The sequence below is a fragment of the Triticum urartu genome, chromosome 1A (genome assembly GCF_056163025.1).
Source record: "Triticum urartu cultivar PI428250 chromosome 1A, HENAU_Tu73, whole genome shotgun sequence".
Taxonomy (NCBI): Eukaryota; Viridiplantae; Streptophyta; class Magnoliopsida; order Poales; family Poaceae; genus Triticum; species Triticum urartu.
Genome location: NC_141873.1, coordinates 115,450,862 through 115,522,950, shown reverse-complemented (window position 1 = coordinate 115,522,950; position 72,089 = coordinate 115,450,862). Strand labels below are relative to the sequence as shown.

The 72,089-nt window shown below is 48.0% G+C and overlaps 3 long non-coding RNA genes and 1 pseudogene across 12 annotated transcripts; 2 read left to right on the top strand and 2 right to left on the bottom strand.

The window, feature by feature from the left end:
- Positions 1 to 6,549: 6,549 nt before the first annotated feature.
- LOC125537541 (uncharacterized) lies at positions 6,550 to 9,031 on the top strand. Its single transcript, XR_015599279.1, has 2 exons — positions 6,550 to 7,025; positions 8,606 to 9,031. It is a non-coding gene; the product is annotated as an uncharacterized LOC125537541 (long non-coding RNA).
- A 43,945-nt stretch (positions 9,032 to 52,976) lies between these two features.
- LOC125509454 (uncharacterized) lies at positions 52,977 to 61,414 on the top strand. Of its 10 annotated transcripts, none has more exons than XR_015599274.1 (8): positions 52,977 to 53,331; positions 53,498 to 54,850; positions 54,938 to 55,098; positions 58,482 to 58,583; positions 58,735 to 58,814; positions 58,945 to 59,831; positions 60,916 to 61,042; positions 61,194 to 61,414. It is a non-coding gene; the product is annotated as an uncharacterized LOC125509454 (long non-coding RNA). The 10 variants fall into 10 exon arrangements; XR_015599273.1 differs by having other exon boundaries at positions 52,978 to 53,331; positions 53,498 to 53,668; positions 54,733 to 55,098; XR_015599276.1 differs by having other exon boundaries at positions 52,979 to 53,331; positions 53,498 to 53,668.
- On the bottom strand, positions 55,112 to 57,644 carry LOC147990300 (uncharacterized; annotated as a pseudogene).
- LOC125509453 (uncharacterized) lies at positions 60,103 to 62,814 on the bottom strand. Its single transcript, XR_015599268.1, has 3 exons — positions 62,539 to 62,814; positions 62,319 to 62,430; positions 60,103 to 60,325 (listed from the first exon to the last, which is right to left on the bottom strand). It is a non-coding gene; the product is annotated as an uncharacterized LOC125509453 (long non-coding RNA).
- Between the last annotated feature and the right edge of the window lie 9,275 nt (positions 62,815 to 72,089).

Here is a 72,089-nt window from a genome sequence, read left to right as displayed (position 1 = left end):
TGGGGCCTTGGGGTGGGGATAAGCTGCCCCTCTTCGGGAAGCCGGTGCGCGATGTCCTTGGACAGATACCCGGCCTTCCTTAGCTTCTTGACTTTGCCCTCCGTAACGGAGGAGACCATCCACTTGCCTCCCGCTCCGGACATTGCTGGAGAAGGTTGAGGTGGGAAGTGCGGGCTTGGGCGCTGGAGCTCAGGTGCGCGAGAGATGGGCAGGCAAGGGAGGAAGAAGGCGTAGGTAAAAAGGGTGGATCCTTATCCCCTTATATAGGCGGATGCGGTTATGCGTCCCCACCTGCCTAATAAAACTCGCTTGCCTCCCGAGCGCCGTGATAAATGGCGCGGTTGGGTTACCCACGTCCGTATTGATGAGAATCCCGTAAAAAGGGTACACGATCTCTGCTTTGCCAAGACGTGCCAAGGAAACCGCCTCGCAAAACATGCTGAGGTGGAAAAGTAAAAATGATTTGAGTAAAGGACTTGGTTGTAGTGTGATGGCGCACTGCAGAATACGTCAGCAGATTTGATTTGTGTTAATATTATTCTCTCTATGGCAATATGTGGAAATTTATTTTGCAGAGCCGGACACTACTCTTGGTGATTACAATCTTCTATGAAGGACTTGGAGGAGGAACCTGCCTTGCAATGCCGAAGACAATTTGCGCGCCATACTCATCGTCATTGAAGCCTGGTTCAGGGGCTACTGAGGGAGTCCTGGATTAGGGGGTGTTCAGGCAGCCGGACTATACCTTCAGCCGGACTCCTGGACTATGAAGATACAAGATTGAATACTTCGTCCCATGTCCGGATAGGACTTTCCTTGGCGTGGAAGGCAAGCTTGGCGATGCGGATATTCAAGATCTCCTACCATTGTAACCGACTCTGTGTAACCCTAACCCCATCCGGTGTCTATATAAACCGGAGGGTTGTAGTCCGTAGGACAGAATCAACTCCATACACAACAATCATACCATAGGCTAGCTTCTAGGGTTTAGCCTCATTGATCTCGTGGTAGATCTACTCTTGTACTACCCATATCATCAATATTAATCAAGGAGTAGGGTATTACCTCCATCGAGAGGTCCCGAACCTAGGTAAAACAAAGTGTTCCCTGCCTCTTGTTACCATCCGGCCTAGACGCACAGTTCGGGACCCCCTACCCGAGATCCGCCGGTTTTGACACCGACAGCGATTCACTAGTGACCCGCCATGACCTGACGGTTTACAAGCAACCCGCCTGAACATTATGACTCATTGGTGACCCGGCGGATGTTTTAGATGGATGACAAGGCCCAAGGCCTAGAAGGCCGGCTCATGTTATGATGGGCCGGATTAAGAAGAAAGGCATAAAGAATATTCTCCTACAAAGGAAGTAAGACTAGGACTCCACTAGTAATAGAGTAATCCTAATCCTACTAGGACTAGTCATGTAACCCGCCCCTTCAACATATATAAGAAGGGGTAGGGCACCCCAAGAGGGAGAAAAAATAACTGTTAAGGTTAGACACAACCAGGAGAGCCGGTTTACGGCGACTCCCTCATGAGCATAATGAGATCTAGCCACAAACAGCATGTAGGGCTATTACCGGATGATGTTTCCCGGGGCCCGAAGCTGTCTAAATCCTTGTCTTGTGATGCGTCTCTCGATTCCGCTCAACCCCTCTCAAGCTACTACAAAGATGGGTTGGCCTCACGACTAAGTCCTCACACTAGGACATCTGCCGTGACAATTCCACGACAATGAGCCCAGATTCCGCGATATGGCTTGAGGCCATGAAATCTGAGATGGGATCCATGTATAAGAACAAAGTATGGACTTTGGTTGACTTGCCTGATGATCAGCAAGCCATAGAAAAAAATGAATCTTCAAGAAGAAGACTGACGTTGATGGTAATGTTACTGTCTACAAATCTCGACTTGTTGCGAAAGGTTTTCGACAAGTTCAAGGAGTTGACTATGATGAGACCTTCTCACCCATAGCGATGCTTAAGTCTGTCCGAATCATGTTAGCAATTGCCGCATTTTATGATTATGAATTTTGGCAAATGGATGTCAAAACTGCATTCCTTAATGGATTTCTTAAACAAGAGTTGTATATGAAGCAACCGGAAGGTTTTGTCGATCCTAAAGGTACTAACAAAGTGTGTAAGTTCCAGCGATCCATTTATGTACTAGTGCAAGCCTCTCAGAGTTGGAATATACGCTCTGAAAGTGTGATTGAGGGAGTCCTGGATTAGGGGGTCTCCGGACAGCCGGACTATACCCTTCGGCCGGACTGTTGGACTATGAAGATACAAGATTGAAGACTTCGTCTCGTGTCCGGATGGGATTCTACTTGGCGTGGAAGGCAAGCTAGGCAGTATGGATATGGATATCTCCTCCTTTGTAACCGACCTTGTGTAACCCTAACCCTCTCCGGTGTCTATATAAACCGGAGGGTTTTAGTCCATAGGACAACATACAATCATACCATAGGCTAGCTTCTAGGGTTTAGCCTCTCCGATCTCGTGGTAGATCAACTCTTGTAATACTCATATCATCAAGAATAAATTAAGCAGGACGTAGGGTTTTACCTCCATCAAGAGGGCCCGAACCTGGGTAAAACATCGTGTCCCCTGCCTCGTGTTACCATCCGCCTTAGACGCACAGTTCGGGACCCTCTACCCGAGACCCGCCGGTTTTGACACCGACATTGGCGCTTTCATTGAGAGTTCTTCTGTGTCGTCGCCGTTAGGCTTGATGGCTCCTACGATCATCGATAGCGATGTAGTCCAGGGTGAGACTTTTCTTCCCAGACAGATCTTTGTGTTCGGCGGCTTCGCACTGCGGGCCAACTCGCTTGGCCATCTGGAACAGATCGAAAGTTACGCCCCTGGCCACCAGGTCAGGTTTGGAAGCTTAAACTACACGGCCGATATCCGCGAAGACTTGATATTCGACGGATTCGAGCCTCTGCCTTGTGCGTCACACGGTCACGAAGAGTACGATTTAGCTCTACCATCAGACAGTGTTCAGGAGATTGCACCGGCAGCCGCTCCGACCCTCAATTCGGAGCCAGTTGCGCTGTCCATGGACGGGTGGATGGACCCCGCCATGGAGGCCTTACCCTCAGCGGCGATCGAACCGAACATCGACCTTACCCTACATGAGAGCCATGTTGTCAGACTGCCTGATACTTCTCCGGCCACGGACTCCGAACCGCCTGCGCCCGTTCCTAGCGAATCCGATTGGGCGCCGATCATGGAGTTTACCTCCGCGGATATTTTTCAGCACTCGCCCTTTGGCGACATACCGAACTCATTAAGGTCTCTCTCCTTGTCAGGAGGATCCTGGCCGAACTATGTCTGGCGGGATTGGGATGCGGATGACGAAGAAATTCGCTGCCCACCCACCACCCACTTAGTAGCCACTGTCGACGACTTAACCGACATGCTCGACTTCGACTCCGAAGACATCGACGGTATGGACGATGATGCGGGAGACGAAGAGGAACCACTGCCCACAGGGCACTGGACAACCACCTCATCATACGATATATACATGATGGACACACCCAAAGAAGGCAATGGCGACGAGACAGCGGAGGATGACCCCTCCAAGAAGCAACCCAAGCGCCAACGTCAGCGGCGCCGCTCTAAGTCCTGCCAAAGCAAAAGTGGTGATACCAGCACAGGAGATAATAACACTCCGGATAGTGCCGAAGATGGCAACAATCCCCTCCAGCACGATCTAGGACAGGAGGATGGAGAGGCCAGCCCTCCAGAGAGAGCGGCAGATGGAGAGGCGGAGGATGATAATTACATGCCCCCCTCCGAAGACGAGGCAAGCCTCGACGATGACGAATTCTTCGTGCCAGAGGATCCCGTCAAACAAGAGCGCTTCAAGCGCCGGCTTATAGCCACAGCAAATAGCCTTAAGAAAAAGCAGCAGCAGCCTCAAGCTGATCAAGATCTGCTAGCTGACAGATGGACTAAAGTCCTCGCGGCCGAGGAATATAAACTCGAACGCCCCTCCAAGAGTTACCCAAAATGCAGGTTGCTACCTCGACTGGAGGAAGAAGCGTATGACGCGGCTGATCGGCCACCTCGTGGCCGCGATAGAGAGGCATTCCAGCCAAAAGCTCAGCCTGTACCCCGACGCCATTCAAATAAAAAGGCATGGGGAAATACGCCAGACCCGCGAGACGCATTGGAGGACAAAGCAAAACATGAAAAATCAATCTACAGATCACGAGGGCGCGCCACTATACGAGACGATAAACATCACGCCGGATACAGTAAAAGTAAATCCGGCCGGGCCAAACACAGCGGGCAAGACTCATTGGAGCTGCGTCGCGATATAGCCCAGTATAGAGGTGCCGAACACCCCTTATGCTTCACAGATGAAGTAATGGATCATCAAATCCCAGAGGGTTTCAAACCCGTAAACATAGAATCATACGACGGCACGACAGATCCTGCGGTATGGATCGAGGATTTCCTCCTGCACATCCACATGGCCCGCGGTGATGACCTACACGTAATCAAATACCTCCCACTCAAACTTAAAGGACCAGCTCGGCATTGGCTCAACAGCTTGCCAGCAGAGTCCATTGGCTGTTGGAAAGATCTGGAAGCCGCATTCCTCGACAACTTTCAGGGCACTTATGTGCGACCACCAGACGCCGATGACCTGAGCCATATAATTCAGCAGCCAGAGGAATCGGCCAGGAAATTCTGGACACGGTTCCTAACAAAGAAAAATCAAATCATCGACTGTCCGGATGCAGAGGCCCTAGCAGCTTTTAAACACAACATCCGCGACGAGTGGCTAGCCCGGCACCTTGGTCAGGAAAAGCCGAAATCTATGGCAGCCCTCACGACACTCATGACCCGTTTTTGTGCGGGAGAAGACAGCTGGCTGGCTCGAAGTAATAATATGTCAAAGAACCGTGGTACTTCGGATACCAAGGACGGCAATGGCAGGTCACGTCGCGACAAACATAAGCGCCGCATTAACAGCGACAATACCGAGGATACGGCAGTCAATGCCGGATTCAAAGGCTCTAAACCCGGTCAACGGAAAAAGGCATTTAAAAAAGCACTCCGGGCCCGTCCAGTTTGGACCGCATACTCGATCGCTCGTGTCAAATACACGGCACCCCCGACAAGCCAGCCAACCACACCAATAGGGATTGTTGGGTATTCAAGCAGGCCGACAAGTTAAATGCCGAAAACAAAGATAAGGGACCACATAGCGGTGACGAGGAAGAGCCCCGGTAGCCGAACACCGGAGGACAGAAGAGGTTCCCCCCACAAGTGCGGATGGTGAACATGATATACGCAACCCACATCCCCAAGAGGGAGCGAAGCGTGCGCTCAGGGACGTATATGCGTTGGAGCCAGTCGCCCCAAAGTTCAACCCATGGTCCTCCTGTCCGATCACCTTCGATCGCAGGGACCACCCCACTAGTATCCGTCATGGCGGATTCGCCGCACTGGTCCTAGACCCAATCATTGACGGATTTCACCTCACTCGAGTCCTTATGGACGGCGGCAGCAGTCTGAACCTGCTTTACCAGGACACGGTGCGCAAAATGAGTATAGACCCCTCAAGGATCAAACCCACAAAAACGACCTTTAAAGGCGTCATACCAGGTGTAGAGGCCCATTGCACAGGCTCAGTCACACTAGAAGTGGTCTTCGGATCCCCGGATAACTTCCGAAGCGAAGAGTTAATCTTCGATATAGTCCCGTTCCGCAGTGGTTATCATGCACTGCTCGGGCGAACCGCATTTGCGAGATTCAATGTGGTACCGCATTATGCATACCTCAAGCTCAAGATGCTAGGACCTCACGGGGTCATCACAGTTAACGGAAACACAGAGCGCTCTCCGAACGGAGGAGCACACTGCGGCCCTCGTAGCGGAAGCGCAAAGCAGCCTCTTAAGGCAATCCACTAGTTCGCCGTTTAAGGAGCCAAACACCTTCAAGCGCGCCCGGAGTAATCAACAACAGGACCGCCTGGCACTTCCGAGCTCGCATAGCAATGCGACCCCCACCCCGGCCCAAGCCAAACAGCGAAATTCGTGCCACGCGTACATAATTACGCATTAAAAATACCATGGGTATAGGCGGGGAGGGGGCATGACTACGCCACGCCCCAAGACGCGGCTTAAACCGCACTAGGGGCTTCCCGTTTTGTTTTTTTTTTCTTTTTAGGACTTTAATCTCTAGAAACTCGGTCCGGCAGCATGATTGCCGAACATATGATGCAGCAACCAAGAAGGCATAAAGCTATGTCACACCACGGAACTCCCAGGTGGATTACGATAACGGGTATAATACTTGCCTTAATACTATTCTTGAGCTCGCCCTTGGAGGGGACATAGTCCTACTTTTTGCTTATTGCACTGCATGTATCATTCTGCTTTAACGCACCTTTTTGAATAAACGATGCATAGCATTAAGACTATTATTGCATTCTCCTTTATATATATATATATATATATATATATATATATAGAAAGTCTATTAATAATCCAAGGTGAAGAATAAGTAATTTTTCACCCCGATCGCATCGCCCAACCAAGCCTCTACCGGTGGAGTAATTTTATCCCCCGTGATGTAATTTTACGTTGACGTCAAGAGCCCACTCCGTCCCTAAAGAAAAAAAAGTCACTCCCGAGGTGAAAAAAAGGGCCAACTCCCTCGTCCAATTCTAATCTGGGGTGAGTCATCTCAAAAGAAAAAGAATCAGGGGCGGAGTAGATGAGGGGTGTGTGCGCCGAGCGGCGGTTGGGCTCCGGCGTCGTGGAACGCAGCGGGCCGAGCCGTCGTGCTGCGACGTCGGTGGTACTTGGCGTCAGGGCTTCTTCATGATACGGGGGCATCTCCCGTGTGGACGGCGCCTCGTCGGCCGAGTCGCCGGCGACGAATACTCGGCCAAAGATGGGCCCACTCCATGAACCAGGTGCTGGCGGCGTCCTCGGCTGGACGGCGAGCTGGTCGTGGTTGGGCGGCGCAGGAGTCGTGTCTGCTGCTTGAAGAGGTACTTTGACGCTCTCCGATAGATGACCCAGCCCCAGCGATTTGCTTCAAGATCCAGCTCTATCTGTTTGATTCATTTTTACGAGAGTTTTGTTTGATTCCTTCATTCCTACAACTTCTGCATAGATTGCTTTGTTACGCCCGACTACTCGACTAGAAGGAGATCCTTGCAGGCTCTCAGCGTATCCCTCAATCTATTGCCAGAATGTTTCCAGCGTATCCCTATTTCAGTTGCCTCCTATCTTCGACTATTGCTGCAGGAGCGTGAGAAACATGCATTTAAATACTTGACCATGATCACCACATGGTACACGTTATTTGATCAGGTAGCGATTTAGTTCATATTGTTGATTGGTGGGGAACAAACAGACTAATGGTCAATGTGGTAATGTTGCATCTAGTTCTTATTCTGACCCACTAATCAACAAAGCCATCAAACCTTTCTCCTTCACTCCCTGCCAGTAATTCCCAAAATAAACCAAACAAAAGATTGGGCATAAAATTAATCCCTTGCCCAATATCCTACTAACTCCCTCTATATCTCCTATTGCTCTCTCCATCATATGCCAAACAGGACGTACATGAGGTGCTCTATTTGATGGTTACCTGAAGCAAAACAAGAACCATTGGAATTCCTATTGGTTAGGAGAGTGGTGGTTCAGTTAGTCTTCACTTTATTAGTCCCAAATTTGGTTGCATCAGCTGCTTCCGGAGATGGCCATATGTGCCACGAAATTAGGTTTATCTGAAGATAGTACGAGTAGGCATACTCCGTAGCTCCTAGTGTAGCAATCTCGACTATGCAGCTATCTAACTGGAATTCAGAACTAGCGATTTGGTAGTTCCAAGAAACTAGGGATTCACTTTAAAGCTTAAAGGTGCTCTTCTGTATTCGATCTTGCTCTCTTTAGTACAGGGAATCAGGGATAGCTTTGCCTCCAAAATATATAGCGATAACTTTACAAACCGGAGAAAAAACTTGTTGACTCAAAGTTCTTCAATTGTCCTGTCCAAACTGTAATATCTAAATGACATGAATCATAATCTAAGAATTCAGTTTCTGACTTTAAGGAGTGCAGAAGAAAAAGCAAATAAACTTATGACCATCATCGTATTCACTTTGATTTGGTTTCAGATAACCTGACCTCTCTACATGAATATTGAGTTAGCTGCTTGAAACTTTTTTATGGACACTTGAAAATTTATGAAGGACTACCAGAGCCTCTATAAATTAGATCAAGGAAATGCTGAGTTAGCTCGAAAAGTCTCCACATAGATTATTGGCTAAATCATAAATTGTATCAAGTAATAACTTCAAAAAAGAAATTCCAGTGTACTTTTTATTTAAAAAAATCGATCGAAGGGGACACACGGCCCCCATCTTCATTATGAAACTTTATATAATTTTCTATGAACATATTAACACAATCAGTATTGCCCCCACTCCATCCATTTATATGAGTATGTGTCTTCTATTTACTCTGCCACCCAATGTATCTGCTTGAATTATGTGTATATTTACTGTTTTCATGTAGCAACTTCTGCTGTTATATAATCTTTTAGCATTGCTGGTGGTCTCAGTATCAGGGTACGGTGGTGGTTGGCATTCTGCTTGATGCGTGCTGCATCTCCTCCCACAACAACGGCCGGCAGTTAGGTGTTTGCAGCCGGACTTCTTCAGTATCGCACCCTCTCCGTCATTTTACACGAGTATGTCTTGATTTACTCTCCCATGCCACGTACCTGCTTGAATTAAGTTAGATTGGGTAAGAATACTAGGCAGCAGAATTTGGATGGATTACATCCCCAAATATAGTTGTTTTGGGCATAGCTATCCTACAACCTTAGTGCTCAGACTGTCATAATTTCTTTTGCCCAGTTTGTATGTGCTTAGTGACAGGCCTTCTTGTTCTTGTGTATATATTTGTATGATTATTGTATAACTCTATTCTAGCCAGAAGTTGCAGACTTACAATACATATGATATAGTGAAGATATGACTTCTTTCGTCTTTTTTTAGAAAAATAATATCCTTTGGAGCTTCTTAGATTCATCCCGGCCTCCCCATTCTATTCCAACAATTATGTAAAACCATATGTTTTATGAATCTTTTTTACATTATGTTTCAAAATGGCCTCTTTGTATTTATTGGAGAAAGGCCATACTACCTCCTTTCATGAGATGGGGTGCTCCTGTGCCTTTATGAAAGAATGGTGGCTTCCTTCGTCTCTGCCACGGTGACACCTCACTGAGCCAGTCTCTCCAATGACAGCGCTCGCTTGCACTGAATCAGCCGGCCAAGTGACGGGGTCAGTCCACCCTGGATAATGTCGACCTGGAGAGGCGGCTCCTCGGGTGAAGAAGTTATTCTTCACCCTGGTCGATCCAGCATCCCCGGCCGCACCCGTACGGTGTGCCTTACGGCTGACCGCCAGGCTCCACCGCTTACACGATGTAATTGTTTATCTACACGAACGTAAACTTTCACCAGCCTGACAGGTACAATCCTTATTTGTGCCTGGCTACTTGGTAGTATAGTAAAGAAAATTTGCATCATGCTCTCTGCCAGCCACGGTTGCATACTCTAGTATGCGCTGCATGCTATAGTTTTTTGAACAATTTCCCTGGCCCAATACCTCTCGGATGTGCAGGTAACTTATGATCAATAAGCAGTGCAGTTGATCTTGGTTCGTCACGAGTTAGCTGCTTTGGTCATAGCTAAACCGAGTGTGTTCTCGTCTAAATTTGATTGCAATATACAAATAATTTTCAGAGCTAACAGGGTATGTGAAGTTAAAAGTGTGTTATCCAGATCATAAAATTCCTGCTTGGGCTAGCTAAATATTATGCAGAGGTAATGATGCTACTGTAGTTTGTGCTTTCATTGAAATATGAACAAGGTGTGTTCAGATGGTTCGCTTGCAAATATGAAAAAGGTGTTCAGATGTAACTCGTAAGATAGAAGAATCCTCTTGTGGAAGTTTTGTTGACAAAATTACTTCCACGTTGAACTTTTTCTCTTATTATTAAGTGTGATATCTCTTAGATTCCATACTTAATTTATAGTGCATTAAAATGTGGCTCTCTTGCAGTTGTCAGAAATCTAGGTACAGTCAAGTGAGAGATATGGACTCTTGATTGAAGGAGAACTTTGTGCACTTATGATAGCATATGGACCGTAAATCTGTAGCAGGCCCTGAACCAAGGCATGCATATAGCAGGTCCTGAATGAATCATCCAGACCACGTTTTACACATCATATGCTTAATTGCTTATGTAATTCAGTTTTTACAAGACATTTTTTGTGGATCAATAAGCATCTGCAATGTTCTTGTTCTTTTAATCTAATTAAAGGCCAGATATTTTCTGTCATATGATGAATTGACCATGGAAGGATTTGTTTTGCTAAGCATAGCTAATGTCGCCATTCGAGTGTAAAACTCATATGCATGGTGCTACTGAAAATGTTACCCAAAACTCTGTAGAGAATGGGCGCCTCACTTCTTCAAGCAAAACCTGGATGATCATCCTATGTGATGCCACCTGTTCTCAGTCACCGTAAGCTACTAGCAAGTAGCAACACTGCAACAGTACAAGGGCATGTTTCTTAAAAAACATCAATTGATGAGATTTGCCTTGTTACTTCATTGGATCTTCCAAGAAGGCAAGTGCGATCGTTTTATTATTGTAATTATTGATCCTACTCAGTACAAAATATTCTAAGTGAATATTAGATGTTTCATTGCTGAAGTACATGATGCATAAGCAAAAGATGGCATGATAGGAACCAGTAGCCAACATAGAAATGTGAAGATATCTCAGAGGACTGACTCTTCTATTTGTTGTTGCCTCATGTAACCTGTCCTTAGAGATTAAGCTGTACAGGTTGGTCATACTATGTGATCAACTGAGTCTATTGTTATAAATAATTCAATATTGATTACGTCCATTACATAATCTGCCTTTGCTTCTATGATCAAACAGCATTTCAGAACCAAGACTTGATGGACTGATCAGTATAAAATAATTATAATTTGCATATGTAGTTTGCTAGAGCTAGAAGGAAGTATATGGATTGATTCACAAACACTAGCAAACTGCAAAGAAACCAAATGTGCTGTCTATATAAGAAATTTCAGTTACATGTGTTCGATACTGAATCTGAGAGAGTATGTACATAGAGACAGTTTTGGCGACATTCCTACTGACGGAAATTTCGGTCAAAATTCAGATAGAAGATCGAATATTTTTGGGATAACTGAGGATGCAATTCCAGAAATGATACTTCCAATTTTATTTTCTTCCAAAATGAGCTTTCTAGTGCATCAAATCCATGGTGCCGCATGAACAACTCCAGTAATAAATAGAGAGGGAAAAGACTAAAAAAAATCAGGATGCATGCATCATCCGTGACCTAAATCAGTTTTAAGAAGAACCATGGCTGCTCGTTCATAACGTGGCACTCCCACCGCGACGTTCTCGCGTGTGTGATGGGATACTCTGCACCTCGCCAGAGTGAGCTTTCCCGCCGCAGCGTCTACTTGCGCCTAACGGGATCTTCCATGGCGATCCTTACACAGGATCTCCGATAGAGGCGCATCCTTATATCGGATCGGCCGGCCAAGCGACGACGGGGTGAGGGACGACCCTGCAGTAATTTTATGGCACAAACTTTTTTTCTCCGGTGTTTCTTTTTGCGTGTCAGAATGGACTCTTTAAGACATAATATTACTTCACATGCAATCAAATCTTACCTCACATCCCTTGTTCTCAACGTGGCGCAAGACCAATTTTAAAGACCGTAAGTTTACCTCACCTCCACTCACTAATCTCACCTCATTAACCTTATGTTGCTGTGGTGGATACAAACTGGTTCGGCTGGGTGCATGGGTGACTGGGGTGAAGAATAACAATTCTTCATCCTGGGTGACGAATAGCGCGACCCTATATATATATACCTATATATATATATATGTTCATTCATGACATCCAGCACCCGTACACTCTGGTATGGCCAATACGCTAGGGGCTTAAGCATACCCCACAATACGGCGTGAGAAGTCCGGACACTTTCAACAGTGCGGCACCCCGAACTTATAGCATTATATGCATCAGCTCCGAATCATGTCTTGGGTCAATAGTTGGGTTTGCCCGGCTCCCATGTTTTGGTATCTTACGTTTCGCTATATCGGCTAAGGTAGCACTGGGAGAACTACTGCGATTGTGCCCCGGTTCTGCTGGGCTAAGCACCTCAGTAGAGAAAGCTAAAACTGACTGTCATGATAAGGCGAGAGACCGGTCGTTGTTCGAGAGGTTTTCGAGTCCTTAAATACTTATGCCGCTTAGAGCGAGGAGTCTGCCCTATCTGTCTTAAGGCGTGTATCGCGCCCCGAGTTCGGCCTTCCGAACACTAGGGGCTTCGCCGAAATTTAAAATTGTAGAATTCTATGGCTAAGTGAGAGTGATAACGCATTATAGTCTGATTGCCTTGTTCGTTGTGCTGAGCACCTCCCTCGAAGGACCCAAAAATGGGAACAAGAGTGCTCAGGTTTATCCCGAACACCCCAGCACTCGTGGCATGGGGGCAGAAGCTAACGACTAGCCATCTCTCAGATTTGATAAACAACCGAACAGAAGGTAATATTTTAAATTCAAACAAGCGTTGCATAGCGCATATGAACAAGTTTTCATGAATACAGGATTACATGAGCGGGTTTACTCAAATATTGTATCTTTGGTACACTCGTCCGCTACGAGACGGGCACCCTTCAGGACACCCTCATAGTACATCTCGGGGTGGCGATGCTCCTTGCCCTCCGGCGGCCCTTCCTTGATCAGCTTCACGGCGTCTAGCTTGGCCCATTGCACCTTCACACGGGCGAAAGCCCGGCGTGCACCTTCGATGCAGACGGATCGCTTGACGACTTCCAGCCGTGGGCAGACATCGACAAGCCGCCTCACCAGGCCGAAGTAGTTGTTCGGAAGGGCGTCTCTAGGCCACAGCCGGACTATAAAGCCCTTCATGGCCTGTTCGGCCGCCTTGTGTAGCTCGACCAGCTACTTTAGCTGGTCGCTCATAGGCACCGGGTGTTCGGTCCCAGTATATTGGGCCCAGAGCAACTTCTTTGTTGAGCTTCCCTCCTTGGCCTGGTAAAACGTTGCGGCATCCGACACGCTGCGGGGCAAATCTGCGAATGCTCCTGGAGAGCTCCGGATTCGGGTAAGTAATAGGTAATTTACTTTCACATGCTTGCTTTGCATATAGAATGCCTTACCCGCCGTTATCTTCTTCATCGCATCAATCTCCTGGAGGGCCTTTTGGGCTTAGTCCTTGGCATTCTTTGCGCTCTCGAGGGCCGCGGCAAGCTCGGACTCTCGTGTCTTCAAGTCAAGCTCCAACGTCTCGTGCTTTGTCACGAGAGCGTGGAGCTCTTGCTACACCTTGCCCACCCGAGCCTCATGCCTTTCCCACTCGGTGCGCCCCTTGGCCGCTTTGTTTTCGGCCTCGGATAGCGCTTGCTTCAGGGTCGCCACCTCGGTCGTGGCCCCTGGCAAATTTACAATGATCCTGTCATTTTTCAATCGCATTCTTTTTATACATATCCATAGACTAGGTACTACTTACCTTTGTTCTCCTCGAGCTGCCTCTTGGCAAGGCCAAGCTCGTCCTTAGACCCTTTAAGGTCCTGCTTCAGTGCGGCGACCTCCGCAATCAGTACGGCAGATGCCAGCAGCGAAGCCTGCATATGCATATTGGCATACTTATGTTAGACTCCTGCGATATTGTTTGATCCTCTGTTCGGCTTTTCTTTGTGAACACCAAACAGAGCATCAGGGGCTACTGTCTATGCGGTAATATTTTTCCCCATATTTCAAAAACTTACCTCAAAGCCTGTTAGAAGGCTGGCACATGTTTCAGTCAGTCCGCTCTTGGCGGACTGAACCTTCTGGACCACCGCACTCATAATAGTGTGGTGCTCCTCGTTGATGGAAGCGCTGCGAAGCGCTCCCAGCAGATTGTCTGGTGCCTCTGGATGGACAGAGGTCACCGGCACAGGCGTCTTGCCCCTCTTGGAAGGAGGCCGCCTGCCCGAGTCCGGAACCACTGGAGGTTCCGGCACGGTGTTCGGCTGAGGGCCGGACTCGGAGCCCTCGGGGGCCTTGTTCCCTCTGCTCCCGGAGTCCGGAAGGTCGCCTTGAGGCACCTCCGGGACTGTCTCCCCTCAACCCGGTGCCTCTTGTGACAATACCTCGGTGTTGTCCGTAGGGCAAGGGAAGGTGGCGGTCGGAAGTGGATCGCTATCCATATCCGACGAGCCCAGGGAGCCGTCCGACGATACGTCGATATGGGCTCGTGGCGGACTGCATAGTCATAATTCGGCATTAGGAGAGGCAGTGCGACAAAGGTATGCTATGAGTTACTCTGGCATCCGAATACTTACGACTTAGCCAGGGGCTTGGCCCTAAGCAGCCACTCGTCTTTGCCTTCGGCGGCGGTGGTGGAGAAGTCCAGAAGGAGAGTCCTTCCCTTCTTGGACCCTTCGCCCCCCCCCCCCGGTTGGGGCGGCCTTCCTTTTCTTGTCTCCCCCGACTGGAGGGGGAGCATCTTCATCTTCCTCCTCGTCTTTGGGGGAGGAGTGCGTCGCGGAGTTATCGGACGATAAGTCCGATAACGCCTGGCGTCGGGAACTCTTTCGGGTTCCCTTGGCCTTCTTGGTCTTCTCCGGCACCTTGTAAGGAGCCGGAGTCAGCATCTCCGTCAGGAGGGCGTCTGCAGTGTCTTCGGGCAGAGGGGTCAGACAGTTAATCTGCCCCTACATCTCCACCCAGTCCTGTCAAAGGCATGGAGCTCAGACCCCGCACATGGTTAAGCTAGGGGAAATAAATATCCTACCGGATGTATAGAACTCATCGAATGCGCTTGGCGCTTCGCGCTTAGCCCGCGGTCCTCGGTGAGGGAGGGAGGGACCTCTGCACCCTTGAACAGCACCTTCCAGACGTCCTTGTGCGTCGTGTCGAAGAGCTCTCTCAGAGTCTGGTGCTGGGCTGGGTCGAACTCCCACAAGTTGAAGTCCTGTTGTTGGCATGGGAGGATCCGGCGGATGAGCATGACCTGGACTATATTGACAAGCTTGAGCTTCTTGCCGGCCATATTCCGGATACATTTCTGGAGTCCGTCCAGCTCTACCGATGAACCCCAGGACAGGCCCTTCTCTTTCCAGGAGGTGAGCCGCGTGGGGATTCCGGATCGAAACTCGGGGGCAGCCACCCATTTGGCGTCGCGCGGCTCGGTGATGTAGAACCACGTCGATTGCCACCCCTTTATGGTCTCCACGAAGGAGCCTTCAAGCCATATAACGTTGGGCATCTTGCCCACCATGGCTCCACCACATTCTGCTTGTTGGCCGCCCACCACCTTCGGCTTGATATTGAAGGTCTTTAACCACATGCCGAAGTGGGGCCGGATGCGGAGGAAAGCCTCACACACGACGATGAACGCCGAAATGTTGAGGACGAAGTTCGGGGCCAGATCATGGAAGTCCAGCCCGTAGTAGAACATGATACCACGAACGAATGGATGGAGGGGAAACCCCAGTACGCGGAGGAAGTGGTGGAGGAATACTACCCTCTCGTGAGGTTCAGGGGTAGGAATGATCTTCCTCGCAGCGGGCAGCCGATGCGCGATATTCGCGGCCAAGTATCTGGCTCCGCGCAGCTTCTTGATGTGTCCCTCCGTAACAGAGGAAGCCATCCATTTGCCTCCCGCTCCGGACATGATTGGAGAAGGTTGAGGGGAAGGATGTGGGCTTGGGCGTTGGAGCTCGAGTGCGCAAGAGTGGATGAGCAAGGAGGAAGAAGGCATGGGTAGAAAAAGGTTAAACCTTGTCCCTTTATAAGGGCGGCCGAAGCCATGCGCCCCCACTAGCCTGGTAAAACTCGCTTATTCCCCAAGCATCGTAATCGATGGCGCAGATGGGTTACCCACGCCCGTATTGATGAGAATCCCGTAATAAGGGGAACACGATCTCTGCTTTGACAAGACGTGTCAAGAAACCGCCTCGCGTTATGTGTGGAGCTGGTTGAAGAAAAACGGTTCGAATAATCACCGAGCCATGGCCTGATGTCATGTTGCCGAAGCGTGTCAGCAGATTAATATTTGTGGAAATATTATTCTCTCTACAGTGGTATGTGGAATTTACTTTGCAGGGTCGGACACTATCCTGGTATTCAAACTCTTCTGTGATGTGTTCGGAGGAGGAATCCGCCTTGCAATGCCGAAGACAATACTGCACGCCGGACTCGACGTCATTGAAGCCTGGTTCAGGGGCTACTGAGGGAGTCCTGGATTAGGGGGTCTCCGGACAGCCGGACTATATCCTTCGGCCGGACTGTTGGACCATGAAGATACAAGATTGAAGACTTTGTCTCATGTCCGGATGGGACTCTACTTGGCGTGGAAGGCAATCTAGGCAGTACGGATATGGATATCTCCTCCTTTGTAACCGACCTTGTGTAATTAGCGGGGAGGTTCCAAAGTAATCCAGGAGTGGATCACTGGAAAACGGTCAAGAACATCCTGTAATACCTGAAAAGGACTAAGGATATGTTTCTCATTTATGGGGGTGACAAAGAGCTTGTCGTAAATGGTTACGTCGATGCTAGCTTTGACACTGATCCGGATGACTCTAAGTCACAAACCGGATACGTATTTATATTGAATGGTGGAGCTGTCAGTTGGTGCAGTTCCAAGCAAAGCGTCGTGGTGGAATCTACGTGTGAAGCGGAGTACATAGCTGCTTCGGAAGCAGCAAACGAAGGAGTCTGGATGAAGGAGTTAATATCCGATCTAGGTGTTATACCTAGTGCATCGGGTCCAATGAAAATCTTTTGTGACAATACTGGTGCAATTACCTTAGCGAAGGAATCCATATTTCAAAAGAGAACCAAACACATCAAGAGACACTTCAACTCCATCCATGATCAAGTCAAGGAGGGAGACATAGAGATTTGCAAAATACATACGGATATGAATGTTGCAAACCCGTTGACTAAGCCTCTTCCACGAGCAAAACATTATCAACACCAAGACTCCATGGGTGTTAGAATCATTACAATGTAATCTAGATTATTGACTCTACTGCAAGTGGCAGACTGAAGGAAATATGCCCTAGAGGCAATAATAAAGTTGTTATTTATATTTCCTTATATCATGATAAATGTTTATTATTCATGCTAGAATTGTATTAACCGGAAACTTGATGTATGTGTGAATACATAGACAAAACAAAGTGTCCCTAGTATGCCTCTACTTGACTAGCTCGTTAATCAAAGGTGGTTAAGTTTCCTGACCATAGACATGTGTTGTCATTTGATGAACGAGATCACATCATTAGGAGAATGATGTGATGGACAAGACCCATACGTTAGCTTAGCATAATGATCATTAAGTTTTATTGCTATTGCTTTCTTCATGACTTATACATATTCCTTTGACTATGAGATTATGCAACTCCCGAATACCAGAGGAACACCTTGTGTGCTATCAAACTCACAACGTAACTGGGTGATAATAAAGATGCTCTACAGGTGTCTCCGAAGGTGTTTGTTAGGTTGGCATAGATCAAGATTAGGATTTGTCACTCCGAGTATCGGAGAGGTATCTATGGGCCCTCTTGGTAATGCACATCATGATAAGCCTTGCAAGAATGTGACTAATGAGTTAGTTGCGGGATGATGCATTACGGAACGAGTAAAGATATTTGCCGGTAACGAGATTAAACTAGGTATGAGGATACCGACGATCAAATCTCGGGCAAGTAACATACCGATGACAAAGGGAATGACGTATGTTGTCATTGCGGTTTGACCGATAAAGATCTTCATAGAATATGTAGGAACCAATATGATCATCCAGGTTCCGTTGTTGGTTATTGATTGAAGATGTGTCTTGGTCATGTCTACATAGTTCTCGAACCCGTAGGGTCCGCACGCTTAACATTCGATGACGATTTGTATTATGAGTTATGTGTTTTGGTGGCCGAAGATTGTTTGGAGTCCCGGATGAGATAACGGACATGATGAGGAGTCTCGAAATGGTCGAGAGGTAAAGATTGATATATTGGACGATAGTATTCGGACACCGGAATGGTTTCGGAGTGTTTCAGATATTTATCGGAGTACCGAGGGGTTACCGGAACCCCCCAGGGAAAGTAATGGGACACATGGGCCATAAGGGGAGAGAGAGGGAAGCCCACAAGGGGTGGCGCACGCCCCCCCCCCATGGGCAGTCTGAATTGGACAAGGGGAGGGGGCGCGTCTGAGGGAGTCCTGGATTAGGGGGCCCTCGGACAGCCGGACTATCGGACTATGAAGATACAAGATTGAAGACTTCGTCCCGTGTCCGGAGGGGACTCTCCTTTGCGTGGAAGGAAAGCTTGGAAATTCGGATATGTAGATCTCCTCCCTTGTAACCGACTCTGTGTAACCCTAGCCCCCTCCGATGTCTATATAAACCGGAGGGTTTAGTCTGTAGGACAAGATCAATCATAATCATAGGCTAGCTCCTAGGGTTTAGCCTCTACGATCTCGTGGTAGATCAACTCTTGTAATACTCATATCATCAAGATCAATCAAGCAGGACGTAGGGTATTACCTCCATCGAGAGGGCCCGAGCCTGGGTAAACATTGTGTCCCCCGCCTCCTGTTACCATCCTCCTTAGACGCACAGTTCGGGACCCCCTACCCGAGATCCGCCGGTTTTGACACCAACATTGGTGCTTTCATTGAGAGTCCCACTGTGTCGTCACCATAAGGCTTCATGGCTTCTTAGATCATCGGCAACGAGGCGATCCAGGGTGAGGTTTTTCTCCCCGGACAGATCTTCGTATTCGGCGGCTTTGTACTGCGGGCCAACTCGCTTGGCCATCTGGAGCAGATCGAGAGCTACACCCCTGGCCATCAGGTCAGATTTGGAAGCTTGAACTATACTACCGACGTTCGCGGAGAGTTGATCTTCGACGGATTCGAGCCCATGTCAGGTACGCCGCACAGTCACGATGAGCATGACTTAGCTCTGCCGTCGGACGGTGTTCGGGAGATCACACCTGTGGCTACTCCGGCCCTCAATCCGGAGCATATCGTGCCGTTTGAGGACGGGTGGATGGACCCCACCACGGAGGCCACACGCTCAGTGGCGATAGAGCCGAATAGTGACTTCACTTCCTACGAGACCTGTGTTGCTGGACCCTTGGATTCGTCCCCGGCCACAGGCTCCAAACCGCCTGCGTTCATGCCTATCGAATCTGATTGGGCACCGATCATGGAGTTCACCTCCGCAGATATCTTTCAGCACTTGCCCTTCGGCGACGTGCTAAATTCATTAAGGTCTCTCTCCTTGTCAGGAGGCCCTTGGCCGAACTGTGTCCGGCTCAAGCGGGAAACGGACGATGAAGAAATTCGTCCCCCACCCACCACCCACTTAATAGCCACTGTCGACAACTTAACCACATGCTTGATTTCGGCTCCGAAGACATCGACGGTATGGACGACGATGCAGGAGAAGAACAGGAACCACCGCCCACAGGGCGCTGGACAGCCACCTCATCATATGATATATACATGGTGGTGCTGGTGAACGTAGCAGAAATTCAAAATTTTCCTACGTGTCACCAAGATCTATCTATGGAGAGACTAGCAACGAGGGGAAGGAGAGTGCATCTACATACCCTTGTAGATCTCTAAGCGGAAGCGTTCAAGAGAACGGGGTTGATGGAGTCGTACTCGTCGTGATTCAAATCACCGATGATCCTAGCGCCGAACGGACGGCACCTCCGCGTTCAACACACGTACGGAACGAAGACGTCTCCCATGCCTTGATCCAGCAAGGAGGAGGGAGAGGTTGATGGAGATCCAGCAGCACGACGGCGTGGTGGAAGTAGCGGGATTCCAACAGGGCTTCGCTAAGCGCTGCGGGAAGAGGGAGATGTGTCACGGGAGGGAGAGGGAGGCGCCAGGCCTTAGATTGGTTTGCTCCTCCTTTTTCCCCACTATATATAGGGCCAAGGGAGAGGGGGAGGCGCAGCCCTTGCCCCTTCCTCCAAGGAAGGGTGCGGCCAAGGGTGGGGAGGAGTCCATCCTCCCCAAGGCACCTCGGAGGTGCCTTCCCCTTGTAGGACTCTCCCCTTTTTCTCTTCTCTTGGCGCATGGGCCTCTTGGGGCTGGTGCCCTTGGCCCATATAGGCCAAGGCACAACCCCTACAGCCCATGTGGCCCCCCGGGGCAGGTGGCCCCACTCGGTGGACCCCCGGGACCCTTCCGGTGGTCCCGGTACAATACCGATGACCCGGAAACTTGTCCCGATGGCCGAAATAGCACTTCCTATATATAATTCTTTACCTCCGGACCATTCCGGAACTCCTCGTGACATCCGGGATCTCATCCGGGACTCCGAACAACTTTCGGGTTTACCGCATACTAATATCTCTATAACCCTAGCGTCACCGAACCTTAAGTGTGTAGACCCTACGGGTTCGGGAGACATGCAGACATGACTGAGACGTTCTCCGGTCAATAACCAACAGCGAGATCTGGATACCCATGATGGCTCCCACATGTTCCACGATGATCTCATCGGATGAACCACGATGTCAAGGACTTAATCAATCCCGTATTCAATTCCCTTTGTCTATCGGTATGTTACTTGCCCGAGATTCGATCGTCGGTATCCAATACCCAGTTCAATCTCGTTACCGGCAAGTCTCTTTACTCGTTCCGTAACACATCATCCCGTGATCAACTCCTTGGTCACATTGCGCATATGATGATGTCCTACCGAGTGGGCCCAGAGATACCTCTCCGCTTACACGGAGTGACAAATCCCAGTCTCGATTCGTGCCAACCCAACAGACACTTTCGGAGATACCTGTAATGCACCTTTATAGTCACCCAGTTACGTTGTGACGTTTGATACACCCAAAGCATTCCTACGGTATCCGGGAGTTGCACAATCTCATGGTCTAAGGAAATGATACTTGACATTAGAAAAGCTTTAGCATACGAACTACACGATCTTTGTGCTAGGCTTAGGATTGGGTCTTGTCCATCACATCATTCTCCTAATGATGTGATCCTGTTATCAACGACATCCAATGTCCATGGTTAGGAAACCGTAACCATCTATTGATCAACGAGCTAGTCAACTAGAGGCTTACTAGGGACATATTATGGTCTATGTATTCACACGTGTATTACGATTTCCGGATAATACAGTTATAGCATGAATAAAGACAATTATCATGAACAAGGAAATATAATAATAACTAATTTATTATTGCCTCTAGGGCATATTTCCAACAGGTGGACACCCCCAAAGAAAGCGATGGCAATAAGGCAACGGAGAATAACCCCCTCGAGAAGCAATCTAAGCACCGGCGTCATCGGCGCCGCTCTAAGCCCCGCCATGGCAAAAGCAGTGATACCGGCACAAGAGACAATAACGCCGCGGACAGTGCCGAAGACAATCCCCTCCAGCCAGGCTTCAAGCGGGAGGATGGGCAAGCCAGCCCTAAGGAACAGGTGGCAGACGGAGAATCAGAGGATGACAATTCCATGCCTCTCTCCGATGACGAGGTGAGCCTCGGCGACGAAGAATTTATCGTGCCTGAGGATCCCGTCGAGCAGGAGCGCTTCAAGCGCCGGCTTATAGCCGCAGTAAAAAGCCTGAAGAAAAAGCAACAATAGCTTCAAGCTGATCAAGATCTGCTAGCGGATAGATGGACCGAAGTATTGGCAGCCGAGGAATACGAACTCGAGCACCCAACCAAAAGTTACCCAAAGCGCAGGTTGCTACCCCAACTCGAGGAGGAAGCACTAAAGCCTACACTACCAGCGTATGATGCGGCTGACCGGCCACCTCGTGGCCGAGACAAAGCGGCGTATTAGCCCGAAGTCCAGCCCGCACCCTGTCTCCAGTCAAACAAAAACACCAAGGCCTGGGGCAACACGCAGGACCTGCGAGACGTATTGGAAAACAAAGCAGGACATGCGGATCACGGGGGGCGCGCCCCAACGAATGACGACGACCGTCACGCCGGATATACTAAAAGCAAATTCGGCCGGGCCGAATATAGCAGACAAGACTCGTATTGACTACGTTGTGATATAGCCCGGCACAGAGGCGCCGCACACCCCCTATGCTTCACTTATGAAGTAATGGATCACGAATTCCCATAAGGTTTTAAACCTGTGAATATTGAATCATACGATGGCACAACAGACCCCGCGGTATGGATTGAAGATTTCCTCCTCCACATCCACATGGCCCGCGGTGACGATCTACATGCCATCAAGTACCTCCCATTAAAACTTAAAGGACCTGCTCGGCATTGGCTGAATAGCTTGCCGGCAAACTCCATTGGCAATTGGGAGAACTTGGAAGACGCATTCCTTGATAACTTCCAGGGCACTTATGTGCGACCACCAGATGCCCATGACTAGAGTCACATAACCCAACAGCCAGGGGAATCAGCCAGGAAATTCTGGACTCGGTTCCTAACTAAAAAGAACCAAATCGTCGACTGTCCGGATGCTGAGGCCTTAGCGGCATTTAAGCATAACATATGCGACGAGTGGCTCGCCCGACACCTCGGCCAAGAAAAGCCAAAGTCCATGGCAGCCCTCACGACACTCATGACCCGCTTTTGTGCGGGCGAGGATAGTTGGCTCGCTCGCAGCAACAACACTTCAAGAAACCTTGGCAATTCAGATGCCAAAGATAGCAACGGCAGGTCACGTCGCAACAGACACAAGCACCGCAACAACGGCGACAACACCGAAGACACGGCAGTCAATGCCGGATTCAGTGGCTCTAAATCTGGTCGGTGGAAAAAAGCCGTTCAAAAGAAGCAATCTGGGCCCATCCAGCTTGGACCGCATACTCGATCGTTCATGTCAAATTCATGGCACCCCCGATAAACCAGCCAACCACACCAACAGAGAATGCTAGGTGTTCAAACAGGTTGGCAAGTTAAATGCCGAAAACAAGGAAAAGGGGTTGCATAGCGACGAGGAGGAGGAGCCCCGGCCGCCGAACATAGGAGGACAGAAGAAATTCCCTCCCCAAGTGAAAACGGTAAACATGATATACGCAACCCACATTCCCAAGCGAGAACGGAAGCGTGCACTGAGGGACGTTTATGCAATGGAGCCAGTCGCCCTAAAGTTCAACCCATGGTCTTCTTGTCCGATCACACCTTCGATCATAGGGACCACCCCACCAGTATCCGTCATGGCGGTTCTGCCGCATTGGTCCTTGACCCCATCATTGATGGATTTCACCTCACTCGAGTCCTTATGGATGGTGGCAGCAGCCTGAACCTGCTCTATCAGGATACAGTGCGTAAAATGGGCATAGCCCCCTCGAGGATCAAACCCACCAAAACCACCTTTAAAGGTGTCATCCCAGGTGTAGAGGCCTGTTGCACGGGCTCAATAAAACTGGAAGTAGTCTTCGGATCTCCGGACAACTTCCGAAGCGAGGAGTTAATCTTCAATATTGTCCCCTTCCGCAGTGGCTATCATGCACTGCTCGGACGAACCGCATTTGCCATATCCAATGCGGTACCGCATTATGCATACCTCAAGCTCAAAATTCCAGGACCTCGCGGGGTTATAACGGTTAATGGAAACACAGAATGCTCGCTCCGCACGGAGGAGCACACTGCGGCCCTTGCAGCAGAAGCGCAAAGCAGCCTTATGAGGCAAACCGCCGATTCGGTGAAAAAGACCCCGGACACCTTCAAGCGAGTCCGGAGTACCCTGCAAGAGGATCGCCAGGCACGTTTAGAGCTCGCCTAGCAATTCGGCCTCCGTCCTAGTCCCAGTCAATCGGCGAAATTAGCGCCGCGCGTACATAATTACGCACTCAAGGTACCATGGGCATAGATGGAGGCACGGCTATCGCACGGCCCACAATGCGGCTCAACCGCTACAGGACCCGTATACCTTTAACATTTTCTTCCTTTCAGGCCCCTATTCTCTGAAGGCCCTCTCCGATCGTCTGATTCTCGAACCCGTCATGGGAAGGAAACACCAAGAAAGCAAGAAGCTTTGACGTACAAGGGAATCCTCAGGTGGTCTCTGATAACGATCGATATACCTGTTTTGCATACCCACACGCAGCTTGACCTTGGATAGGACATGTCAAATAGTCCTATCTTTTACTTATTGCACTACATGTATGCATACGCTTTGACGTATCATTTAAATAACAATGTACAGCATTAGCTCATTATTGCATTCCTCTACCTTTTCTTTTTTCTCCTGTCTGCTTATTTACGACAAATCCCACCCGTACATTCTGATACAACCAGTGCGCCAGGGGCTGTAGTTTACCCCATAACACGGCATGAAAAGTCCGAACACTTTCGACAGTGCGGCACCCCGAACTTATAGCATTATATGCATCATCTCCGAATCATGTCTTGGGTCAATAGTTGGGTTCGCCCAGCTCCCATGTTTTGGTACCTTACGTTCCGCTATATCGGCTAAGGTAGCACTGGGAGAACTACTGTGATTGTGTCCCGGTTCGTCTGCACGAGCACCTCCGTAGAGAAAGCCGAAAACTGACTGTCATGATGCGGCGAGAGCTGGTCGCTGTTCGAGAGGTCTCAAATCCTTCAAGATTTTTTCTGCTTCGGGCGAAGAGTCGGCCTTGTCCGATTTAGGCGTACATAGGGACCCAAGTTCGGCCTTTCGAATACTAGGGGCTTCACCAAAATTTAAAATTGTAGACTTCTATGGCTAAGCGAGAGTGATAAAGCCTTATAGTCCGATTGCCTGGTTCGTTGTACTGAACACCTCCTTCGAAGGACCCAAAACTGGGATAAAGAGTGATCAAATCTATCCCAAACACCTCAGTACTAGTTACATGGGGGCAGAAGCCGACGACTGGCCAACTCTCAAATTTTATAAACGGCAGCACAGAAGGTAATATTTTAAATTAACAAGCGTACATAGCGCACATGAACTCGTTTCATATTACAGGATCAAAGAGTACATTCATTCAAATATCACATCCTTAGCACACTCATCTGCCACAAGGCGAGCACCCTTCAGGACACTGTCATAATACTTTTTGGGGTGGCGGTGCTCCTTGCCCTCCGGTGGCCCCTCATTCACCAGCTTCTCAGCGTCCATCTTCGCCCAGTGCACTTTCGCCCGGGCAAAAGCCCTGCGTGCACCCTCAATGCAGGTGGACCGCTTTATGACTTCAAGCCGGGGGTAGGCATTTACAAGCCGCCTTATGTTGGGGAACGTAGTAATTTCAAAAAAAATCCTACGCACACGCAAGATCATGGTGATGCATAGCAACGAGAGGGGAGAGTGTTGTCTACGTACCCTCGTAGACCGGAAGCGGAAGCGTTATGACAACGCGGTTGATGTAGTCGTACGTCTTCGCGACCCGACCGATCAAGCACCGAAACTACGACACCTCCGAGTTCTAGCACACGTTCAGCTCGATGACGATCCCCGGACTCCGATCCAGCAAAGTGTCGGGGAAGAGTTCCGTCAGCACGACGGCGTGGTGACGATCTTGATGTTCAACTGTCGCAGGGCTTCGCCTAAGCACCACTACAATATTATCGAGGAGTATGGTGGAAGGGGGCACCGCACACGGCTAAGAAAACGATCACGAGGATCAACTTGTGTGTCTAGAGGTGCCCCCCTGCCCCCGTATATAAAGGAGCAAGGGGGAGGAGTCCGGCCCTAGGAGGGGCGCGCCAGGGAGTAGGATTCCTACTCCTAGTTGGAGTAGGTTTCCTCCTTTCCTAGTCCAACTAGGAGAAGGGGGGAAAGGGGGGAAGAGGGGAAGAAAGGGAGAGAGGGGCCGCGCCCCAAACCCCTTGTCCAATTCGGACTGGGCTTGGGAGGGGCGCGCGCCACCTCCTGGTCCTTCCCACTAAGGCCCATTAAGGCCCATTGCTTCTTCCTCGTATTCCCGTAACTCCCCGGTACCTCCGAAAATACCCGAATCACTCGGAACCTTTCCGATGTCCGAATATAGTCGTCCAATATATCGATCTTTACGTCTCTACCATTTCGAGACTCCTCGTCATGTCCCCGATCTCATCCGGGACTCCGAACTCCTTCGGTACATCAAAACTCATAAACTCATAATATAACCGTCATCGAAACCTTAAGCGTGCGGACCCTACGGGTTCGAGAACAATGTAGACATGACCGAGACACGTCTCCGGTCAATAACAAATAGCGGAACCTGGATGCTCATATTGGCTCCCACATATTCTACAAAGATCTTTACCGGTCAGACCGCATAACAACATACGTTGTTCCCTTTGTCATCGGTATGTTACTTGCCCGAGATTCGATCGTCGGTATCTCAATACCTAGTTCAATCTCGTTACCGGCAAGTCTCTTTACTCGTTCCGTAATACATCATCAGTTGCAATGCTTGCAAGGCTTATGTGATGTGCATTACCGAGAGGGCCCGGAGATACCTCTCCGATAATCGGAGTGGCAAATCCTAATCTCGAAATACGCCAACCCAACATGTACCTTTGGAGACACCTGTAGAGCTCCTTTATAATCACCCAGTTACGTTGTGACGTTTGGTAGCACACAAAGTGTTCCTCCGGCAAACGGGAGTTGCATAATCTCATAGTCATAGGAACATGTATAAGTCATGAAGAAAGCAATAGCAACATACTAAACGATCGGGTGCTAAGCTAATGGAATGGGTCATGTCAATCACATCATTCTTCTAATGATGTGATCCCGTTAATCAAATAACAACTCTTTTGTTCATGGTTAGGAAACATAACCATCTTCGATTAACGAGCTAGTCAAGTAGAGGCATACTAGTGACACTCTGTTTGTCTATGTATTCACACATGTATTATGTTTCTGGTTAATACAATTCTAGCATGAATAATAAACATTTATCATGATATAAGGAAATACATAATAACTTTATTATTGCCTCTAGGGCATATTTCCTTCACCTTACCAGGCCGAAATAGCTGCCGGGCTGGGGCTCGCCAGGCCACATCCAGACTATGAGGCCCTTCATGGCCAGTTCGGCCGCCTTGTGAAGCTCGACCAGTTGCTTCAACTGGTAACTCAAGGGCATCGCATGTTCGGTCCCAGTATACTGAGACCAGAACAACTTCTCCGTCGAGCTCCCTTCCTCGGCCCGGTAGAACTCCGTGGCATCCGACACACTGCTGGGTAGATCTCCGAACGCTCCTGGAGAGCTCCGAATTCGGGTAAGTAAAAGGAAAGTTTCCTTCACATGCTTGCTTTGCATAAAGAATGCCTTACCTGCCGCTATCTTCCCGACCGCCTCAATTTCCTGGAGGACCTTTTGGGCTTCGGCCTTGGCATTCTGTGCGTTCTCGAGGGCCTTCGCAAGCTCGGACCCTTGCGTCCTCGAGTCACGCTCCAAGGACTCGTACTTCTTGACAAACTCCTGGAGCTCTTGCTGAACCTCTCTGACTCGGGCCTCTTGCTTTTCACGCTTGGCGCGCTCCTTGGCCGCTTTGTCTTCAGCCTCGGACATCGCCTTTTTCAGGGTCGCCACTTCAGTCGTGGCCCCTAGCAAAGTTCATGACGATCCTGTGATCTAACAACAAGTTTCCTTTTTATTTATCAATAAACAGACGAGGTATCACTTACCTTTGTTCTCTTCGAGCTGCCTCTTGGTAAGGCCAAGCTCTTCCTCGGACCGCTCGAGTTCCCGCTTCAGTGCGGAGACCTCCGCCGTGTGATCCGCGTGGGGATGCCAGATCTAAATTCGGGGGCCACCACCTAGTTGGTGTCACGTGGCTCGGTGATGTAGAACCACCCCGATTGCCACCCCTTCACTGTCTCCACGTAGGAGCCTTCGGGCCAGGTGACGTTGGGCATTTTTCCCACCATGGCGCCTCCGCACTCCGCTTGCTGGCCGACCACCACCTTCGGTTTAACCTTGAAGGTTTTCAGCCACAGGCCGAAGTGGGGCTTGATGCGGAGGAAGGCCTCACATACGACGATAAACGCCGAGATGTTGAGGATGAAATTTGGGGCCAGATCGTGGAAGCCCAGCCCGTAGTAGAACATGAGCCCGCAAACAAATGGGTGGAGGGGAAATCCCAGCCCGCGGACGAAATGGGTAAGGAATACAACCCTTTCATAGGGTTCGGGGGTAGGGACGATCTGCCCCTAGTCTGGGAGCCGGTGCGCGATGTCTGCGGCCAGGTATCTGGCTTCCCGGAGCTTTGTAATGTTCTCCTCCGTAATGGAGGAGACCATCCACTTGCCTCCCGCTACGGACATGTTTGGAGTGGTTTTACGGAGAAAATGTGAACTTGGGCGCTGGAGCTCGAGTGCGCAACAATGGATGGGCAGGGAAGAAGAAGGCGTGGGTGAAAAGGAGGAGTCCTTGTCCCTTTAAAAGGGCGGAAGAAGCTATGCGCCTCCCCACCTGCCTGGTAAACTCGCTTATTCCCCAAGCGCCGTAATTGATGGCACGGTTGGGTTACCCATACCCGTATTGATGAGAATCCCGTGATAAGGGGACACGATCTCTGCTTTGACAAGACATGCCAAGAAAACCGCCTCGCAATATGTGTAGTAGCTGGTTGAGAAAAATGGTTCGAATAATGACTGGGCCATGGCGTGATGTCACGTTATGAAAAGTTGTCAGCAGTTTAGATTGGTGGGAATATTATACTCTCTACGGTGGTATGTGGAATTTGTTTTGTAGAGCCGGACACGATCCTTGCGTTCAAAATCTTCTATGGAGTATTCGGAGAAGGAACCTGCCTTGCAATGCCAAAGACAATCTGCGTGCCGGACTCATCGTCATTGAAGCCTGGTTCAGGGGCTACTAAGGGAGTCCTGGATTAGGGGGCCCTCGGACAGCCGGACTATATCCTTCGGCCGGACTGTTGGACTATGAAGATACAAGATTGAAGACTTCGTCCCGTTTCCGGGTGGGACTCTCCTTTGCGTGGAAGGCAAGCTTGGCAATTCGGATATGTAGATCTCCTCCCTTGTAACCGACTCTGTGTAACCCTAGCCCCCTCTGGTGTCTATATAAACCGGAGGGTTTAGTCCGTAGGACAAGATCAATCATAATCATAGGCTAGCTCCTAGGGTTTAGGCTCTACGATCTCGTGGTAGATCAACTCTTGTAATACTCATATCAGCAAGATCAATCAAGCACGACATAGGGTATTACCTCCATCGAGAGGGCTCAAACCTAGGTAAACATTGTGTCCCCCGCCTCCTGTTACCATCCGCCTTAGATGCACAGCTCGAGACTCCCTACCCAAGATCCGCCGGTTTTGACACTGACAGCGTTCCCCCTTTCCTTTTCCCTCTCCCTCTCCTTCCCCTTTCCCCCTCCGAAAGAAGGAAGGGGGCCGACTAGGACTAGGAGTCCTAGTGGGTTTCCTCCCACTTGTTGCGCCACCTAGGTCGGCCTCCTCCCCTCTCCTCCTTTATATACGGGGGCAGGGGAACCCCAAAGAACATCAATTGTTTCTTAGACATGTGCGGTGCCCCCCTCCACCGTTTACTCCTCTGATCATATTGTCGTAGTGCTTAGGCGAAGCCCTGCGCGGATCACATCACCATCACTGTCACCACGCCGTCGTGCTGACGAAACTCTCCCTCAACACTTTGCTCGATCAAGAGTTCGAGGGACTGATGTCAACTACACAATCTTCTTCTTGTAGACGTTGTTGGGCCTCCAAGTGCAGAGGTTTGTAGGACAGTAGCAAATTTCCCTCAAGTGGATGACCTAAGGTTTATCAATCCGTAGGAGGCGTAGGATGAAGATGGTCTCTCTCAAGCAACCCTGCAACCAAATAACAAAGAGTCTCTTGTGTCCCCAACACACCCAATACAATGGTAAATTGTATAGGTGCACTAGTTCGGCGAAGAGATGGTGATACAAGTGGTATATGGATAGTAGATAATAGTATTTGTAATCTGAAATTATAAAAACAGCAAGGTAACTAATGGTAAAAGTGAGCGTAAACGGTATTGCAATGCTAGGAAATAAGGCCTAGGGTTCATACTTTCACTAGTGTAAGTCCTCTCAACAATACTAACATAATTGGATCATAAAACTATCCCTCAACATGCAACAAGGAATCACTCCAAAGTCACTAATAGCGGAGAACGAACGAAGAGATTATGGTAGGGTACGAAACCACCTCAAAGTTATTCTTTCCAATCAATCCGTTGGGCTATTCCTATAAGTGTCACAAACAGCCCTAGAGTTCGTACTAGAATAACACCTTAAGACACAAATCAATCAAAACCCTAATGTCACCTAGATACTCCAATGGCACCTCAAGTATCCGTGGGTATGATCATACGAGATGCATCACACAATCTCAGATTCATCTATTCAAGCAACACATAGAACCTCAAAGAGTGCTCCAAAGTTCTACCGGAGAATCACGATGAAAACGTGTGCCAACCCCTATGCATAGGTTCCCAATGTCACGAAACCCGCAAGTTGGTCACCAAAACATACATCAAGTGGCACGTGGTATCGCATTGTCACCACAGATATCCACGGCAAGACATACATCAAGTGTTCTCAAGTCTTTAAAGACTCAATCCGATAAGATTACTTCAAGGGGAAAACTCAGTTCATTACAAGAGAGAAGAGGGGGATGAGAAACATAAGATCCAACTATAATAGCAAAGCTCGCGACACATCAAGATCGTGCCAAATCAAGAACATGAGAGAGAGAGAGAGATCAAACACATAGCTACTGGTACATACCCTCAGCCCCGAGGGAGAACTACTCCCTCCTCATCATGGAGAGCACTGGGATGATGAAGATGGCCACCGGAGAAGGATTGCCCCCTCCGGCAGGGTGCCAGAACGGGTCTAGATTGGTTTTCGGTGGCTACGGAGGCTTCTGGCGGCGGAACTTCCGATCTATATCTTGCGTTCTGGAAGTTTTAGGTTACGTAGGTATATATGGGTGCATGTGGTACGTCGGAGGAGCTACGGGGGTCCCACGAGGCAGGGGCGCGCCCTAGGGGGGCGCCCCCCACCCTCATGAGCACCTCCCATATCTCCTGACGTGGAGTCCAAGTTCCCTGGGTTGCTTTCCTTCCAAAAATAACTTCTCCAGTCGATTTCATTCCGTTTCGACTCCATCTGATATTCCTTTTCTTCAAAACACTGAAATAGGCATAAAACAGCAAATCTGGGCTGGGCCTCCGGTTAATAGGTTAGTCCCAAAAATAATATAAAAGTGGAAAATAAAGCCCAATATTGCCTAAAACAGTAGATAATATAGCATGGAGCAATAAAAAATTATAGATACGTTGGAGACGTATCAGGGACGTCATCGAGCTGAACGTGTGATGAACTGAGAGGTGTCGTACGTTCGGTACTTGATCGGTTGGATCGCGAAGACGTTCGACTACATCAACCGTGTTAAACTAACGCTTTTCGCTTTTGGTCTATGAGGGTACGTGGACACACTCTCCCCCTCTGGTTGCTACGCATCTCCTAGATAGATCTTGCGTGATCATAGGAATTTTTTTGAAATTGCATGCTATGTACCCCAACAGAAACAATTTAACTGAGGGGATTTAGAACTTAGTTTAAAGGATACGTTTGCATATATTTGGGTTTTAGTTAATGGAAAATGTTAGGGGAATGGTAGTACTTAAGTTAAATGAACAAGTTTTGCTCCATTGTAATACAACTACTAATTTCTCATGTGCAATGCACTCACAAAAAAGTGCACAAGGCAATATATTCAGATTAATTCATATTCATGTTATGAGTCTTAGGGGAAGCCATATTACTCCTATCACTAGTAGAAAAAACCCTTGTAGGATTTCGCTACTGGCTACGTGTCAGAAAAATAGAACGCGGCTATAATTTTTTTCCAAACTATCAACTGCATTCGCCTACAGCTCAAACATCACTGAGATCTGAGTACTAACAGCGTTTAAATTTATCAAACACTGCTAATACTTAGCACCCTACAGCCTTGTCGTCCATATAACTTTACGAGCGTCTCAACACAGGAAACGCCACCGGTAAATAAATTTTAGCAGTGTGCGTTGTCGGTCTCTAAGAACCTACATATGAGTTGGGAGCAACAACCCTTTGAGAGTTTGGCCAGGGACTGAACACGTCCAGCAATCGTAAGGTTCAAGGTCCCAATCCTTCCTTATTTATACAACGCCGGCGAGGGAGGAAGGCGGTTTGAGGTGAAGGGAGAGAATCACGGAAGGTACCCCCTAGCACCCGTAGCCTGCTTCAAAGCCACCTTGTGGCGTGCTCAAGTGGGTTGTCCCGCAACACTATTGATGACCACCCAAAGACGGGACGTCATCGGTAGGTCGCCTAAAGTCAAACCTCATTGCTTCCGCTCCATGCTTCGTCCGTAGGTGCAGTACACCTTTGTAACGCCAGGCAGAACCCCTTCACCCATCTCATGTGAGGTTCTCGGGATGGCTTCCTGGGAGGCTCGTCCAGTAGGGAGAAATCCCCAAATTGTCCCGGAGAACTCCTTCCATCACCGTATTTACTCCTTGCTTCTCCATGGTGCCGTCTTGGATCGTCTCGGTCGTCCGGTCCTGGATACCCCATAATCCACGAGTCCAACAGTAGCTCCTGACCCATTCTTCGATCGCAACCTCCGTGATATACGAAGGAGGAGCAATGGGGCCACGGACCGGAGAGGGTCCAACACGTGTCGTCGGCCTTCAATGCAGCAATACGCCGTCTCAATATCTCAATTTCACACGCCATCATGAAGATGTTAGCCAAACTGTCATCATGTGCTGGCGTCTTCTCGATTCTTGTTCCATGATTCCCCCAACTGGGATGAGCGGACAAAAAAATGGTTTCTCGGTTGGCAAGCAGTTTCAGCCCCCGCTAAACATAAGTTCGAAGAGTCAATAGATGACAGAGCCCATGCCTCGTCTCTCCTTCCCAAAGCAAACGCCTCCTCACCGTATCATGGCGCTGCGGAGAAAAAACGTGTCGGCAAAGAGAGGACGAAGCGAGGGGCCACACCGTCAGAACCCACCCCCCCAGGCTTTGCCACGTATGAGGATTATGAACGCCAAGGGGCTCGATAAGGTCTGCCACCTCGTCAGCAAGGAGAACAACGAGTGGGGGATACCCGGCTCAAGGCGGCTGGCGGAATCTGATGTCATTGACACACCCATCTTCGTCATCTTCCTCGCTGCGGGGTTGGTCCCCCTGTTTTCTGCCTTCTTCGTGTCGTTCTAGAGCACTGCCAAATTCATTTGCTCCATCTCTGCCCAAATGTAGTCTTGACTCTAGCCTTATTCGCCCATTTGTGCGAAGCATTTGTGGGGGTGATTTCATCGTTGCAGCTTTTCCGCCATTTCTTCTCGATGCACATGTCCCCTGGGGATCAGATCTTTGGATGCGTGTCTTTCATCCTAGCAGACGGAGTGAAAAACCTTGGGTATCCAAAGCTTGAACTGCACTCCGTCTCGGTGAACTGGAATCAAAGGTGGGTGCTCATCGGCCTCCGGGACACTGGGTGCTTATGCAACAACCCACGGCCCGCGCAATCGAGCATAAAGGATGGAGGAGGGCTCCGGTGGTCGATAGAGCTCGGCTTCAGTGTTGGATCGCATTCGGCGCTTGTCAGAGCTCGGGCTTCACTGCCATATGGTGGCACTCAACTTGTTGCGCCACCGCATGGCCCCCTTGCAGGCAAGGGGGCAGCCGATGTGGTGATTCAGCGGTCCTTTAGATCCCCAACGTCTTCACTGTTCCAGGATGGACCACGACACAATTGTTGCCATCCTAAGGGAGCTTGTTGAACTCGAGGGCATGATCGCCCTTCTGGAATTTGTCCGCCCCCTTTATGACAACAACGAGTGTGATTCCATCTTGGTCAGTCTGTAACCAATGGGGCATCATCCCGAAGGACCTACTCGACCCCGAACACCCGAATCTTTTTCCATGGTCGGGGTAAGCATCTGACTCTGATTCGGGTGACGGCAGAGGCGGCGGATATCGGGCAGTGCTCCATCATACACGCGGTTGTTCTCCCTTCACGCGGTCAGAACCTGACATAATCCTCCCGGGCATGAGGCGGCGATGCCCCCGGGAAGAGGATAGGCCTGTCCCCAAGGGTCCCAAGAGACGGCATCGTCAAACTCATATTATCGGTCTTGGCGGGTCAGTTTTGCTTGTCTTTTACTTCCTTTGGTATGTACGTCCATTTCCTGATCGTCACTTCTTTCCCTATTTTCAGTGAACCGGACGACGATCCGAAGACAGTGACACCTCCAGGGCTTCTTGAAGGGGAAGGGAGGTCCCGCGAACTAAGACTCATTATGGGCGGATCATCCCCTTCCCGTCCCCCGAACAGGGGAACAGGACGCCGGGCAGTTAGTCCTTCGATCATTATCTTCATGGGAGGGAGGTTAACGAAAATGTGGCATGCCACCAATGAGTAAGTGCTTGCGACGCTCTCCCACCTCTTCTTTACCTAATATTAAAGGACTGGGGCTTTCATAGTTCTCCATACGTCTGGTTTATTAATAAAAAATTCCCGAGGATAAAGTAATCATTTCTGTTTGTATAAGTTTTTTTGTTTCCGTCCGTCATGAGTTGTAGGTAAGAGCATCTCTAGCCGCGCCCCCAACAGGTCCTTCCCAAGCGTTTTTGCCGCACCGGCGCCCCAAAATCGGCCCAGTCGCGCCCCAGGAGCCCGCTTTTCGCCGACTTGGGCCGAAATTGGCGCCGGCGGACCCACGCCGAACCCGGCGCGATGGGGGGAGCCCGGGGGCGCCGGGGCGAGCGTTTTTGGCGTCAAAGAGCTGCGGGCCAGCCGCGTCAGCGAGACGATGCCTCGTCTTTCCCCAAAGCGCCTCGGTTTCCCGCGGGGAATCAACGGCAAGGTTGCCGCCGGTCAACCTTGCCATTGATTCCTCACGGGCGGCGCGGCGATGCCTCCCCTCCCGCCACGCATACACATGGCGCGGGCTATAAAACCCACCGCACCACCCTCGCCGCTGGCCACACCAGCCCGAGCCCAAACCCGTCGCCGCCGAGTCTTTGCTATCTCCTACCCGTGCCGCCAAGCTCTGCTATCTCCCCCATCCTCCCCTTCCATTCCCTCTCCATCGATGGTCGAACACTTCAGGAGGGGGAGGCGTGGCTCCTGTTCGAGGTGAACATCCCGGCGCCGCCAGACATGCGTGCAGAGCCTCCGGGCTCAGCAACTGCGGCGTCCCCATCCTCCCGGTGCCTGACGTCGACGCGCGCCCCGGCTTCTTCACTGCCGAGGTCGACCGCGTGAGGTCGTCCCTGACGGAGGAGGAGCGTTCCCTCCCCCAGTACGCCGCTGACAACCACACGGCATGGGCGAACTACTTCCAGCGGCGGCAGGCACAGCGGCTGGCATCCATGAACGGGGCGCCGGTGGTGGGCGGCGTCAAGAACAGCGACGGCTGCCGCCTCTGGTGGGGCATCCACGGCCAAACCCTACATGAGGTGCTGGAGTACCTCGAGGGTGGCAATAACCCGCCGCTGGCATACCCTTCCGCGGCGGCCGTCCCACACCCCCGCCAGAGCACCGGACCATGGGTGCCTAGGAGGTTCGCCTCCTTCTCCTCTTCCTCTTCCTTGTAAGTGCATCTAGTGCCACCCCTAGTTGGTTTTGGAGTATTGACGACAAACCTAGTTGAGGGACTAATGTGTTTGTGAGAATTGCAGGAAAACACAGGTAGAAGTCCCTCATTGATTCGGTTTTACTACCAGAGATGACCCCTAAAAACGTATGAAGACATTGAAGACAAAGGTGGTATATGAAGATATTCACATTGAAGACTATGACAACAGAAGACACGTTATGAAGCCTATGGAACTCGAAGACTTAGATCTTTCGTAGTTCTTTTTATTTTTGTTGAGTCATAGGAACCACCGTACTGTTAAGTGGGGTCCAGGAGAACAAGTCAGAATGACTTAAGTGATGCCTAAATCAAAAACCTACGTCTTCGAGTGAAGACAATGAGAGCAAATCTTGTCCAGAGCCGGACAAGTCAGCTTTGCTTGTAGCCCAAGTAAAGTTGCCATGAGAGTTCGAAATCTGACCGTTGAGACACGTGTCAGTTCCTTAGTGACCCAGGGTCATTTCGGACAAATCAGGTCGGGTTGCCAAGTGGCTATAAATAGCCCACCCCCACAACCATAAACGGTTGGCTGCTCAGATTTCAGTGCACGGCTTTTGTCGTTTGAGAGCAACCCACCTCGAAGCCTTTGAGAGAAAAATTCCTAGTGAGGAGAAAAGCCCTAACCACCCAGTGCCAGAGTAAATTGGGCATCACTTAAGTCTTCGTGTCTGAGTGATCTGAAGACTTATTACACTTGAGGACTGTGCATCCTCCAGACGGTTAGGCGTCGCGTTCTGAGCATCCAAGAGAAATTGTGGATTGCCGGTGAACGAAGTCTGTGAAGGTTTGTGAGTCTACCTTGAAGACTTACCAGAGTGATTGGGCGAGGTCTGTGTGACCTTAGCTCAAGGAGAAAACGGTGAGGACTGGGTGTCCTGAGCTGCGTGTTCAGGACTGGGTGTCCGGGACTGTGTGTCCTTTGGTTTAAATACCTAGCCGCTCCAACCAGACGTACAGTTGTCACAGCAACTGGAACTGGTCCAACAAATCATTGTCTTCAACGTGTCACTGGTTTCATCTTCACTTCCTTTGACTTACTGTTATTCATTGTGAAGCCATTGCATGCTTGCTCTATCTTTTGTCTTCACAACGTAACTGTATGAGTTGTTTGGCTTCATAACTTCTTCCTACCTGATCCTTATTACACTGAAGCTGTTTGTCACTGTGCTTTCACTATATTGAATACTTGACCATGGCTTGCCTTGTGTAATCTAACTTCCGCTGCATAGTGATAGGCTTATCTATTCTGTTTGTCTTCATAACTTTCATGTTTTGAAGACTTTCACAAAAATCGCCTATTCACCCCCCCTCTAGTCGATATAACGCACTTTCAATTGGTATCAGAGCGAGGTGCTCCCTTGTTCTGTGTGATTCGGTTTAACCACCTGGAGTTTTAGCTATGTCGACTGCAGGGATAATCAAAGTCTCCGTTGTGTGCCCCGTCTTCGATGGAACTGAATATCCCTACTGGAAGAATAAGATGCGCATGCATCTTGAAGCCATTGACGTCGACCTATGGTATGTCGTCGAGAACGGTGTTCCCAAGGCTGGAGAAGGTGTCACTGCTGCTGATGTCAAGAAATTCGTTCAACTGGACTCTACTGCCAAGAACATCATCTGTGGTCATCTGACCAAAGAACAGTATGGCCGTGTGAGTGCCTTGAAGACATCCAAACTGGTCTGGGACTGGCTCTCCAAAGTTAATGAAGGCATCTCAACCCAGAGAGATCAAAGAATCAGTGTCCTTCGCAATCTCTTCAACCGTTTCAAGCGAAATGACATTGAGAATGTCCAGCACACATTTGACAGACTCACTGACATCACAAACGAGCTTCAAGCCCTCGGCGCCACTGAGATCACCAAACATGAAATCGTCAAGACGCTGCTGAGATCACTTGATAGTTCGTTTGACATCCTGGCCCTGATGATTCAAGAACGTCCTGATTTCAAGACACTCGATCCGTCTGACATACTTGAGAGGCTCAACACACATGAGTTTCAGCTTTCTGAGAAAAGAGATATCTACGGTCCAAACTATGGGCGAACTCGCGCCTTGAAGGCAAAAGCTGTCTCCTCATCTGAAGAAGAATCTGACTGCAGTTCTGATGATCCTGAAGACATTGGAAGAGAACTTGCAATGCTAGTGAAGAAGTTCCAAAAATTCACCAAGAAGAAAGGCTTCAGAAAATCTTCACGATCAAGCTCAAGGAATGATGAAGCTTCTGCTCATGACTACAAGAAGAAAACATGTCACAAGTGCAAGAAAACTGGACACTTCATCTCTGAGTGTCCACAGTGGGACAATGAGAACAGAAGGAAGAAGAAGAGCAAGGAATATGATTCTAACGACAAGAAGAAGAAGAAATACTCAAAGTCTTCTTCCAAGTCTTCATCAAAGTCTTCATCACACAAGAAGAGCTCATCTGGCAAGGCACGTGCGTTTGTTGGAAAGGAGATGGATTCAGAGGAGGAGTCCACATCTGAGGAGGCAGAGGTGGAGTCTGAGGAGGAGTCTGATTCTGGCATTGCGAGTCTGGCTACAGCATACGTCGCCAAGTCCATCTTCAACACTGAAGACAATGACTGCATCACCGACACCGACGCAAATGACAAGAACGACTCCACTCCTACCTACTGCTTCATGGCACGCGGTGCCAAGGTAAACACACGCACTACTCGCTATGAAACATCTAGTGACGATGACTCTGAATGTGATTCAAAACCTATCTACAAAACACTTGCTAAAATTGCAACTGAACAACAGAAAACTATGGAACATATTCAAAAACTGTTAGACAGAAGCGATGATCTGTTGGGTGCTGAAATGACTCGATCTGAATCCTTAATTGAAGACATAAGAAACCTTCATGTTAAGTATCAGGAACTTGAAGATCGTCATGATACTCTCTCAACAACTCATGAAAAGCTTTCCTATGATTATCTTCAAAGGAAGCAAGAACTTGAGAAATTGAGGGTGGCTCATGAAGATCTTCAAAAGGAAAACGAGTCACTTCGCTCCGAACAGATCAGTCCCGCTCAGGAAGGATTTGAACCACCATGTCTTAAATGCATTGAGCGTGATAATGCTAATTCTGTTGCTGAATGTTCCACTGCTACTGCTGTTGCAATATCTTCAACTGTTGACGTGGTAACTAACCCCTCTGCTGAGGATACCACTGCTATTGCTGATGAGAATGCTATGTTGAAGACATTGCTTGAAACAGGGATGTACAAAAGTCTTAAAGGACATCAGACACTATGTGATGTCCTCAAGAAGCAGATCCTGAATCGAAACCCTAGGAAAGAGGGTGTTGGATTTGTGAGGAAAATCAATGCAGATGGCTCTTACTGGAAACCTGAGCAGTACCCCAAAACCACATGGGTTGCTGCAAAGGAACTTTCAGCAGATCCATCCAACTTATCTGGCTTCACTTGTGCTAACCCCATTATCATTGATGAATCCTTTGATGCAAACTATAAACTGTTTAAGAATCAGAATGGTGAAGTGTTTGCCAGGTACATTGGTACTAACTGCAGGAATGGACCGCCTATGAAGAAGATCTGGGTTCCGAAAAAGTGTCTGGAAAATCTTCCCGTGAATGTCTTCATGACACCTCACTTAAAGAAGACAAACCTCAGACCAAAGGCTTCATATGGTCCAAAGGCTTCATACAAACAGAGGACTCACCTGAGTCGCACTAACGCAAATATTTTGCAGGGAAACTATACTCAGGCATATGAATATGAGAGCGGTTCATCGAATCGTGTTCATGTGACCAAAAATTATTCTGCCTATTCCTATGAGTATTATTGTCCACCTGCTAGACTGTTTGCTAAGGCTTCAGAGCCAAAATTCTCAGATGCTGCACTTAGACTTATTGCTTCTAAGCCACCCTTGAAGATGTGGGTGGTTAAGAAAGCTTAACTCTCTTTTGCAGGGAAAGGTCTCCAGCAGAAAAACAAAATCTTCTGATGCTATTGCTGGGGACCTTAAAAATCTTGTAGGGCGCAAGATAAAATGCCCGAGTGGGATCAATATGTACTTCGTTCCTGAATCGCATGCTACTCTCCCTATTAGTCCTAATCTGGATTTAAGTTTTCATAACCCACTGGTTCGTCAAATGTTTATGCTTCACAATTCTCTTCGTGAAGCCTATCCCCCTAACTGTACTGTAGGGTACGACACCAGCGACTTCAAAATCTTCAGAATGGATTATTGACAGTGGGTGTACAAATCACATGACTGGCAGAAGAAGCCTTCTTATGGACTCAACATTACATCCATCCGACAAGAGCCACATCACATTTGCTGACACTGGTAAAAGTAAGGTATTGGGTCCAGGTAGAGTTGCAATCTCAAAGGATCAACACATGGATAAAGTCATGCTTGTTGAATCCCTTGGCTTCAACTTAATGTTTGTCTCAATGCTTTGCGATCTGAATATGATTGTAATGTTTGGAAAATATCGCTGCCTGGTGCTAATGGAATCTGACAAATCTCTAGTGTTTGAAGGGTATCGGAAAGGTGATTTGTACGTGGTAGATTTCTCAGCAGGACCACAACTTGCGATATGCCTTCTTGCAAAAGCTTCAGAATGCTGGCTTTGGCATCGGAGGCTTGGGCATGCTGGCATGAGGAACCTCCACACCCTTGCGAAGAAGAAGCATGTCATAGGCATCGAGGGCGTCAAGTTCAAGAAAGATCATTTATGCGGTGCCTGTGAAGCAGGGAAGATGACAAGGGCAAAACATCCTTCGAAGACAATCATGACTACTACACAACCCTTCGAACTGCTCCACATGGATCTTTTCGGTCCCACTCACTACTCAACTTTTACTACTACTGCTTGCCTCTATGGCTTCGTCATTGTTGATGATTACTCTAGATATACTTGGGTACACATAATCCTTTACAAGACTGAAGTGCAGGATGTCTTCAGATGCTTCGCCAATCGAGCTATGAACAATTTTGGCGCCAAGATAAAGCACATTAGAAGTGACAATGGCACTGAATTCAAGAACACTGGCCTTGATACATATCTTGATACCTTGGGCATCACACATGAATTCTCAGCTCCGTACACGCCACAGCAGAATGGCGTCGTCGAACGCAAGAACAGAACACTCATTGAAATGGCCAGAACAATGCTAGATGAATACAAGACTCCAAGAAAATTCTGGACTGAAGCCATTGATACTGCATGCCATACAATCAATCGTGTTTATCTTCACAAGCTTCTGAACAAAACATCTTATGAACTCCTAACTGGCAAGAAGCCAAATGTCAGTTACTTCAGAGTATTTGGCGCAAAATGCTGGATCAAGGACCCACACCACACCTCAAAATTTGCACCAAAAGCACATGAGGGCTTCATGCTTGGATATGGAAAGGATTCACACTCCTACAGAGTCTTCAATCTCTTCCATCACAAAGTGGTCGAAACAGTGGATATACGGTTTGATGAAACAAATGGTTCACAAAGAGAGCAACTGCCAAATGTGCTAGATGAAGTCCCAGCTAGTGAATCAATCAAGCTTATGGGAACTGGAGAGATTATGCCTTCTGAAGCTCATCCTGAAGAAGAACTCATCATCTCAGCACCTGATCAACATGAAGACAATGCTCAGCATGAAGACATTCCTCCAAACAACAACGCAGATCGGCAAGAGCAAAGTCTTCGCCCTATACATCCTCGTGTTGCAAATGAAGTGCAGATTGACAGAATACTTGACAGCATCAATGCACCTGGTCCACTCACTCGTTCAAGGGAAACTCAGCTAGCAAAGTTCTGTGGGCATTTCGCATTCGTCTCAATATCAGAACCCAAGAAAGTTGAAGAAGCCTTCATGGAACCTGAATGGATTCAAGCTATGCAAGAAGAGCTTCAACAGTTTGAGCTGAATAATGTATGGGAACTGGTTAAGCGTCGCGATCCACGGAAGCACAACATAATAGGCACCAAATGGATATACCGCAACAAGAAAGATGAGCATGGTCAAGTTGTCAGAAACAAAGCTCGTCTCGTTGCTCAAGGATATACTCAAGTAGAGGGCATTGACTTCGATGAAACTTTTGCTCCTGTGGCTAGGCTTGAAGCCATACGCATACTGCTGGCCTATGCAAATCATCATAACATACTTCTATATCAAATGGATGTGAAAAGTGCCTTTCTCAATGGCAAGATTGAAGAAGAAGTGTATGTTGCACAACCACCTGGCTTTGAAAATCCAAAACATCCTGATATGGTATACAAGCTCAACAAGGCACTGTATGGCCTCAAACAAGCCCCTAGGGCCTGGTATGATACACTCAAGTACTTTCTGAAGAGCAAAGGCTTCATACCTGGTTCCCTGGATCCCACTCTTTTCACGAAGACATACGATGGTGAACTGTTTGTGTGCCAAATATATGTGGATGACATTATCTTCGGCTGCACCAATCAGAAGTATAGTGAAGAGTTTGGATATATGATGCAAGAGCAATATCAGATGTCCATGATGGGGGAGCTGAAGTTCTTTCTTGGTCTTCAAATCCGACAACAGCGCAATGGCATCTTCATATCTCAAGAGAAGTATCTCAAAGATTGCCTGAAGAAGTTCGGTATGCAAGACTGCAAAGGCTTCACAACACCAATGCCAGCCAAACATCATCTAGGTCCTGACGACAATGGTAAAGAGTTCGATCAAAAGGTATACCGCTCCATGATTGGGTCTTTGCTTTATTTATGTGCATCTAGGCCAGATATCATGCTTAGTGTTTGCATGTGTGCTCGATTTCAAGCGGCACCAAAGGAGTCGCATCACTTAGCTGTGAAGCGAATTCTTCGATATTTGGCTCACACCCCAACTCTAGGATTATGGTATCCAAAGGGCTCAGAGTTTGATTTGGTTGGATTTTCGGATGCTGATTATGCTGGTGACAAAGTTGATCGCAAGTCTACATCAAGCACATGTCACTTTCTGGGACGATCACTTGTATGTTGGTCTTCAAAGAAGCAGAACTGTGTATCTCTCTCCACTGCTGAATCTGAATACATTGCTGCTGGATCTTGCTGCGCTCAGCTTCTGTGGATGAAGCAAACACTCAAGGATTATGGCATTCATCTGAAGCAAGTGCCACTTTACTGCGACAACGAAAGCGCCATCAAGATTGCCAACAACCCAGTTCAGCACTCGAAGACAAAGCACATTGAAATTCGCCATCACTTTCTCAGAGATCATGTTGTGAAGGAAGACATTGATATCATACACGTCAACACTGAAGAGCAATTGGCAGATATCTTCACCAAGCCCTTGGGTGAGAAGAGGTTTTGCAAGTTACGGTGTGAGCTAAATATCTTGGAATCCTCAAATGTCCTGTGATCAGGCACACATCCTAACACTTATGCATATTAATGACTTAAATGTGCAACGCACTAAGTAAAGTATATCTTCAATCAATGAAGACATACATTCTAAGTGTGAATACATTAATGTGGAATTTGACTTCGGAGCGCCACAATAATTGTGCGCCGTGTCTGGGTCTAATACTTCCTATACGGTGGGTAACGCCACCACCAAATGTTCCATTTTGAAGTGTTTCACTCATGGCGTTACCTCGCAATGTCTTCACATTTGGTTTGGCTTCAATCTCAATATGTCTTCATGATTATCTTCACTGCGTTGATTATATAGATATATATATATGCTGGTGTTCTGTCCTCTACAGCATTCACTTATAGCTATGTCTTCTTGTTTGAATCTTTTGAACTAAGTGAATGTGATCGGACCCTAACCTCTCCATGCTTTCTACCTCAAACTCTATCTCTCCAAGTCGTATGCATTCTATTGAAACTGTCGAATGTCTTCTCTGCATCCTTGTCAGCAGAAGACACAGAGACAAACTTTAAAACCGTTTTCAATGCTCATTCATCCACAAGAAATCCGGAGAAGTAGGAACGACACCCGACAATCAAGGTGTGCGTGGGATGTGGAACTGCCCCCAAAATACCGCATGCTGGCCACGTGCTGTTCAGATGCGAATCGCCAGGGGCACCTGAGTAATAGCGCAGTGCCGCCTCTACCCCTATAAATACACGATTCACTGCGGTCATTATCTCTTCTTCCACCCTCGCACGAACCCTAGCGCCACCGCTAGCTCTCGACGACGCCGGCGACGAGGCGCTTCACTGCTGCAACCTCTCCGACGCCGTTTTCACGCCGACAGCGGACATCGCTCTCTCCGCCGTCGCCGTAGGTGTCTTCCGTCGCCAAGTTAGGGCACGGAGGATCGAACTGCTCGGCCTCAACTCCCACTTCGTCTAGCAGTTCCAAGTGTGAGTACTTGCAGCATCACATCAACTCTCCTGAAGCCAGTTCTTGTTGGTCAAGCAAAAGGAAGCCTTTGAAGACTTTGAACATCTTGAAGCCTTCCAAGTTAAGATTCATGGCTTCAGAAACAGCAGCAAGGAAGGGAGGCAGACAGAGACGTGGTGGAACGTCCAAAGATCTGCCTGATGAATTGGCAGAGATGTACAAAACTGATCCTGAAGAAAGCTATGGTCAGCGCAAGACACGAATCCAATGGATTCGAAGATATTGGGCAGAGCAATGGTTTCAATACCGCTTCGTCACTCAGGAGTATGCCGAAAAGTGCGCCATCAAGAGACCGTGGGGAGACGTATTATACAAAAATCTCGTACCCAGGTCCAGAGATGAAGCCATTGCTCAAGGCTTCTATCCATGCATGGTGAGAGGACCACAGCCAGCTGAAGCACATCCGTCATCACTTCTCTGGTGTCGCGATGACAATCTGTTCAAGCGCAACTTCCAATTTGCTCAAAACTCTGCAAAGCAAAACAAGAAGAAGCTGGGATTAGACTTCAACCCTGGTCCCTCTGAACCAAGGGCAGATGGCACACGCGACGCCGATCCCAATATCATCGGGCCGTATGCCAATCTTGCAGGCCTCATCACCCGCATCCTAGTCCAAGGGACTGCCGTGAATGACCCTCCAGCAGATACTGAGTCTGATGACGCCCCTGCTGCGCCGAAGCCAAAGCAGAAGAAGCCAAAAGCTTCAAAACCAGCCGCTTCTCCCAAAATCTCAAGAGCGAAGCCATTGGCAACTGCACCTCCTGAAGCCAGTGCGCAGTCTGAAGACTTATCACGAGTCTCCAAGCCCCAAGAAGCCAAGAAGCCTCAGCCACACACAGGCAAAGAGCTCACAGCTACTGCCATTCTGCACTGCGAAACCATTGATCTATCAAGCGATGAAGATCTTGGAGATGACGCTCTTGAGCAGCTCATCAAGAGCAAGGAGGAGGCTGAAATCTTCAACAATCTGCCTCTGTTTGATGTCGCCATCATCCACAACTGCATCGATGAATGGTTTGCCTCACCGGACATCAGCTTCAACGATCTGCAGCTGCCCATAGGCCTCAGCATTACCTTTCAAGGCGCAATTGCTTCAGAACTTGCAATAGCCCAGCGCATTGTTGAACTGAAGCAGAAAATTGATTTTGAAAAGGCTCAGTTCAAGAAGCACGTGGCCAAGCTCAGCGTGCAAGAAGTGAAAAACTTCAAGATCATGTTGCACGAGCTGAAAGAGAACTTTCTGAAGACGCGTGCCGAAGCTCAAGGCTCGCGAGAGCGCATGAAGACTCTGGCTGATCGCTGCGTGCAGGCCTACAATGAGGCCGAGAAGCGCAAGGCACTTGGGCGTCCCGGCATTGACCCCGGGGTGGCCGCGAAGAAGAAAAAGAAGCCCGCTGTGCCTGAACCAGAGGCGCCAAGGTCAGAAACTGCTCCGATTGTCTTCCCCACTGCAACGACTGGCTCGAAGCCAAAGAGTCGATCAACCGCCTCAGAGCTCAAGAAGACACGGACTGCAGAGGCTGAAGCTAGGAAGAGGAAACACTCTGAAGCCTCTCCTTCTGACCCCAACATCAAGAAGCGCAAGACCAAGAAATCTCGGGCTGCTCCCACAGAGCCCTTGATAGTTGAACCCCTCTCCGTCCGCTATCCTGACGCAGATCGTCAGTTAACAGTGCATGAGCCTGCTTTCATAGAGGCTCCGCACGCTGAAGACATTCCAGCAGCCGACCCCAACGCTGCTGAAGACATTGGTCTCCAAGACAATGTCCAAGGTGATCCAGCCCTTCCTCAGCTTGAGACAAGCGAACTGATCAGCATTGGTCGTCCATTGACGCCAATCACACAAGATGCATCGTGGGCAGATCGCCCACAGGAGGAAGATAATGAGCCCCAGCCCACTGCAACTCCACCGGCGTCGCCTACATTCCGTAGGCTTCGCAAAGGGCCAAGGGCTCAGGCTGCTGACGACATTCCGGCTGCATCAGCCGAAGAGCATGCAGAAATACCACAAGCTCCAACTCCCCCGCACCAACAAGAAGCAGTTCTCCAGGAGAACGTGCCTGAGTTCGTCCCTCCCACTACACGTGTGGAGGCTGCAAATGTTGAGGCTGCCACAAACAACGCCGAAGCAAATGTGGAGCCCTCCCCAACAACAGCTTCAGAAGACACTGAAGCTACTGCTCCTGAACCTTCTGTGCCTGAGTCTGCTGCCGGTCCCCAATTCAACTATCATGTTGTGCACGGGCCCCAGGTCCAGAAGCCGATCCCACGACTGCCAAGGTTCCCAGGTCCTGCATCAGCTCCTGGCTCCTTCAACATCAACAGCTTCAGGGCAGACAACACGTTTTTCAACAGCTCCAAGAACCCTTATTCAAGGGAACGGATTGTATCAGATAGGTTCTGGAGCTATCAACAGCGCAGCTATTATTCATGCATCCTATACAACCAAGGCCGCATCTTTCCTCACAAGCGCCTTGAGGTTGAAGCTGTTGCTGGCCTGCCTAGCCTGGAAGACGCACTGGATTGCTTCAAGCAAGTGGGTCTACTGCCGTTTATCACCGATGAAGAGCACTGGAATGAAGAGCTTCTGCTCCAGTTCTATGCCACCCTGCATACCAAAGGCTACAACAGAGATCCGAAGACTTGGGTCCTGGAGTGGATGACCGGCAATGTCCATCATGAAGCCAATGCTTTCGATATCATTGAGCTTACCGGCCTTCCAACTCCTGGCGAATTCTTCGAAGAAGGCTGCCAACTCCATGCTGAAGCAATTGAGAGCATATTTCAGCGTCCTGAGCCAAATATGAGTCAGATGCTCTCAATGATGAAGCCATTGCCTCATGATGCACCCTATCCAACTGAGTTCTTCGTTGAAGACTTAGAGTACCTGCCCGGAACCATATATCACATCGTCAGGCGGACTCTATGGCCCATTAAGGGGCACTCTCCATATGCCAAGGTTGAAGGTGCAATGAAGACTCTCATCTTCTGTATTCTGCATGGCAAATGCTTCAACGCACAGGATCTCTTTATACGCCAACTTGCAGCATCCGGCTCAGATCTCTTTGGTTTGAAGTTTTATGCTCCTTGGGTTATGAGGCTGATCAAGATTCACTCTGCAACTTCATATCAGCCCTCAGCCCGCAACCATCGGATCTTCTTGCCAGATATGGACACCTCTGCTGAAGCAATATACCCTGAGCCTGCCAAGCAACCAATAAGTCTTCAGAATGTCGAACACCAGAGCTTCACGCAGAATGTTGAAGGTGTTGAAGCCATGTCCAGGGTCTATCCGATGGCTGGCACTACACGTGCACCAGAATCAACTGAAGCCACAGATAGCACAAACGCTCCAAGACCCAAGAAGCGCGCTCGTGTACTCAATGACCGAGAGCTTCTTGTGGCTCTTCACCAAAAGTAAGATAGGCATCACGACTGGCTCAAGAGGCAGATGAGAAGCATCATGAAAGACGTCAACCGCATCAGAAATCTGGCAACCAAGAATGCATTCGTCGCACACGAAACCTGTCGCCGCACTTGGAAAGGCCTCTCAATGATCTGCACTGAAGCTGAACTTGAAGAGGATGGCTTCACAGAGCGCTTCAAATTTGACACCACACCTCCTAGGAGGGCTGTGATGCGCAACACACCGTCACTTGAAGACTCTGAGTATTCCTCATCTGCTGCCACCGTCACTGCGAGGATCATTGATGAAGATGATGATGCTACTTCACCACCACCTGCCTCAGCACCTCAAAGCTCAGCACCTCCAAACAACTCCACCGACCCTGCTGCGCCTGGGAACGCGTAGAAAACTCTATGTCTTCAAACCTTTTTGGTCATTCCTGACAAAAGGGGGAGAAGCATATGATGTTTATAGTCTTCAAGCGGGTCAATATGGGCGGGTGCCTTGTTTTGTTATACTTGCTTCGTGTTTGCAACTCTTGTTTTGCTTCATTTGGTTCTTTTGAGTTGTAAACACGAAAACTCGATGGTCGTCTGCTACTTGTTTTACCACTCCTTTTGCGACGATAAATTCCGCACTCATATCATTCTGCAGACGTCCATTTCCCATTATGCATGTTATTATCTTCATATACTTTCACATGCATAGTAGATTGTCATCATAAGCTGAAGCTGATCTCCACAAGTACAACCTGCCATGTGCATTTGCATTCCAAAAGCAAATTAACTTATATGCACATCTTCAGGGGGAGTACTTGCAACTTATGATGACAATTCCTTTACAGACTTCACACTTTATATTCCCCGTTGAAAACTTCAACTAGTTTGTCATCAATCACCAAAAAGGGGGAGATTGTAAGTGCATCTAGTGCCACCCCTAGTTGGTTTTGGAGTATTGACGACAAACCTAGTTGAGGGACTAATGTGTTTGTGAGAATTGCAGGAAAACACAGGTAGAAGTCCCTCATTGATTCGGTTTTACTACCAGAGATGACCCCTAAAAACGTATGAAGACATTGAAGACAAAGGTGGTATATGAAGATATTCACATTGAAGACTATGACAACAGAAGACACGTTATGAAGCCTATGGAACTCGAAGACTTAGATCTTTCGTAGTTCTTTTTATTTTTGTTGAGTCATAGGAACCACCGTACTGTTAAGTGGGGTCCAGGAGAACAAGTCAGAATGACTTAAGTGATGCCTAAATCAAAAACCTATGTCTTCGAGTGAAGACAATGAGAGCAAATCTTGTCCAGAGCCGGACAAGTCAGCTTTGCTTGTAGCCCAAGTAAAGTTGCCATGAGAGTTCGAAATCTGACCGTTGAGACACGTGTCAGTTCCTTAGTGACCCAGGGTCATTTCAGACAAATTAGGTCGGGTTGCCAAGTGGCTATAAATAGCCCACCCCCACAACCATAAACGGTTGGCTGCTCAGATTTCAGTGCACGGCTTTTGTCGTTTGAGAGCAACCCACCTCGAAGCCTTTGAGAGAAAAATTCCTAGTGAGGAGAAAAGTCCTAACCACCCAGTGCCAGAGTAAATTGGGCATCACTTAAGTCTTCGTGTCTGAGTGATCTGAAGACTTATTACACTTGAGGACTGTGCATCCTCCAGACGGTTAGGCGTCGCGTTCTGAGCATCCAAGAGAAATTGTGGATTGCCGGTGAACGAAGTCTGTGAAGATTTGGGAGTCTACCTTGAAGACTTACCAGAGTGATTGGGCGAGGTCTGTGTGACCTTAGCTCAAGGAGAAAACGGTGAGGACTGGGTGTCCTGAGCTGCGTGTTCAGGACTGGGTGTCCGGGACTGTGTGTCCTTTGGTTTAAATACCTAGCCGCTCCAACCAGACGTACAGTTGTCACAGCAACTGGAACTGGTCCAACAAATCATTGTCTTCAACGTGTCACTGGTTTCATCTTCACTTCCTTTGACTTACTGTTATTCATTGTGAAGCCATTGCATGCTTGCTCTATCTTTTGTCTTCACAACGTAACTGTATGAGTTGTTTGGCTTCATAACTTCTTCCTACCTGATCCTTATTACACTGAAGCTGTTTGTCACTGTGCTTTCACTATATTGAATACTTGACCATGGCTTGCCTTGTGTAATCTAACTTCCGCTGCATAGTGATAGGCTTATCTATTCTGTTTGTCTTCATAACTTTCATGTTTTGAAGACTTTCACAAAAATCGCCTATTCACCCCCCCCTCTAATCGATATAACGCACTTTCACTCCTTCCGCTCCTCTTCCCACTCTTCCAGCTCGCCGGCGCTCTTCGGCGTCAAGGTCGAGCCCACCGCGGAGACGCCGCTCGGTCGGCGCACCCACGGCGCCGGCATCGTCATCAACGAGGGCGGCCGGCGCGCCTCCTCCTCGGCTCCTTCGCGCTTCGTCAAGCCAAAGACGGAGCCGGGGCTCGCCGCCGTCAAGCCAGAGCCGGGGCTCCCCGTCATGAAGACGGAGCCTGGGCTCGCCGGCGGCGTCAAGGAGGAGGAGGTCGACGACGAAGCGGCCCTCAAATGGGCGTGCGACGACTGGGCACGCACGGAGCTGGAGCGTCAGCGCGCCGCCCTCGCGCGGTTTGAAGCTCGGCGCCGTGGCTGGGATGAGGGAGGCGTCGTCGTCCTCGACGACAGCGACGACGACGAAGCGCCGCCACCATCGGTCCGCCATGGAGACGCCGGGCAGGGGTCCAGCAGGGGCGGTCGTGCCATGAAGAAGGAGAAGGTCGACGACGACGACGAGGACGTCGGCGACTTTGCCGCGCTCTGCGACTTCTTTGCCTCGTAGATGTCTTTTTTTAATAATTTATGTAACGGCGAACATGTTGAATATTAATGTCATTTTGCCAAATTTACCCAAACTTTTCTGTCCAATTTGCCGAATTTAGCCGAACTTTTCTGAATTCAGACTTTTCAAAATAAAAAAACCGTGTCTGGGGCTACCCTGGGGCGAGCGGCTGGGAACCCGCTCGCCCGCGCCGATTTTAGCGCCGGCTCGCCCCAGAGAGCGCGTAAAATCGCCGCCTGGGGGGCCAACGGCTGGAGATGCTCTAAGGGTCAGTTTGGTTGGCGTCCACACTATTATATGTTTGGCCTGGATGATCCCTGGAGTCTGCCTGGGTTTTTTTGAGGGGCAAAAGGGATTTTCTTCATTAATAACATAGTGCGGAATACAGACGATATTGGGTGTAATCCCTAATCACAAGTGGCGTCCGACTGCCAGAGAAGTAGCAGCCTTAACCAAAGCATGAGCTTCATAGTTCGACTCACGAAATTCAAAAGAAAACTTAACAGACTCAAGATCATTCACCCGATCCTTTATCTCGTGCAAGACCAGACCATACACAGGCGCTCCACCCTTGTTGATGTTGTTCAAAACCTCTAGGCAGTCCGAGGCCACCTGAACTCTCCGCAAATTCAGATCTTTGGCTAGCGCTAAAGCTTCATTGCATGTTTGTGCTTCCAGACTTGGTGGATCCACTAGGCCATCAAAAACAATTGCAGAAGCTCCCAAAAAAGCTCCCATTTCATCTTTGCATATAACAGCCGCTGCTCCTTGTGCTCCATTCCTCGAGACCCCACCATCTACATTCATCTTCGCGTTACCAGTGGCCGGTTTTAGCCATCTGCTTGTCCTCGAGTCTGCCTGGTAGTTGTTTGGATTGTGTCCTGGGAGAAAAAGTCTCTACCTGGCCTGGTTGTCCCACCTTTGATTAGCATGGTGAAGATTGAAAAAACCAAAGAAAATGATATGCTTAGCCCAGGCATGGTGGTTAGCCTGGCCCGGGCGTCTCATCCCATCCGCCTGAGTGTGCATCAACTAGCCTGGCACTCATTAGTACAGATTGCTTTTTACATAAAATATCTATATCTATACCTACTAATAAAGCAAGGTGTGTTTCTTCGCTTTTTTCATCCGTTCACCAACAAAAAGATTTTTCTTTTATCCGAGGTGATACTAAATTTTTGTGCTTTCGTGTGCTAGAAAAGAAAAACGGCTTGCCCAGATTTTGTACCTGGGCCGGGCGTTGAGGCCCAGTGCAGCAAGGCCACTTATTTTCCTACGCACACAGCTGACAGAATCCTACTTACCGCACAGAGCTTCAAATACCCAAAGTTTCGCACAAGTCCCCCAATACTGGGCCGGCCAATTTTTGTTTTATCCTATATTCTAGCTTTTTTTTCTCTTTCGTTTTCTTTTTATTTCCTAATTATTTTTACGTTTTACTCTTCCAAGTTTAATTTCGTTTTTTTTCTTTTCTAATAAATTCGAAATTTTCAAAAAAAACCTCAGAATTTCAATTTTTGGTTCAAGTTTTCGATAAATATTCGAATGTCTAAAAAAACAATTGTTCTATAAAAGTTCAAAACTTTATTCTTGTTCTGAATTTTGTTCAAAATAAAACAAAAGTTCCCAATTTTTCAAAAAAAAAAATTTATGCAATTATTGACAATTTCCAATGTTTCTTTTTGCATTTAGAAAAATGTTTCAAATTTGAAAATGTTTTTTGTGAAATGGTTACGAAATTAAAATAATTTTCTTAATTGAAAAAACATTTTCAAAAACTTTCTGAATGTTCAAAACATGTTACCATTTAAAAACAATTGTTCACTAATTCAAAAAATGTTCAGTTTATTATAAAAGGTTCATGTTTTCAGAATTTTTTTGTGAATTTAGGAAAATATATTCCAATTTAAAATTTTGCTCATGTCTTTTGGGAATATTCAGAATTTTCAAAAACTGTTTGAAATTTCAAAAAATGTTCATGTTTCAAAAATATACACAAATTCATTGTTATTTTCTGTGATAGGTTTGAAAAAGTTAAAATATGTTTCAAATCTAATGCTGCATTACGTTCTTACATATCCGTGCTTGCCATTGGTCAATAGAACGTGTTTGTTCAACTAGCTAGCAGCATGTCGTTGAGTCTTTGATTTATGCGCTGCAATTAGTAATACATTTGGTTACACTGTGATAGGAGACGCCGACCAACCCCACCACTATCAGGATCTCGTCGGCCAAACATGACCCACGACAAGATCGCGGCTCCTAGCTCTGTCGGCCACCGTTACGGAGACTATTTTTGAAGGACATATTATTTTTCTCGCATTGCTTGTCGTAATAAATATCTCCCGTTGCAACACGGGCATATGCGCTAGTTCTAATCCTAAAGGACAAAGCTCCAGGCCCAGGGTGAAAACCAAACACTCCGATGCCAGGCTAGCCTGTGCAGGCCGAAAACTCCAACTTTCCAGGCCGAGGCCAGGCAGCAAAAGATTCCAGGCACAACACACCCAGGCTACCAACCAAACTGACCCTAAAAACGTTTCGATAGTTTGGGCCTGCAGCGCACTGCTGACAAAAAAAATAGACTATAGATCACAAAAAAAAAAGACCAGAGACGGGCACATCTCCTCTGCCTCGGTGTATGGCATAGATGCCACGAATCCTGCCTGCACGCCGCCTCGGTTCGTTGTTTTTCTTTCAAAAAAGAGCCGACTCTCGACCTCGATTCCCCGACCCGGACGCCGCCGCCGCTCCCCACCGATCTCGCCGCCGACAATCCCTCCTTCATCTGGCCACTCCCAGGCTCCGCGACCCACCCAGCTTTGCCCACGAGTGCGCCGCCCCTCCTCTTCGCCATAGCCATAAGCTTCGCCACACGTACCTCCCTCCTCTGCTCCGACCATGGCGAGATTCTTGATTCAACCCTTTGTTTGACTCTGTTCGTGTGGATCAGTTCCTGTGCATATGTAAATGTTATTTAGGTATATATAACTATTGATCTAGCGCTTGTGTTTATTATTTTTGGTAAAAATAAGGTTTCTTAATCTGATGTAAATTGGGGTTTTATGTAGACATGGAATTCTAACTGAATTTTCTATTCAGCTTGCAATTCCAATAATTTTATGTATTGTATTTGCATGTACATAGGTGGCCACACAACGGCCAGGGGTATATGCTTCTCCTACCACTCACGCCTTCATCCTATTTGAGCCAGAATGGCTTTGTTGCCCTCTCTCGCTCATGGTGAGGCCATGCACCCTTGCCATGGTAATGGCTATGAAATCTCAGACCGAGTCGCTTCAGTCAGGCACTATGCAGGTATAACTCGCTTTGCTCCATCATCACATGCTTGACGAAATTTCAGAGATGGTGGTGATCTAGCTGTTATTAGACCATCCTTGTTACAAAACTTTATTGGGTTCAAGGGTCTTAAGAATTGGTAATTTCTCGATTGTATAGCTAGAAATGTAGTTCTTAAAAGATTTTGATGTCAAATTGTTTATGGAATCTCGAGTGAAAATATTTTCCTATTAAATGATTAGATTCTACAACAACCTCTGATCTAAATCCTAAATTACTGTATCGTGTGCATGGTTTGCTCACATCACAAATTTCTAACAAGAAGATAGGTCCTGAGTTCAGTTGCAACCAAAACATTTAACTTCCAGTTCAACATTGCATATAGTTTACCCCCATTAGACATTGCATTTATCTTCCTGATTACTTCCATAACGCTTTCAAATCTGTGAAGAGAGACTTGATAGTTTGTTATTATGGTTTAAGTTAGAAATTGTATTTATCTTCCTTGATTATTCTTCCATAAGCTATCAATTCTGTTAGAAAGACCTTATTAGTTGTTCATTCAATTTAAGTTATTGTGGGATGCATACACCATGTATTACTTTTTTTGCACGTACAGTTCTGTTATATATGGATCTGATAATGCTTCCTCACGCTTGAGCCAATTACCTTACATATTAAGGTGACAACTTTAGGTCCATATGTGTTCCTGTTGTCTGGGAGTTGGGATCAAATGAGTTCGGAGAAAAAATTTATGGCAAAAACGGACCCATTGGTTAGCAGGTTCTTAGTAGGGTACCCTTATTACTATGTGGATCATTGCATGGCGCGAGGCAAAGTTGAGTGGAGGCAAAGAATAGAAGACATCGTCTTTTTTTAGATTAATAATAGAACACATAGTCGGTACATTTCCGGATGGTGTCGCCGGCGCAGCCGTGGCTCTGTCCTCGGCTCAACCGACATGGATGTCCAGACATGGTGGACATCTTTCTGTACGGTGTGGTCGGTACTACTCCCTGGTGGAACAGGCTTGAATCCCTCTTATTCGTCCCTGGCGGCACTGTTGTTTCTTCTTTTTCTAGGAGTCAAGGTTGTATTCCTGAGGGGAGCATACATATTATCTTGATTGAGTTGACTTTTGGCTACTGTATTACTGTTACAACTTACCAGCAACATAGAAAGAGAGTCATGTCTGATAAGGTATTCTACTTCAGTTGTATGCTTGCAGAGCATTTGGTTTTTCCATCCAAGTATTACTAAACTCTACCAAGTTTTATAATGACACAGGATATGTACCAAGTAATGAGTATGTACTATGTACAGAAGTTTTGGTTCTTGGTTCTTGCATGGAGGTGAGCAACAATGGGCTGCAAACGCGGCTGCCGCCCATCACCTGCTCGAATTCAAGCACAACCGTAGGCTGCCTTAAATGTGGGGAGTTGTCAAAGGTGATGTCTTTTAGCTCGACCATTTTATTGATTTAGTTTCTAATAATTTTGGGTATCCAAACTTGGAAAGTTTCACCCCTCAAGTTAAATTGGGAAAGTCCAAATATTGGTATTGTTCTTCCAATTTTTAATCACGTTCCTAGAAATATAGGTTTAATGCTGGCTCTGCAATTTTCCTATTCATATGCATGATTTTGAACTGCTCTCTGTGCTCTTTCCTTCTTGCTGAACCAATGTTTCCTCACGGGGAAGACAGTAACTTTTTTTGTTGCTACATTTAATTTTGGTGGTAAAGATTTTGTGATCCAGCCTCATGACGCCTTGAGAAGGCTAAGATCCGCTATCGTGCTCTTCTCCATTGCCGACTATGACCTTCTGATGCATCTGGTCAACTTCGTTGCCAGCATCATATTCAGGCAGAAGCTTTCCTTTACATTTTAGTTTGCCTGACCTGCCCAGGCACAACTGTCGGTGTGTGTTCTGAGACCTCCTTGCCCTTGATTGCATTTGGTTGTTCCAGAGACCTCCCCGCCCTTAATTGCATACGGTTGTCAAGGACGCCAAACAAGCACATCTCTCTCTCTCTCTCTCTCTCTCTCTCTCTCTCTCTTGCTAGCTATCTTTTTAAAATAACATACACATTGGATGACCAGATGCACAACCACATAAGTTTTTTTATGCACGCTCATAAGGTCTAGATTTGAATGTAAAATTACATGGGAATTCACTGAAGGCTGTAAAAGAGAAAGGAAAATGTTCATTAAATTGTGTCACATGCAAACTGGAAGAAGGGGCTCAATAAGCAGAGAATTCCCCTCAAGATGTGAACTGCGCTGATGTCCTCGTTATGTGTGTTGCTTCTACTGAATGATGCTCCATTGCCGTCGTTGCTATAATATGATTTAGAGCATCTCCAGCCGTTGCCCCCCCCCCCAGGAGGCATAAAAATCGCCCCCTGGGGGCGAGCCGGCGATACAATCGGTGCTGGGGGCGGTTGGGCATCCAGCCGTCGCCCCCAGGCGCTGAGATTGGCCCAGTTTTCGGCCCACTTTCGGGAATAAAGGCCCCATATGGGCGAGAATCGGCCCATATTCGGCGTGGTTCGTCGTGGCTCGGCGTTCAATTATCAACATAATATTTTTATCACATAGTTCATCACAGAAAATCAAATAGTTCAACAAAATAGTGCGACAACAAATAGTTCAATACAAATTATATAGTTCAACAAATAAAAACTCATATTTCATCACACGTTGAGCCCGGCGTCGCCCTTGAGCATCCATAGGTGCTCCACCAGATCCTGCTACAGTTGACGATGCACCTGTGGGTCTCGGATCTCCTGACGCATACTGAGGTGGGCAGTCCAGGTTGCCGGTAGTTGGTGATCAACTTCGGCTAGAGGACCCTACCTGTAGTATGGTTCAGTGTCAAACATTGGCTCTTCCTGCTCGCTCTCGATAATCATGTTGTGCAAGATGACACAGCAAGTCATGATCTCCCACATTTAATCTTTCGACCAGGTCTGAGCAGGGTAGCGGACAATAGCAAATCGAGATTGGAGCACACCAAAAGCCCGCTCGACATCCTTCCTCCAAGCCTCCTGCACCTTGGCAAAGTGGGACTTCTTGCCTCCTAGCACAGCGTTTGAGATAGTCTTCACAAATGTAGACCATCTCGGATAGATGCCATCAGCTAGGTAGTACCCCTTGTTGTAGTGCCGCCCATTAACCTCGAAGTTCACCGGAGGAGAATGACCTTCAACAAGCTTGGCAAAGACAGGGGAGCATTGCAGCACGTTGATGTCATTGTGAGTTCCTGGCATACCAAAGAAGGAGTGTCAGATCCAGAGGTCCTGTGTGGCCACCGCCTCAAGTACCACACTGCAACCGCCTTTGGCGCCTTTGTACATCCCCTGCCAAGCAAACGGGCAGTTCTTCCATTTCCAATGCATGCAGTTGATGCTTCCAAGCATCCCAGGAAATCCTCTTGCTGCATTCTGTGCTAGGATCCGAGCAGTGTCTTCCGCATTGGGTGTTCGCAAGTATTGCGGTCCAAACACTGCCACCACTGCCCGACAGAACTTGTAGAAACACTCAATGGTGGTGGACTCGGCCATGCGCCCATAGTCGTCGAGTGAATCACCGGGAGCTCCGTATGCAAGCATCCTCATCGCTGTCGTGCACTTCTGGATCGAGGTGAATCCAAGTTTGCCGGTGCAATCCTTCTTGCACTTGAAGTAGCTGTCGAACTCCTGAATGGAATTCACAATCCTGAGGAAAAGCTTTCAGCTCATCCGATAACGGCGCCGAAATGTTTTGTCGCCGTGCAGTGGAGCGTCGGCGAAGTAGTCGGAGTAGAGCATGCAGTAGCCTTCGAGACGATGTCGGTTCTTTGCTTTCATCCGCCCCGGCGCCGAGCCACCTCGCCGCGGCTTTTCATTGCTCATCAGCAGGGCGGCGAGGGCGGCGAGGACCATGAGATGTTCCTCTTCCTGGACGTCGGCCTCGGCTTCCTCCTCCAGCAGCGCGGCGAGCACTTCCTCGTCGTCCGAGTCCATCGCCGAGGCAAGCAAATCCCCGAACACCTTGCGCCCGGTGGGCGTGTACCCGCCGCTAAACTGCCCCTCCGCGGCCGGAAACGGCGTGAAAAACGCCTAGCTGCTGGTGGAGGGGCTGCCTCGGCGAACCTTTGCTCTTTTTTCGGCGGGGATTGGCTATCTAGCGGTGAAGGGCGGTGGGCGGCGCCGGGATACAGCTGTTGGCGGCCGAGCGCGGGGGGGGGGGGGGGGGGAGGCGAGTCGGGGAAGAAAAACTTGACTTTTTGCCTGACGGTGTGGGCCAGCCGTGCTTTTCCCTTGTGCCGGAGCCCCCGAGCCGGGTTCGGCCTGCGATCGTCGGGCCCAAAAACGGGCCGAACCGGCGGATTTCGACGTCCTGGGGGTGCGACTGGGCCGTTTTTTTGGCGCCGGCGCCGAAAAAGTGGCCTGGGGGGGCCTGTTGGGGGCGCGGCTGGAGATGCTCTTAGTATAGCTTGTCTGAATGGGTTAGAAGAGGGGTGATGAACTGTTTTGTGGGCATTCATGTACGTTTAGTTTCATTATCATCTGAGGTGTGAACTTGCTTCAACAGTCAATTTGCCTTCCTGCTATAAAATTTCTCTGCAGCGGTGGTTGTATTAGAAACATCTCCTTCCAAAGAGTAAATGTTTTCACACCAAATATTTATGGTTTGTTGGATAAGTGATGCAATGAGTAGCACTGTAGTCTTTGATGGAGATTTATACTGAAAGACACTTGGTGTACTCTAAATATTTTTGTTTACCTCCAAGATTGTTGGCTTGTCGCCCTCAAACTAAAAAGTAAATAATTATTTCTCTCTGTCCAGGATGATGGTCTACTGCCAAAGGAGTTGGCAAGATAACTGCACATTTAACACCCGCACTGTCCGAACAAGTTCTATCAACAATTTTGTAGCATTTTTCTCCAGGTGAGGTCCATTTATGACATATACACTTCAAAGCACCCTTTGTTTGTTTGAAGAGTTTCACAGCTTCCTCTTCCAGCTTTAAAAATTGCAGCTTTTCTTAGGTAGTGAATTACTTATGAAGTAATTAAGTTGTGCATTCTGAATACTGAAGGTGATGGTTCTAGGCATAGAGGCATCTTGGCTTTGACTGAACTTGCTCAGAGGGGGTTGCTCCTCCCGTTATAACTAAGGGTACATAATATAACAATATTTTTCTGACACTAACTTTCATCGTGGGTGCAATGATTATTAGATTATAATCATAGACTACGCACGATGATCATTTACGTTCCTAAATTTTCTTCCTCTTTCATGCTGGCAGGGAAATATCGCCATTAATTTACGAGCTAGGAGTTCACAGAATTTTGTTAACATCATTGATGAAGATATAATTTTTCATATTTGTTTTTAGACAAGAAAGAACCATAGAGAATCTTAACCCTTGTACTTTAGCAGTACCTAGAGTAAACCCCCTCAAATTTAACAGAAGATGGAAATGAATGGTTGTTTTTGTTGCACGTTACTCCAAGAAGAAGTGCATCATCAAACTAGATGTTGTATATTATCCGTCCATAATATGGTTGCTTGTGTATCCTGCGACTTGTTTCATCCAGGAGATGTATGTGTGCATGCTTGCACGGCAGAGCACAAAACTATAATTTTGAAGGAAGGTACATTAAGTCACGCGCATGGACAGTGTTGCCATCTATAATGCCTTACAAGTCTGAGCTCCATTGGGACAATTTGATTAGTGTGTCACAAGACTGCAATTTCTAATTTACAAATTCTGTAGTTACTTTAGTGCTTTACATAATGCATAGATTTTTCATATAGAATGAAGTGAATCGATAACCTGATTTTGCTTTATTATTTAGTTCCAGTTCACTTTGTAAATCCCAGTTCTCCAGTATTGTATTCTCTGTGTTAAATCATCAAACTAAACAGACCTTTCTCTTTGGACAGCTTCCAATTTGTAATATTATGATTTTTTTTTCAGAAACCACTTCAACTAGCCCAGGGCTATATCTATTAGTCTTCCAGTATTTGTTGGAATGAGAGAACACATTTTATGCCAGGTAAAAGGCTACTGAAGCACGGAGATTTTTGTAATTTCTTGGAAAGATTAAGCCAATGGACCCAGGATGCATGCTTCAAGTGTCTACAGATTACAGGAAACATGTTTCTTCAAGTGCCTACATGCTACAGGAAGTAAAGCTTCTTATAGACATCATCAAACCTAGATACCAATTTATTGGAATTATTATATTTTTTATAAAAGTACTCAAACCTGGATATCAATTTATCGGATCCATTAAGGAGAGGTGACACTCTTGGAGAGTCAAGTAATGCAATATATTCTCTCTATGCCAGAACCAAACTGTACCAGCACCAACGAACGCCTTTGTGCTAGGAATAAATAGGATGAATAAATCTCTACCAGCACCAACATTGACAGCTTGTTTGTTCACACGTAGCAATGTTTTGCATTAAACTGAACCATGCCAATACATAAAACTTCAACATGAGACTTGTAAAAAGTTAATCTTTGCAATACGACAAAGGTTCACAACATCAAATGATCACAGTCTAGCCAAGGTTACATAAAAACTGAATCTTTGCATTATTAGCACCACCCAACAAAGATTTTCATTGCTCAAGGATCTTCCTCTGTCCGTTCAGCATCACACTTCACCCAATATTTCCTGCAAAATATGATGAGAAATGGTGACATATGGTCTCATAGGGCACAATGGTTGTACAAATTGCTCAAAGTGAAAGATGTGACAGCCAATAAGACAAATCAAAGTGTGACACGATAAGCTTTAGCTTGCAACAATCTTTACAAAGGGTAAAAAAAATACCTCAACTTGATATAGAAGTTGCTCAAAGGTTAACTTGCACTTCATTTGCACAATTATCATGAATCGAAAGGTAGTGGCGACAAACCAGCAACAGCCGAGTAGGTTAAGTAGGACCAAAACTAAGTCGATAAGAGACTACATATTAAAACAGAGGATATATATAGGAAAATGGGTTGGTACACCTAGGAGTACATACTCCTATGTCATGTGTCATTTCTTTTTTTATTTTCCACTGTTGTTTATTGTGCCATCGCAACAAACCTTCTTAGCATTTAGTTAGTTGATTAGGTGCTAATCAGAAGTGGTCCCGTGGAGTTTGAAAGTTTGTTCCATACTAATAGGGATAAGGCACATTCAGATTCAAATCTTGTTAGCACCGCATTAACATGCATCGTTCTTCTTTCATTAAAATCAATCCACCTACTGATTAGGGCTTGGAGACAAGACGCAGCCGGCAGCCGCTTGTTGACTCGACGACGAGGCACATTAGATGTGGTTGGCGCAACTCAAACTTGAAGATGAGAAGATGAGATGCTGCCGACAATCTAACTCGTCAAGGTGCATCATTTATTCAATATTATTTCTGGTCTACGAACTTCAGATTGAGCTGCAAAAGCATGCATCAACCACTCTTTCCGTGACTAATTCATTGCTTGCTCAGGTAGGCATCTAGTTGGCTGTACCCCTTATCTAAGCTCTATGCATGCAGGTAGAATTTCCCAAGGTGTCATCTGGAGGCCATGGATAGCATGGCGTGGAGTGCCTGCGATTTCGATGCGGTGGAGTGCCTGCGATTTCGATGCGTTGGACTCCTAACGTCGTGCTGCCCACCGTGCGTGTGCTTGCCGGCGACAAACAGAACAACAACAAGAAGATGCTTTTGCAGTGAAGAACAAATGAATGTAGACTAGATATCCACTCCAGAATGCATATGTAATACGTGCATGCCTTATCATACATTTCTCTATGGATGTACCAAATTTAGTGAATATACTTCAATTTCAGCAGAGTATATACTTCATTCAAGTGGATATACTTCAAATCAATTTCAGCAGAGAGTATGCATCATTCGTATGAACAACTGAATATACTGCTATATCAGCTGGGTATATCCTTTTTTTGGTCGAGAAGTATATACTCCAATAAAAAAAAGTATATACTCTCCAATTAAAAAATTAAGTACAAACTCCTAAACCCTTGGCCACAGTACTCCAATTAAAATTTAAATATTTAGTATATACTCTTCTCGCTAGTACTAGATACTCATTGATCGCAATGCTAATTGCACAAGAAAGCAACTAAAAAATTGCACAAGAAAACCGTATACTTTTGTTATAAGCAGTATATACCGGTCTAAAAATATATACATCACAAAATAGTATATAATCCTACTTTTTTTTAAGTATATACTCCTATGAAGAAACGACTGTATATACTTCTTTTTGTGGTAGGTTGTTCTTTGATCGGAGAGTAGTATATATGTCGCATATACTGCAAAATAGTGCTTCCAGCACACATTTATAGGGAACAAGAATTAGTTATTCCTCATGTATGAATGATGCTCAAAGCATTCATTGTTAATCTAGGACTCCCGACTGATGTTCTTGAATTACAACTCTACACATGGCCTACAAGCAGTCACCCAGTCACTTAGCTAATCCAAACAGAGCAAAATTATCCGAAGAACCTGTCTAGATCTTATGGAGCAATATATTGCAGCAATCAAAGGAAATAACAACCTAGTCCATATGACAATGTTGTGACAATGTATCCAAGCAAATATATTGCAGCAACCAACTGAAGAACCACTCTAATTGAAAGAGGCGAAGCATACCCTGCTTGCTCCCAGACCAAGAGCCCCGGTGCCTCTTGCTCCTTAGTCCTCCGGGGGTGGAGTTGACCTACCGTGGGCTGCCCAGATCGGGTGGCTGGAGTGAGGCGTCCTGCTGAACAGGTGGGTTCAGGTTAGGGTTAGGGTTCAAGAAGAAAAACGCATCAGAGAGAGGGAGGGGGGAGAAGAGAGGTGGGGAAGGGAGCGAGAGGAGAAGCCTTACCTGTGGCGAGAGGGACAGGTAACCAAGACGTCGGAGTGTCCTTGCGACCTTGCCGGAGAGGGACAGTACGGGGCGGAGATGGACCGGGACGGGGCGATATGCGGGAGGAGAGGGACCTGGACGGGGCGATCTGGCGGGAGGAGAGGGGTCGAGACGGAGCGACCTTGCCGGAGGAGAGGGTGGCGGCGGGGTGGAGGAGAGGGTGGGTGGCGGCGGGGTGGAGGAGGGATCGAGAGAGACAGAGAGCTGCGTCGGGCCTCCAAATCCAGACAAATGAGGGCATCTCGAGCCGTTGGCCCCCAGGAGGGGTAAAAAATCGCCCCCTGGGACGCACCGGCGCTAAACCGTGCACTGGGGGCGTGATGCCCCTCAGTCGCGGCCCCTCACGGGTTTTTTAAAATGTTTAAATTCGGCGCAAACACAATACAAACACGTTCGAGTTCATTCAAATTTAAACATATTTTACAAAAAAAAGAAAAAACTACCGCGGGCTACCCCGTCGTCTCCCTCGCCGCCCGCCCACGCGGTTCTACATGCCGAGGAGGCTGTAGAACCGCGTGTAGTCACCGCCGCCGTCGCCGCCGCCGCCGTCGTCGTCGTCGTCGCCCCCGCCGACGCCTCCGCCGTCCCTACTGCATCCCTCCCCCGGTTGGCGCGACGGGTTGGACGGTCCGGGGGCGTCGTCGTCGTCGTCGTCACTGTCGAGGACCACGACGTCGTGCTCGTCCTCGCGCCCACGCTTGCGGGCGGCGATCTCCTCCAGGGCCCGGCGCTGCCGGACCATCTCGTCGCGGAGGTAGTCGTCCCGTGCCCACCGCAGGGCGTCCTCGTCGGAGAAGCCACGCGGGGCTATCTCCTCGTACTTCGCGGGGAGGCCGGGCTCCGGCTTGGGCTCGACGAGGACAAAGCGGCCGGTGGGGGAGGCGTTGTCGCCGATGCGGACGCCGGAGCGGCGGGTGCGCGCGCTGACAGGCGTGCCCTGGGGCTCCGGCTTGACGGGGCGGAGGTGGAGGCAGGGGGAGCCGCCGGACGAGGAGGAGGACCCTCCGGTCTCCATGCGCCTCGGGGTTCAGGAGCTTCCCCGGCAGCGTGGGAAGGACGGGGGAGCGGGGTACTCGAGGCGCGGCGTGTTGCCGCCCTCGATGTACTCGAGGACGGCCTCCAACGTGCGCCCGGGCACGCCCCACCACCGACGCCGGTCGACGGCGTTGAGCCTGCCGGAGGGCTCGACGCCGTTGGTGGCCTCGAGCTGCTCGGCGTGACGGCGGCGGAAATAAGGCTCCCAGAGCGGGCTGTCGGGGACGTACCGTGGCCCCTCCCTCGCCGCACGCGGCAGGGACGAGCGGATGCGTGCGATCTCCGCACGCCGCGCCGCGCCGGTGGGTACCGGAGGCACCGGCACGCCGCCGGCGCTGATCCTCCACGCCCCGGGCACCCGCATGTCCGGCGGGACCGGGTACTCGGCCTCAAAAAGGAGGCGAGCCTCGTTCTCGTGAAGATGGCGGTGGCCGAAGCCGTTCGCCGCCGCGCTGTCGCCTGGGAAGCGTTCGGCCATGGATGTGATGAACTGGAGACGGCGAGAGAGAGGAGAGGGAGGAACGACGACGGTGAGAGAGTGCGAGTCGCCGAGTGCGCTGGGGCGCGTCCTATATAGGCCGAGGCGCCGCCCGTGCGCGAGCCGCCGTGAGTATGCGTGGAGGGCGAGGGACGCGCGTCATCCAGTCTTCACTGCGCCGCCCGTGAGGCATCAATGGCGCAGGCTGACCGGCGCGGCAGCGCGGCAGCTTTGGCATTGATTCGCCGCGGGAAACAAGGCGATGAGGATGACGAAGGGGCGAGAAGAGAGCCGTGTCCCTGACGCGGCGGGCCCGCGGCTGTTTCACGCCAAAACAGTTCGCCCCAGCGCCCCCGGGCGCTCCCCAGCGCGCCGGGTTCGACCTGGGTCCGCCGGCGCTGTTTTTGGCCTAAGCCGGCGAAAATCGGGCTCCGGGAGGCGTGACTGGGCCGATTTTTTGGCGCCGGCGCAAAAAAAAACGCCTGCGGAGGCCTTCCTGGGGCGCGGCTGGAGATGCCCTAAGAGGGGTGGGGAGGGATTTCGGTCTAAGGCTAGTCAGGCTAGTCACAGTGGGAGTAACTTAGGTACTCCCTCCATTCCACAATGTAGTGCTTCCTCTATCTACGTGTTTTAACTTTGACCGTAAATTTAACTACCGAGACCGATTGCGGCGGGAGTAAAAATTATATCAGTGAATTCATATTCGAAAGAAGTTTTCAATTATATAACTTTTTCTCCCGCCGTAGTTGGTCTCGTTGGTTAAATTTATGGTCAAAGTTGGATCTCGGGAAGCGCGGGCGCACTATATTTTGGAATGGAGGGAGTAGTAACATAGCGCACTTCAAGAAAATTTTGCTTATGTGACATGTAGTTAATAAGGAGAGGGGTGCTTAGAGTAACATAATATGTTACTGTAACATAGCACTTCCCGAGAAAGGATGAGTCTACAAGCTAATAAATGAAGACATCTATGACACTACTACTTTGTTACTTTGCACTATGAAGGTAGTAATTTAGACTAGTGTCATATGTATGACACTAGTATAAGTTACTCCCCACTATGACCAACCTCATAGTGGGGAGTAACTTAGACTAGTGTCATGCATATGACACTAGTCTTTGTTACTACCTTCATAATGCAAAGTAACATATAAGTAGTATCATAGATGATAGCATTTATTACATCATAGACTCATTTTGCTTTGGGTTGCGTTATGTTACTCCAAACACCTCTCTTCTCATTAACTCTATGCCACATAAGCAAATATGTCTTGAAATGCGCTATGTTACTTGCTAAGTTACCTCCACTATGACCAGCCTAACTAGGGTACCGGTTCGCTGGAATTCGGAAGTGAAATCCAGTGTCAGTTATGTGACAGCCAAGCAAGTTGGGGCTGGATTTCGGAAATGAAATCCGTGAAATCCGGCCCAAATGACAGGAGCCAAATGGGCTGGATTTTATATCTCCGTGGGAGCTTGACTAAAGATTGCGTGCAAAATATACAAGTGAGAAACAACATTCATTTAGATGAGCTATTACCAGAGTATATATACTAAATTATTTTTGCTAGGCGGCAACTCCAGGGCAAAATGCAGAGATGTAAGCCTATTCAGAAGCGTTGAAGCTTCAGCGCCGCACTCTAGCTTCCTTGGAGGAGCTGCATTGTTTGGGACACATTGCTCATCTTCCACGGGATGAGGTTGGCACGAATAGAGCAGAGGCAGACACGGGAGGTGGTTTACGGGGGGTAGAGGGCGACGCTGGGAAGGAGGCCAGTGGTGTGGAATAGGGCAACAGCGGAGGGCTGGCGGCTAGGCGATGGCAGGCTCGTGGGAACAATGATGACGTCTTTGGGATAACGCTTCAACGGGGTTCGTCAGAAGGGTATTTACAATGAAGCGTCACTCAATCTCGCAGTGGCATTCCTGTGATTCTGGATTCGCGAAGCTAAACTTTGGCAGCTTCATCAAATTACACCGCGCGAAGCCCCCGCTTCACATAGTTGGTGAAGGATGGAGTGGAAGGAGACCTGAACAGTTCCTAAACTAAAGTTCTAATCTTGGACATCAATATATAAATATACCAAACTAATATAGTATCGATGGATGTATCTATAGTTGGATATAATTTTCTTGGTCTTAGTGTCACCTCATGCTACTGTCCATGCATTTCATCTTGAAAGTCTTCTCGGCCTCAAATATTGGTTTTACAAGAGCTATTATAAAAGGATAGCAAGAAATTAGAAACCAATGTTCCATTTTGTCTTATTCATGCATTTTAATCATCAATTTGTTTGATTGCGCCGTAGCAACACACGAGTATTTTACTAGTTCTTATTAAAGGGGGATAATTCCCGTGATTTTTGAGACTTATGGTTTCATGTTTTAGGTCTCCTGCCATGAGACCATGCCAGGCAAAGCGATCCGTTCGCAAGGCCGTTATCCTCCGGCCAGACACGGGGGAAAGTCAACCGGCTGCCAGCATCCCACCTCGTAGCATCATTATTGGAGAAACGGGCGTAGATCGAGCAGTCCTTTGCTCCCATTCCTCCTCGTCCTGGCATCGACCAGGAGGTCTTGCCGGACGCTGCCTCGATTCCTTGATCGCCGCGGAGGCCGTTTCAGCACATGGAGCGGATGTACCCGGCACGCCTTCGCCCGAAGACACCGTCTTGGTACGAGCCGGATCGGACGCCCCTGCTGGTGCTTCAGACATGCAGGACGACCCCAATGGAGGCTAGCCTCTGGATGATACCCCCTCATCGGGGTCCCTTGATGTGGTCGCCTCCGAGGAGGTTGTGCATGACGTGGAGGAAGTAGTTGTAGGATCGAAAGTATGTCTAGAGGGGGGTGATTAGACTACTTGACCAAATAAAAATCTAGCCTTTTCCCAATTTTAAGTTTTGGCAGATTTTAACAACTTAGCACAAGTCAAGTAATTAACCTACACATGCAATTCTAAGAGTATAGCAGCGGAATGTAAAACAGTTGCATATGAAGGTAAATGGAGGAGTTTGAGGGAGCAAACGCAATGTAGACACGGGGATTTTTGGCATGGTTCTGATAGGTGGTGCTAGCGTACATCCACGTTGATGGAGACTTCAACCCACGAAGGGTAACGGTTGCGCGAGTCCACGGAGGGCTCCACCCATGAAGGGTCCACGAAGAAGCAACCTTGTCTATCCCACCATGGCCATCGCCCACGAAGGACTTGCCTCACTAGGGTAGATCTACACGAAGTAGGCCATCTCCTTGCCCGTACAAACTCCTTGGTTCAACTCCACAATCTTGACGGAGGCTCCCAAGTGACACCTAGCCAATCTAGGAGACACCACTCTCCAAAAGGTAATAGATGGTGTGTTGATGATGAACTCCTTACTCTTATGCTTCAAATGATAGTCTCCCCAACACTCAGCTCTCTCTCATAGGATTGGATTTGGTGGAAAGAGGGTTTGAGTGGAAAGCAACTTGGGGAAGGCTAGAGATCAAGATTTGTGTGGTTGGAATGGAATATCTTGACCTCAACACAAGTGTAGATGGTTCTCTCTTAGAAAATGTATGTTGGAAGTGTAGGCATGTGCTGATGGCTCTCTCCACGAATGAAGAGTGGGTGGAGGGGTATATATAGCCTCCACACAAAATCTCACCATTACACACAAATCACCGAACTCGGTGAGACCGAATCATGAAACTCGGTCAGACTGATTTAGTTCAAAATGTGAGTGTTAGGATTTTCGGTGGGACCGACATTATCAACTCGGTAGGACCGATGTGCTAGGGTTAGGGTAAAGCCTCATCTCGGTTGGACCGATTACACAAACTCGGTGGGGCCAATTTGGGTAATAAACAAAACAGAGAGTTGGCCAAGCAAACTCGGTGAGACCGATTGCATATTTCGGTGAGACCGAAATTACTGCAATAGGCAACAGAGAGTTGGCAAGCCCATCTCGGTGAGACCGAGATCCCATCGGTGTGACCGAATTGACTAGGGTTTCTGGCAGTGGCTATGTCAAGTGAACTCGGTGGCGCCGGGTAGGAAATTTCGGTGGGGCCGAGTTTGACTTTTGGTTTGGGACATATGTTGATATGAGAAAGTAGTTGAGGGTTTTGGAGCATGTCACTAAGCATTTTGAGCAAGTAACTCATTAAGCAACACCTCGTCCCCTTTTAATAGTATTGGCTTTTCCTATGGACTCAACGTGATCTTGGATCATTAAAAGTAAAATGTAGAGTCTTGAGCTTGAGCCAACATGCGTTCTTAGTATTTTGAGGGGTCTACTTTCTAATCCATGCCATGCCAAACATTGAGCTTTCCTGAAATATTTATCTCGAAATAGCATTAGCTCAATGGGCTATATGTTGTTAGGAATTACCAAAACGACCCAGGGATAGTTGCACTTTGAATCTCCCCTTTTTGGTAATTGATGACAACATATAGATCAAAGCTTCGACAGATGATAATAAGGTTGAAAAACATCATCGCTTTGAGAAGTGTATGATAAGCAAGCGCTCCCCCTAAATTTGTGCATTATTTAAAATTTGCTTTTGAATGCAAATGTACAATCGATTAGGATTATGGGTTACTCTCCAATGTCACATACATCTTGGTGGAGCGCTCAAAATCATAGAAATTAAAAGCATGCACTCATCACCAAGCAAGTGAATGATCATATATGGATATAAAAGATAGTATCATCTAAACAAGCATTAAGGTAGCAAATGATCAATCACATGATCACACAAGTATCTCACACAAGGACATAAAGTATCTCACGCGATAAAAAGTTCAACCAAAGGCAAAGACGCAAAACACTCTCTCGAAGCCTATGATCTATACATATTTCTCCCCCTTTGGCAACAAGTTACCAAAAAGTTCAAATATGCATAGTGCTACACTACAAAAAAATACACTTCCGTGATGATATGTGTTTGTCACAATAGGTCACGTTTTCTGTCATGCATGTACATCCATGACAATTTTATGACAGAATCAAGATAGTCATACTTGTGCTGTCGTAGAAGTGTTCCATGACATTACCAAAATTATCATCACGGAAGTGTCCACTTCCATGACGATAAATCGCGCGTCACAGAAGTGCTTTCGTCAAGGGTGACCGACACGTGGCATCCACCGTAACGGAACGCCATTAAGCTATCAGGTCCGGTTTTGGATCTGATAACCCATTAACAGCCCCGACCAATGGGGATTTTCTACGTGTAAAATCGTCATTGGCTGGAGGAAACACGTGTCAGCTCACCGGTGGGACAGATGTCACCCACTCATTGGACCCAAAGCGCATATGATACATCGACACCTGGCACAGCCCAACAGAGGCCCATTCCTATGAAAAGGTCGGCCTATTTGACTTGGTCAAAAGGTGGCGGGCCGGCCCATGGCAAGCCTGTTAATAGCATGTTCGCATATAGCCCATTTACAGCCCGCTAACCCAGGGCCCGTTTACGGCCTATCCGAATTAGGCCCAGTAGCGTCATCTGGGCCGTCCAATGTAATTCCAGTCCGATTTAACTTCCGGCCCATGTATGGCCCATGACATCTTTCGGCCCATATGAGGCCCTTAGTAACCCTCGGCCCACTAACGGCCCGTGGTAAAACTGGCCCGTGATGAACAGTGTATCACTTTATACCCATTAATGGCCCATTATTCCGTTGGGCCGTTTCCAGCCCATGTTATCATTCGTTCTTCTCAGGGCCCATTTATTCTTGGGCTCATTTCCAGCATTCGTTTACTTTCGGCCCGTTACTGTCATTTTCTGCTTGTGGGCCAAATTTAGCCCGTGGTTACAGTTGGCCCATTTGTGGCCCGTTAATACGTTGGGCCGTTTTCATAGCGTCATCAAATACGGCTGATTAACGGTGGCCCATTATGGTCGTCCCATGAACGGACAATTTCAACTCTAGCCCATTTACGGCCGTAATGTGGTCTGTTATTGGCCCATGTTTGGCCAACCGATCATACGGCCCGTAGAAGGCCCATTGATGATATGGCCCGTAGAAGGCCCATTGTGTCAATGGCCCGTATAAGGCCCATGGTTTCTACGCCCCGTAGAAGGCCCATTGTTTCTATGGCCCGTAAGAGGCCCATGTTAACTATAGTAAATATGTCGCCCATAGTTAATGTGGCCTAGTTTTAAAAAATAGGTTATTGCGGCCACTAGCAAACTGCGGAAAAAGAACTGCACTGACTACAAGAAAACAAATAAACAATACAATAAGGAAATAAACAGGCAAGCAACTTACGCTAGGCTATCACGGCTATTACACATATTACATCCACCGGGCATCAAAGTTCGCCACCAGTGCAAATATAGGGAACAAAGCAGCATATAAACGCCGCACCAAAACAAGTACAGAACTGAAACCACTTTAGAAGAGCTCAAGAAACAATATCCTGGGTACCCATAGTGCTGGCAAGATGCTTAACAAGCTTATTAACTTTCTCTTGTTTGGCGCTTAAATCCTCCAGCACTTGCTGTTGCACCAGAAAGTATGCATCTGAATTCTGCAGGGACTTCCTCAGTCCTTCGGCTTCATGTTGCATAACATCTGATCGATGTCTTTCAACTTGAAGTTGAGACTCAAGAAGCCGAACTGATTCAGGCAGTGAGTTCGAAGAGCTGGTGCAAGCAGTAGTAGCCAGTAACTTGAACACTACATCAAGACAGGACTTTGGGGTTGTCTCAGTGTCTTCAATATAGTTTTAATCAGCTTTCTTGGAGACCAACAAGGATGTCTCACTATCTTGAACCTTATCTGCATTACTTCCTGTACCATTGCATAACGGGGTACTCTTCTCCAATATTTTATCCGCATTCTAAAAGAGAAACAAACAAACACATCACAGGTTTACAATGTAGTATATGAAACTCATTTTGGTAAACCAGTTCAGTAGTAAGGTGGACAGGATAACAACATGAAACAAACATATATCTATGTAGTATGGTCACTGTATGGTCTATATCATTCTAGTTTATGTTGCCAAATCAAGATAGATACCGTTCGAATCATATCTATTTAAGACAAAGTAGCTTAGACAGAATATGTGTGGTAAACTACACAACAATAACAACACTTGTAAGGTGCATGGCATGAGAATATAATTGTTTATTCAATTGAAACTGAAATCAACATAGAGCAAGTTACAACAGCAAACACGTTAAAGAAACAGGTTTAAAACATACCTGTTGCGCCATTGGAGTTTCAGTTACATCCTTCAAATTTGAAATTAGTTGGTATGAGTAAATACGGTGATGCAAGAGCAAAGTAGTATGAACCATAGCTACGGAACCTGACCTGAGAACAATTCGTCTTCTTCTTTAAGCATTGACTTGGGGTTCGGAGTGGTGGTCCTCATGCTTTGGGCACTGCAGTTGCCTTACTAACTGCTCGTGTTTGGGTGCTCTGTGGTGGAGACAGTGCTGTGTCAACGGGAACTGGATTACTATCTGTTGGGATTGGGGTTACAAGGGGTGTAGCTGGTTCTCTGTCCAACTGGGTAGGGATACAATCTGCGTGAGTCTGGGTTATGTGTGGTGGGGCTGGTTCTTGGGAAAGTACAACCGTGGTTCTATCTCGATCGACATGTAGCACAATCTTTTCTGAAGACCGTGTTTTTACTCCCACAGATACTGCCATCACCCCCTCCAATTGAAATGGCTGATAAACAAGAAAAGTAATTGAATGTACAGACATTGTAAGATAGACAGGTGCAATGGATAGTAGGGAAGAAAACAGGGCATGAAATAATTCACATTTATGTTGTCTAACCAAACAGAATAGCAGGACATAATTTCACATATATGATGGCTAATTTAACAGGATAGCATGACACAATTTCACATGTATGATGGCTAACTAAACAGGATAGAATGAAATACTTCAAAATATGATGACTGTGTAAACAGGATGACATGATATAACTATATGGTGTGTCTATTAAAGTGGTTGGCATGCCATAAATCACAAACATGCCGTCGA